The sequence below is a fragment of the Podarcis vaucheri genome, assembly GCF_965113315.1.
Source record: "Podarcis vaucheri genome assembly, chromosome: 3".
In the NCBI taxonomy this organism is placed as follows: domain Eukaryota; kingdom Metazoa; phylum Chordata; class Lepidosauria; order Squamata; family Lacertidae; genus Podarcis; species Podarcis vaucheri.
In genome coordinates this window covers 35,757,373-35,817,142 of record NC_138761.1, presented here as the reverse complement: position 1 = coordinate 35,817,142, position 59,770 = coordinate 35,757,373, and the positions used below count along the sequence as shown (strand labels likewise).

General features: G+C 41.9%; 3 protein-coding genes across 7 annotated transcripts; 2 read left to right on the top strand and 1 right to left on the bottom strand.

The window, feature by feature from the left end:
* The first annotated feature begins 360 nt into the window (after positions 1–360).
* On the top strand, positions 361–10,895 carry SPDYA (speedy/RINGO cell cycle regulator family member A). Of its 5 annotated transcripts, XM_082214882.1 has the most exons (8): positions 361–913; positions 2,040–2,122; positions 3,050–3,299; positions 4,208–4,266; positions 5,271–5,356; positions 6,203–6,374; positions 8,650–8,941; positions 10,236–10,895. In XM_082214882.1, exons 3-8 carry the CDS (start codon positions 3,068–3,070, stop codon positions 10,322–10,324), a joined length of 930 nt encoding a protein of 309 aa, XP_082071008.1. In that variant the 5' UTR covers positions 361–913; positions 2,040–2,122; positions 3,050–3,067; the 3' UTR covers positions 10,325–10,895. The 5 variants fall into 5 exon arrangements, with proteins under 5 accessions (XP_082071008.1, XP_082071007.1, XP_082071009.1 ...); XM_082214881.1 differs by lacking the exon at positions 2,040–2,122 and having other exon boundaries at positions 586–913; XM_082214883.1 differs by lacking the exons at positions 361–913; positions 2,040–2,122 and adding an exon at positions 935–1,463.
* Positions 10,391–17,971, bottom strand: TRMT61B (tRNA methyltransferase 61B). The gene is made up of 7 exons (XM_082214856.1): positions 16,910–17,971; positions 16,194–16,296; positions 13,688–13,878; positions 12,851–12,942; positions 11,478–11,704; positions 10,794–10,862; positions 10,391–10,621 (listed from the first exon to the last, which is right to left on the bottom strand). Exons 1-7 carry the CDS (start codon positions 17,669–17,671, stop codon positions 10,554–10,556), a joined length of 1,512 nt encoding a protein of 503 aa, XP_082070982.1. The 5' UTR covers positions 17,672–17,971; the 3' UTR covers positions 10,391–10,553.
* Positions 17,972–21,031: 3,060 nt separating this feature from the next.
* On the top strand, positions 21,032–46,126 carry WDR43 (WD repeat domain 43). The gene is made up of 18 exons (XM_082214835.1): positions 21,032–21,340; positions 26,963–27,097; positions 28,863–28,981; positions 30,603–30,723; positions 32,081–32,220; positions 32,490–32,592; positions 33,457–33,521; positions 34,426–34,597; positions 34,975–35,061; positions 37,083–37,217; positions 38,129–38,269; positions 39,356–39,442; positions 40,631–40,662; positions 41,666–41,729; positions 42,730–42,843; positions 43,598–43,667; positions 44,785–44,837; positions 44,937–46,126. Exons 1-18 carry the CDS (start codon positions 21,047–21,049, stop codon positions 45,090–45,092), a joined length of 2,088 nt encoding a protein of 695 aa, XP_082070961.1. The 5' UTR covers positions 21,032–21,046; the 3' UTR covers positions 45,093–46,126.
* The last annotated feature ends 13,644 nt before the right edge of the window (positions 46,127–59,770 follow it).

Sequence of the window (59,770 nt, the reverse complement as noted above, 5' to 3'; positions counted from 1 at the left end):
AGATTTTTGAGAAATTAATTAAAAATAGCTCAAAAACTTCATTTTTTCATTTGATATTTTGCAAGAAAAGCTCGACAACTTTTGTGTCCAGATCTTCACTTTTTGAAAAATGGCAACCCTAGATAATCTAGTTTTAACTATTTTATCTGCAATCATTTTTTCTACTGTGTTTTTCCCCTGTATTGTCATTACTGGTGTGGATTATTCATTTACATATTAAACTTACTAGTTGCTTGTCAACTAACATTCAGCCGTGTTGATTTAATTTATTGTCAACTAACAGGTCTCCAAGTGACATACAATGAAGAACGTATACATAAATACCTTATAAAACAGAGTAGAATGAATGCTGCTGGGCTAATGACATTGTGGTTTTTGGAATTCTATTCTTAATGTTGTAGTTAAAGTGTTTTAGGGTTATTGCTGATTACTGTTATATACATTCTAAGTTTATATGCTGGAAGCCATCTTGAGAGGGGATGACCTGAAAGGTAGCCTCTAAATACTTCAAGTAAAAAACAACAGCACATTTATTACATATCAGTAGGATGGCTGTATGTGATTTCCAGACTTCCTCACTCACGTGTCTCCGGAAGGGAAGCTTTTGGGAGTCTTAGCAACAAGGCTCGCTTCCCCCTGATTGGCTGGTGCCTTTTCTCCCTCTGGCCTAGCGCTTTAGGGCATCCTTTCCTTACCAGGGCGGATTGTTCAGTCCCTTGCATTTTAATTGGCCAAGGCTTCTTGTGCCTGCGTCCTGATTGGATGTAGTGGGGGTGGCTCCTTGCCCTGGGTGATGCTGAGATCCCTTCTTACGGCAAATGAAAATGTCAGTCTGAGGAGATTTTTTGATTGGTGGCGATTGGTTGTGATCCAGCCCGTTTTCTTTCCCCATGCAGGTTGCATATAACCTGAGGTAATTGTCGCGCTTTCCTGGTAGCTCATGTTTCCGGGTGCCAATAGCTGAAAATCCTAGTTCAGTCTTTGGGTCACGGATTTTCATGAAGGGAAACGAAAGGCCTGGACTGACTTTGTCAATCCTTTGTCTATGACCAATCCAGGTAGTTCTCTTGGGAATGCCACAATGATACTGCTTCTTTTCAGGGAGCAACAGGCCGCTCTTAAGTACTTTCTGTCCCTTCACAGCATTGCTGCCTCCGTCAACCGCAGAAGCAGAAGCAGCAAGGTGGCAGCAGGGATAATCTTTTATTTATAACAGCAGATAGGGCTTCTTCAAACAAGCACAACATACAACAAGTTTCTTGTAGAGGAAATTCTGCAGTGATGCTGCTTTATAAATGGCACTGATATCCTTCGGCCAGAGGGAGAGAGCTGTGTCTAGCTCCACCCTCTGGGCCAAAGGATCCTGCTCCTGAAAATTAAAAATTAAAAAAGCAAAATATATACCCTCAAAAAAGGAGGGCATTGAATCCACAGAAGTACTTATAAGCACTGAAGGATACAAGGTAACACGTTTGATATGTCCTTTATATGAAAGGATGTTTGTGGGTGTTTGTGGGATGTTTGTAAAAAAAACCCAAAAACATGACCGCTATCACTATCCTCACAGCTCCTGGCAGCCATTTTAAATATAATCATAATAATATTAGTTTGCAGGTGGCTTACATAACACGGCTCTACCCCCCCTTTTATTCCTCCCCACTCCACCCCCCCTGCTGAAAGGTCCTAAAGGTTGAATGGAGCTGCTTCATATAAAATGGTAAGGCCGGTATACAAATCGCTGCTATATTCCCACTTCTACTCATGCAGTTCTCTGTTGGAGCACCATTAAGGGATGTTGTGCAGAAAGGGTGGAGATCTCCCTGTGAGGATTTTTATCTCCATGTGAGGCTCTGTTTGTGCTGTTGACTGACACTTGTGCCTACACCACTTCCTCGTTTCTAAGCTTTCCAAACATTTATTTTTGGAGGGCAGGAGGCCAACCAGGTTTTGAATTTTTCAGATAGCGGGGTGTGGTTTTTTTCCAGGGGGGAGGCAATGGTGAAAATAAATAAATAATGAATTTCCCTGATAATCCCCAGCACTGAAAACTAGTACAAGGAGTGAGAGATACAGACTCCTGCTGCACACTGGCAAGGAATGTCCAGCTCCATCACACGAAAGGGTATGTGGGTGGGAAAAGGCTATATTTGGGCAAGAACACCTCAACTGAGTCAGGCAAGCTGAAATTCCTCCCCTTTTACCAGTCCTTAGAAATCTAAGGGAGAGGTGTGCAAGGTGGGGGGTGGGGGACGACCCACAGGAGTAATAGATTCAAATGCTATGCTATGGTTCATATTTACCAACTTCACATGTTGTGAAACTGCTTTCAGGAGTCACTGTTATGTGACGTTTTTGCAGTGTGTGAATAACCGATTTAATCATTTTTCAAATGTGAATATTTAGATTCCATCCAATAAACATGGACATTCATTTTCACCCAGTTTAAATAGACTACCCTAGTGACTCTGCCCAGGAACAATCGGACCTTGTTCTGATCTGTCAGTCATGGCCACTCCATATTTATTTGCTGTGTAGGTTTGCAAAAGGGGCTGGGGCAAAATAGAGTGAAGCAGAAAGGAGAAACTCCGCAAAGAAGAGAAGGCAAATTGCGAAGTGCACAGGTTCCTGTCTTTCCATACTTAACCTCACAAACTGTCATGGGTGCTCGTAAGAAATAAGAGTATTTTAAAGGCATTCCCTCTATAGGTAGAAAAGGGAAGCATGTGACATCAAAAGGGATGCAAGGCCTGGTTGTAAGAATGAAATTGTACCATTTACACTATTTTAGGGTTGCCATATTGCAGAAAGTAAAATTCCTGACACCCGCAAAGTTGTTGATAGCAAGTGCTTGGGAAAGTGGGGCTAATGCCTGTACAGTACTATTACATAGTACAACTTGCAGGAAGTAATATCAAAATTAATGGGAAAGAATATAAAAATCTATTAAATAACATTTCTCATAATACTGAAAGTAAAACTGGAGAAGAGAGATTAATGCCTCTCTCATGCATTATCAATTCAGCTAATAATTTAATTTTTATTTTAACAGGTAACTTCATCTAGAAAAATGAAACACAATCAGAGCTGCTGTCAGACACCTCCCAGTGTCACTGTTCGTATAAAATCAAGTGCATCCAGATCTTATCAACAAAAAAAAGCTCTTAGCCTTAAACGACCGAAATTTAAAGATAGCCAGGAGACCTATGGGGAAAACATTAATAATAAGAAGCCAAAACGGCCAAAAGGTTCATGTCTTGTAATTCAGCGTCAGGAAATGACAGCTTTCTTTAAGCTATTTGGTAGGTTCCTTTATAAATCATTTTGTAAAATGCACCAAGTATATGCGTGTAGAACTTCACATTCAAAAGCAGTTGTGTCCAAAATGCTTTTTTGTGAGACATTTCATAAAGACTAATCTGAAATTACCTTATAAGCTAGAAGGGGTATATGGGAGCTTAAAACTGTATCTCACTGAGCCATACTCAAGGCTGACTTCACTACATCATGATGGTCATCATGAGATACTGGCATGCATAATGTACTATAAACTAGACTATTTGGGTAGCATCCAGTGGTGATTGCCTACAGATGTCTTTGTAGATGGAAGAAAAAGTCAGTAGAATGATGAGACGACCATTTTTGGCACGCCCTTGCACTGCAGATTGACCCCCTTCTAAATCTGCTCCAGAAGGTTGGGGAACCCTTCACAGAACATTTAGGGGGAGCCTAGGGCACAGCAGGGGAGGGTGCAGAAAATCACCATTAGAGAATGGAGAGAGTGCTTCTATTGAATCTGTTAATTTAATATGCCTCCAGATGGGGTCTAAATATTGTAATAACACAAATGAGTCATTGGATTAAAAAAAACCAACGTATTGGATTTTCCCCAGAAAGTACGGTAAATTTAGACTAAAGGTGTAGGACAGGGAATATGTGCTGACATGTTGCTATGATGTAAAAAAATTGCATGCATGAGGAGTACCCATCACACAATAAACTCCCATCTGAAAGCAGCCTGGTTAGAATAACCTCTGCGCTCAAATGTTCTGTCAAGTAATTCTCTAGGTCAGTAGTGAGAAACAGTTCTGCTTCCATTTGCCTGGAAGGGGAAGAGCAAATTGTTTTAATTTGTTAAAGGATTGTCTTGAATTAATGCTTCTTGAGCTTTGCATATAATTGTGTATGTCACAGCTGGCTTATTTTACAGATGATGACTTGATTCAAGATTTCTTGTGGATGGATTGTTGCTGTAAAATTTCAGACAAGGTAAAACTGGGTGTTGTCTTGAAAGTCTGTGAAACTTTAAGGGTGAGGAAATTGAGGATTTTGTTTCAATTACAGGCCAGCGCATTTGGGGTTGTATTCAGTCTTGTGCTCAGCAAATCATTCCCTCAGCATAACTTCTTCCTGCGCAATGGAATGACCTCCCTCTCTCCTCCCTTCACATGCTCTCTAATTTGTTCTGGGAGTTCCTCCAATCCTCCAGAGCAGATTTGTGGATGGCGTAGGGCACATGCGGAGGAGAAGGGGGAATCATTGAATACCACTCATTGTGGCCCTCTGAACTGTACATATCTTGCAAATGCAAATAGAAGTCCCTGTTTTTCCAGTCTGTGGCAGCCAAAACTAGAAGCTCCGGAGGCTGGGTTCCAGTTCACATATAATATGCAGGCTGTCCTTTGAAACATTTGTTTCAGATTAAACTCATGTTCCATTTATCTTAATGCCTATGCTCTTGTTTTAAACAACATGATTCACTTAAAGCTTTTTTGATTAGATAAAATTGTTTACTAGGAAGTTCCCAATGAATTCAGCGGGACCAGCTTCCTAGATGAGCAAGGCATTTTAAAAAACTCTGCTTGCAAAAATGTTTGATCACACTTAATCTGCTGAGACTGAGAGCTTCATGAATCTCTGCTGTTTTTCTGGTCAGATGTATGGAATACAAGGTATACTAGAAAATGTTTTTGAAGGAATGACCCATTTCCCCTTGTTAAGAAGCCATTCACAGACCTTGGCTCGCCATTCTGCCTCTTTGTCAGAGGATACAACTATGTATTTTCTACTAGTTGTTATGATCACAGTCCCGCTTTCACTGCACATTAATATATTGCAGCTAAAATATGAGGACCATACTGTTAATGCCAGATTCACTTAATGAAAATGAAGTATATGCTTTGCCCTACTGGTGAAAATATATTTTAGGGAAATGTTAAGTCATTTTAAGAAAAAATAATAGCCAGAAATTGATATTTTACCTTTTCCAACAGTACCTTTTGGCAATGACTTTTGTTTATTTCAAGCGAGCTGGCTACAGTATAAACGAACACACCAGGCTTAATTTCTTTGTAGCTCTGTAAGTATTTTCCAAATATTATGATTACAATTAAAATGTGTCAGAGGTTTCTTAAGACTTTATTATTTGAGATAACAGTGACGTTAGAAATAAACCTTACTGCACCTTCAATTACTTATTTAGGATGGGGTCTTGACTCTTGAAGGCTTATAGCATGTTGGAGATTAATATGCGGGTGCCAAGACTATGGTGGTAAATTACCCGTTGAACCTAGTTTATTAGTTGTTAAACTGTCATTGATTTCTGCAGATAAAGACTTTTGTCTCCCAAAGCATCCTCCTTATTTGAAAAGCTCCCCCCCCCCCGGCCGCCCAATAAAGGTTGCTGAGGGAGAAAAGCCCACCACAGCACAAAGCCTTCATAAGAATCAACTGGGCTTTTATTTCCCAGGTGCCACCTTTGAATGTATCCTCTATGCTTCTGCTTTGGTGATCACTCGTAGCCGAATAAGATTGTCTTCCATAAACACGGTTTTCTTGTTTTCTTTTGATTTGCCTCATTTGCTCTGTTTCTGTTAGCCGTGAGGGACAAGAATCCCGCCCACTGCACAATAGAAAAAATGATATTCAGCATACACTCTGGCTTATGATACTTCATTAAGCACTGCCCCCACACTTTCAAACCTTTTAAGAAGTAGAAACATGCTTTCTATATGTTAATCTTGAGATTTTCAGCATTCTTAATTGTGTGCCCATCTTTTCATCTGGTGAAAAATCATTTGGTAACTAAAGTTTCAGCACTTTGGAATGTATATAAATACCAAAGAAAAAGAGGAGGGAGAAACTTAGCAGTATACAAATGAGATCAAAACCATATTTAAGTGAGTCATAGTCCTCATCATTGTAGGTACCTGGCAAATACAGTTGAAGAAGATGATGAAGAGTCAAAATATGAGATTTTCCCATGGGCTTTAGGAAAATCCTGGAGAAAGCTTTTTCCTGATTTCTTAATTCGAAGGGATGAACTCTGGAGCAAGATGGATTATAGGGCTATTGTAAGCAGACGCTGCTGTGAGGAGGTAAGGCGGGTATATTTTATATGCATCAAGAAAGAGCAAATGAATTTTAATAGGCAGATTCTGTTTTGTAACAAGCCTCTTTCTGTTTTTTCACCAAGCTATATAAAGGAACTGTTTGTAAACATTATCCACCCAGCTATAATGAGTGGCTCAATTTAACTGCTGGTTGATACTTTGTTTTCAAAACATCCCAACCAATTATTTACCTTCAACGAAGGGGATTCCCTTATCAGAAATAATGACATTAGCAATTATTGGAAAATATGAAACCATTCACAGGGAATGTTTACACTGGCAAATTAAACAGAAAAAAAATGCATTAAAATTGACCAAGTCTGCAGTTGTATTCACACTTATTTGGGAGTAAGCACCTTTAGAATCAGTGAACTTACTTTTGGCTAACTATGCAAAGTGCAAGAAAGCAGTTATCAAACAGCATACTTTGCTTTTATTACTAACGTGAATTAAGGATATAGTCAGACCATTGGTAAGGAAATGCTAATGCTGTTTCTCTTCCCGAAAAAGACCTTTATGGTACCATATAGCCAGCTTTCCCATTAATGGATTACCATCAAACTCAGGTGAAAAGGGTTGCTACTTAGTAGAATAATCAGGATTGTGAATAAAAAAATTAGTTTGGGGCAGGGCAGTGGTAAACACATTTACAAAAAAAAATCTTCCCGATTTTTACTCAGGAAAATGGGAGAAAATTAAAATAAAACCATAGAATGGAGACTTTCATAGTACCAATGGAGGTAATTGCAATGCATCAGATCCCCTACAAAGAAAATTTACAGTATTTGGGGTTCTCTGTGAATTTCCCAGAGATACCTAGCTGGCCAGTGTGGGAAACAGGATGCTAGACCAAATAGGCCTTTGATCAGCAGGCCTGTTCTTTTGCCTGTCTGCTTTACCCATCATAAAACTAATTTCACCACTAAGAAATTGGCCTAGTACAGATGCAATGACAAACTGTAGTTTATTCTTACAACCATGGGCCTTGAGTTCACATGCTCCCCCCATCCTCTTTATATGTGAAGAGAGATTCTGGTTTTAAACCCATGGTTTTAAACCCATGTTTCCCAAGTTTGGACGAAACAACAAAAGTTTAAATGAACAAGGGATAGAAGCTTTAAATCTTCTTCCTTCATGCATAAACCTGAAGCCATAGACTTAGAAGCTTTACTATCTCAAATGAGATTTTCTATTACAGAATAGTTCACAGGTTTTTTGGATGTAAAGTAGTACAGTAGTCTGCTTTCCCCACAGTTCAAGACAGGAGCTGCGTTTCATTTTCATGGAAGTTAAATGCTAAAATACTAATGTATTTTACGCCAAAGAATAAACGGACATAAATCTGACATCAAGAATCACAAAACAGAGAAACCAGTAGGAGAACACTTCAATCTCCCAGGACATTCTATACAAGATCTCAAAGTAGCTGTTTTACTACAAAGGAATTTCAGAAATAGACTGGAAAGAGAAGCTGCTGAATTACAACTCATTACCAAACTTAAAACCATGGAAAGACCTGGGCTGAAGAAAGACATTGGATTCTTATCTCACTATACATGACTAAACCATTTCTCACCTTCTCACCTCTTGCCTTTTCCTGTAAGACCTATTACAGTCGTCAACAGGCTCTCTCAGCTATCTGCCTATCTCCCATTCCCACCACCCTTCTGAGTAACACCCCTCCCCACCTTCTCACTATATAGAAGGATCTGGCAACTTCTGTTTCAGTGTATCTGAAGAAGTGTGCATGCACACGAAAGCTCATACCAAGAACTAACTTAGTTGGTCTTTAAGGTGCTACTGGAAGGAATTTTTTTTATTTTGACTATGGCAGACCAACACGGCTACCTATCTACTAATGTATTAGTATTATCTATCAAATGTTACATTATTTATCAAGTCGCACATTGTTTACACATGTATTAAAATAGATAATCAAAATTTGAAAAAAATAACAGTTTTAATTATGTGTAATTTATTAGTCTTTTGTATATCTGGATAGCTGTTAGTAAATGAAAAAATGTGTTTTTGTTCTAAGTTAGGCCTAATTAACATTCCCAGGAGTGGAAAAGTGGTTTGTTCAGGATCTTAAAAAGTAGTCCAATAAATAGCAGCTCATTCCTGTTCCCTGCTCTGTAACTGTTTTACTAGCAATTAAGAAAGCTAACAACACCAACTAATGATCCTTTGTGATTTTTATGCATTATTTGCTTGTTCTGATAATAGCTCCATTTTGGTTTTTTGGTTTTTTTAAACACAGGTAATGGCTATAGCTTCCACACATTATATATGGCAGCGGGAGCGTTCTATTCATCATAGTGGAGCTACAAGAAACAATAGCAGAGATGGAGTACAGTTTCCTCGAGGACCCAATGCCACACCTACAGACTGTTTGCTTTGTGGGAAAAAGACAAGATACATACGGCTGGGATTATCCTCCTCTTCCTCCAATGGCACACTGGAAATGATGGAACAACATATACCTCAGGGATTGCATGACTCTCTTCCAGCTGGTAAAATACCTGAGCCATCTCTGCACTGTTATTCACAAGGTATGGTATGGTAAACACTGAAGTAATTTTATTTATGCTACCTTGACAGCCCCATACTAGCTGTGTCATTCAGAAGTCAATACCCTTGATTTAATGAAACTTGCTTAGGTATACTCAATATTCTCAGCAATGTTATCGCTATTGGTGTATAGGTTGAATCTACATCCTTTAAGCCTCGTAGGTGGATCATAGTTACTTACAGCCTCCTTGACGGAGAAAAGCCATTGTCATATGTGCAACATGTGCATAAAACACAGTTCTGGGCATAATGTTTTGATCACACCTGCATCCTTTGGTGGTGGTGTTCGCATTCCAGCTTTTTCCTGGATGGAAGCTTCTCTCTGTCCCTGGTCCTTATGATTGTTCTATCTCTCCTTCTCAGTCATTTATAGAATGCTTCCCTTCCCTTCTAAATTGTGAATTTGGTAAATGATAGATTTTGTAAAATGAACTACAAGAAAAATCTAAGCCTAGCTACTTTATAGCCCCTTCTCAAAGCCACTCAACTCAGTTTTCCAGCAAATTACATCAAATATGAGCTGAGTTTTGTAAGTTCAATTAAAAGCGAAACTGATTCTCCTACAAACATTAGTGCTGGGAAAGTGAAAAGAAATGTTAAAAGCATGTGTGTGTTTTCTGGATATACTTTTTAAAAATAAAAAAATGATGAACACTGTCTCTGGAACCTAACTGCTTGGTAAGATATGTAGTAATCAAGACATGAAGTAATCAAGCAGCGTCTATCAAAAGTGATCAACTTTTTGCTTTAAAGCGATCTCCTCTAGTTCTAAGATAGCAATTCTATACTCCTCCTTGTTGACTTCTTGGTGACTCCTTTAATTCAGATTTATGTTTATAGTGCTAAACAAATGTAGGGTGACACCTTCTGTTGTTAGTATAAAAGCACTGCTGTAAGAGGATCCTGATTTGTCAGTTCTTTATGTACAAATGATGGGATGAACTCAGCAGTTGGCAATGAAGTAGCATCTGTCACTCACAGTGAGTATGTGGGGTAATACAGCAGTTACCGTAGTAAGGATTCAACTACCCAGCTGTAGGGAAGAACAACAGATGGCTCCCGAACAAGCGTAGCATTTCATTGGCAAGCCACTTTACAACCTTTTCTTTGTTTATAGATGGAGAACAGACATTTTTCATCCTACATTAATTATCCACTGCTCCTATAAGTGTAACCCATCCTATAGAACACAATAAGCACGTCACGTTACCTGGGACAAACTGCACTATAATCCCATATGCATTCAATGTGAATTTCTTCCCTAATTTTTCATAGATTGCAAACATCTGCCCAACAAAGGAAGAAAAAGTAGCTGCACATGTCAAGATAAAGCCATGGACTGGTTTACTGGAAATGAAGAATAAAAAAACCACACTTCAGCCAACAACTTAAGAAATTATCAGGAAGCCCAATTAATTGTCTGAATGAAATACATTTCACAATATATGATTTATTCTTTAAAGTTTTGTATTTCACTGAATCTTTTAGTATCAAAAATATTGTCAACATAAATCAAAGTTGTGGATTCCTAATTTGCATAAACAACAATGATATAATTTACAATTTTAATCCTGGTGAAGTGCAATCTTCAAATCAGCATATACCACTTGAAGTAGTATTTGGATATGCCGGGTTAAATTTCCGCAGCTTGACAAGAAAGGCTAGTTTGGAAGGAAAATAAAACATCAGCATTAGTGATACCACACATAAGTAGCCGGAAAGCAGAAATATTTATTAATTAATTCCATTTTTCTTTGAAAAAGTAATAGTGCTTATGAAAAAATAGTAGTAATAAATGTATATCTTATAAAATATTTGCCAAGCCATTCTTACCTGTGTGCCCAACTTGCCAAGGGTAAGGTCTAGCAATATATGGTGGTTTTGTCTCATCAGAAATGAGAGCTGTTAAAATAAAATTTAGAAAGTTGTTGTGCAGCACTCTTAATTCCAATTTCTGATATACATAATTCTACCTCGGGACATTCTTTTCCACGTTGAACCCATTTGTTGTTTCCTTCCCTCCCACTTCTGGAAAACCCCTTCTCTCTTTTCTCTAGACAGATCTTTGTTCTCTCATATGTCCTCACTCCTCAAAGACAAGAGTGGTAAAGGTACTAGAAAGGTGGGCTAGAAATCTCAGTGGACAATATTCAGTTGTGCCCATTCATGAGTGAAACAGATTTCTACTCTCCTCCTTTCTGCAGCCCCCCAGATATGCTCCAGAGATCCGGGTGATTCCCTGGAGCAGATTTGGGGGGCCCATAGAGGCTGCAGGACAGAGGAGAGGAAGGGAAATTTCACTTGCTCAACACTGAATATCACCATCATAAATAAGAACCCAATACCAGGCCCTTACAGACAAAAATACAGTAGCAGATTGCGTACCCAGCAACAGTCTGCTGGTGGGCAGCTCAGGCTGCATTTTACATAAAGGTTCACATCTCGACCACAGCATGTGGGACTGCAACCTTCTAGTGACTGCCACAAAACAAGATCTCATTAGAACTTGGTCCATACCATCATCTTCTTTGTTCTGTTGAGCAGGAATCTCCTCATTTTCATCATGACAAGCTGATTCATTGTTCTTGTTCTGATTGGATTTCATATTGTGGAAAACGCCACCAATTTTCCAGGAAGCTGGGATTACTATCCAATCTCTGTGTGTCACCTCAACTATCCTTTCACAAAAAAGGTTTATCTTGCTGGTCCGGATGGCTTCCACCAGATCAATAACCTGGGTGATACTTTTAGAAGAATTCAAATAATATATATTGCCAGTGAATAAATCTACACATATGCATAAATGTATAAAATATAATAGTTTGTACAGTGGTACCTCGGGTTACATACGCTTCAGATTACAGACTCCGCTAACCCAGAAATAATATCTTGGGTTAAGAACTTTGCTTCAGGATAAGAACAGAAATGGCAGTGTGGCAGCAGCAGGAGGCCCCATTAGCTAAAGTGGTGCTTCAGGTTAAGAACGAACCTCCAGAACAAATTAAGTACGTAACCAGAGGTACCACTGTATTGTAAACCTATCATATGCCTATTCAATCAGAGGTTAGTCCCACTTCCAAGTAAGTGTGCATAGGGCCGCAGTATTTCACTTGGTTAAAGAGCTATATTTAAATTTGACTGTAGCCAGCCCAAATGTTTTTACTAAACTAGCTTTCTTGCCTGAACTACAAGTTCGTTTATCCCAAAGAGCAACGAGACTATAAAACATGACAAACAGCCATCAGTTATCACTTATTAGGAACTAGGACACACTGATGATGTAACTGACTAGCCCCAATGCTATCTAAACATTAATATTTTGCTTTTCCCCTTCAGCTTAGAAGCACACAAGGCAGCATATCAAAAGTCTATTACAATAACATTTATACTAAAACCATATTAGATGCAATGATCTCAGTCAACAGGTCAAAAGAACATCTCAGTCAAAACAACTTTAAGAAAGATCTCAGTCAAAACAACTTTAAGAAAGAGCCTTAGATCTGTATTTTCCCTTCTTGGGTGCCTGGCTTAGAGGAATATATTGCAGTTTGTTAAGTCACAGTTTCCCCAGTTTGGATGCCACAGGAAGCTGTTTTAATAAACCACATTCTTTTCATTGAAGCTTGATATGCAAAGGGAGACAGGAAAAGGAGGGAGGACAAGGAGGAAGGTTCAATCTCAGTCCACTATAAATAACAGTATATTGGACCAAGAAAATTGTGTCTGTCAGTTATTATAGCTTTTTGGAAATCTGAAGTTAGGATAAATGTACTTTATAATAATCTTTAAGACCATTTATAAACAAACTGCATGAAGCCATTGCAAGTTTAATGAAGCTATCACTCCATGTAGCAGAAAGGAGCATGTAAATAGGCAGGATCAATACTTACTTTGCAAGGTATACTGCACAAACGCCCCCCATTTTAAGATTTGGGATAGCCACAGATAAAACGTTCTGGGGCACAAGCATATCCAAAGCTATCTATGGAAGAAACATACATCATTGAAAACTTTAAAGGAGAATATAAAGGATGTGTTTTCTGTGCAAATCTATGAGGATATTAGAATATTAATTTGGATAAATTATATTAAAAGGTGAAAAGAAAGTGATCAAGGTAATGGAAAAGTCATGGTGAGTTGCAATAACACAAAATAGCATCACCATTAATACTAACAGTAATAATAGTATTATTTTTATTTGCCTTCCAGCAAACACTGAAATCTCGATATACCTTCTCTGTGCTCACTAGAAGTAACTGCCCACCCACCACCACAAAAAACCCCAGTTAAAAACTGAAGCAGAAATTATCAGGATTTCAATCAAAAACCCTCACAAGTTTCTTTCTAATGGAAGCCTTTTCTACTCACTGTTTCAAAGAATGAATTGGGTTGGAGAACAGAACTTACTCTGTTTTTTAAAACTTTAAAGGAGAATATAAAAGATGTGTTTTCTGTGCAAATCTATGAGGATATTAGACCAGCAGTAACACCACTGCTGAATAAAGTTTGAATCTAGTGTAACTTTTTACCACCTTAACTTAAACTGGCTTCCTTTACACTAGCTTTTTGCTCCCTAAATGTACCATTACTAAGTACTTGCTTTCTAGCTTTGAAAAAAGACCAATCCACTTTTCTCATATCTCTCTTTTCTCAGGGGGAGATGTGATAATTCCAGAAACAGGGTGCCCGTTTTGTTTCTTTGTTGTTGTTGTTTTAAATATACTTACTGCATCAAATGTTACATTTTTCAAAGCCTCAGCTGCTGTTAAAATGTCTTCATTAATGAAATCCACATTATCTGGCCACTCTAAAGGATGACTTATTTTCCATGCATCACGCCACCTCTTATAATTCTTTTTCGCCACTCTGTAGTGGTCTCTCCGGACTTCATAACTTACAACACGTCCCTGTGGCCCAACTGAAAACAAATAAAATTGAACCAAAATTAGTTACTGCTCTCTTCATTTATGCCAAGTTGAATAAATGACACAGGAAATGAAACACTAGCATACCAGATATTATAACTTATTTCCTAATATCACAACCACTCAGAGCATAATGGCTAACAGGGCTATAAAGCTTACATGGCAGTAGGGCTTTATTATTATTATTATTATTATTATTATTATTATTATTATTATTATTAACATTTCTATACTGCCTTTTATCCAAGGATCACAGCACAGTTTACAATATAAAACTGCAATACTATTATGGCACTCACCTCCTAGAGTCATTGCTTATCCCCCACTGGTTGTTTTCAGGAGCCACCAAATTTTAAGCTGCTAACATACAGCATTGCAATGTGCTTTAGTGGAAGGGCCATAGCTCGGTGGAGCATCTGGTTTGCATGCAGAAGCTCCCTGGCATCTCCAGTTAGGGCTGAGAAACACTCCTGTCTGAAACCCTCAAGGCCTGCTGCCTTACTGAGCTTATATGGCCCAAGGGTCTGACTTGGTATAAGGCAAATTCCTATGCACCTGCAGAGTTCCTGGGATATCAGTTCCTGGGATAGCTCAGCTGGTAGAGCACGAGACTCAGAATCTTAGGGTTGTGGGTTTGAGCCCCATGTTGAGCAAAAAGATTGGACTAGATGACTCTCATGGTCACTTCCAACTCTATGATTCTAAGGAAGAGACGTGTGGTGGTGGCAGGTGACTCCCTACGGAGTGGGACAGAGGCAGCAGTGTGTGGAAGAATGACTCGTGGTTTCAGTTGTTTCTACGCAGATACACAGAGGATGGGAAACAAGCAAGAAGAAGTTGAGCTCTTAAGTCAGGATGACAAATATGACCTAATAGATATTACTGTGGATATCTGCTATAGATCTCCAAGCCAGACTGAGGACTTGGATGTCTTCACCTGAAAGGAAAGCAGTGCTCAACTTGGCAATAACAGAATAAATAATGAAAGGCAGGAGCTGCACTTCAAGATAGCAGATTGTATTAGTCACAGAAGTATGCCTGCACATTTATGCAATTACCTTGTAATAACAGCTAGGTGTAGTTACCAGAATGCTGGTCCTGGCCTGGGACAGGAAGGTAAAGGGACCCCTGACCATTAGGTCCAGTCGTGACCGACTCTGGGGTTGCGGCACTCATCTCACTTTATTGGCCGAGGGAGCCGGCATACAGTGCGGCCAGCACGACTAAGCCGCTTCTGGCAAACCAGAGCAGCACACGGAAACGGCGTTTACCTTCCCGCCGGAACGGTACCTATTTATCTACTTGTACTTTGACGTGCTTTCGAACTGCTAGGTTGGCAGGAGCAGGGACCGAGCAACAGGAGCTCACCCTATCGCGGGGATTCGAACCGCCGACCTTCTGATTGGCAAGTCCTAGGCTCTGTGGTTTAACCCACAACGCCACCCGCGTCCCTGGGACAGGAAGGCCCATGATTAAATCTACAAGCAGCTGTGATGCTGACTGGGCAACCTAAGGCTAATCGAAAGCAATTCCTGGTGCCTTTGTGATGTTTTTGGATTACAACTCCCATCAGCCCCAACCAGCATGCAGTGATGACCAGGACTTGCAGTCCAACACCACCAGGGCTTTGGTGTTCAGCACATTGGCTCCCCTGAGCTAATCACTCACTTAGTCCAATGAACTTTCCTGAATTGTTTGTGGTTTTTAAAAATGGCATAGCCCCATGTTTGAGACCTCCAGGTATAGGACAGTATATAAATTCAATAAATAATAATAATGTACAGCGCCCTGAACTTATTAGTGAAAGGCAGTATGTAATTTGAAAGGAGGGGACAGTACACCAAGGCTTGATTCTCACATTTAGTGTCCAAAGTGTCAGTGTCAAGGTGCCTAAAGAGTGTTCCTATGCCCCAAAGTGCATCCATTCTCACATGCCAACATTTCCTCTGACTTCAGCCCTGCATGATGAAATGAGAGCTCTGCCATTTTCTGGAAAGCAGCTAAAGTTCCCAGCACGTAGGACTGAATTTGAATAAATTAGAGTAATTCAAGAGTAATTCAGGGCATAATAATGACAAGGGGGACAATGATAGAGCACATGTTTTGCATACAGAAAGTTTTGGGTTTAAATCCTAAGCATACCAATTAAAAGGGACATATAGCATAAGATGAAGAACCCTGGAAAGCCACTGCCAGTCAGAGTAAGCAATATTGGGCTAGGCAGGCAATCTGACCCAATACAAGGAAGCTCCCTGTGTTCTTAAAATGTGTGGGAGAGCTGGCATTCTGTCAACAGACAATATTTTACCTGCTCGTGATAGAAATAAACTCATACCACCAGACCCAGAACCTGCTTCCAGCACTGTGTCGCCTTGACTGACGTCCATTAGCAGCAGCATTGCATTAATATCCTACATGTTAAAAAAGCAAAGAACATAAATGTTTAGCTTAGCCCTTGTGCTTTATAGCATATTTGTGCTTTTTAAGCAAATTGATAACCGCTGGCTAAGACTTATGGGAAATAAGAATACTACTCAGCACTTATATACCATTTTACAGTGTTCAAAGTGTTTCATTTATATATCTTAGTAAACCTTTCAAACAGTGAGGCTATTAGGTAATTTTAGATTCTGAACCTAATGGTGGTGGTGGCTTAAGACGGGAAATCTCCAGATTTACTGCTCTAAAACCAGGGCAATCGGTGTTTCAGGTTTCTCTCTCTCTCACTGGACTTTGTTCTGGGACCTGCCATCTGACCTGTAACCCCATTCATCACTTAGATTTTGCAACTACTGTACTAGTAACCTTAATTCCGGGAGCCATCGGAGAAAAAGTGGTCCAAGCCATCATCAGGTTCCCCCTTAAGGCGCCTCCATCGCTATCGCTGGATCAACCCGGTTGTCCCTGGAATTACAACTCCCGCCATCCCTGCCCATTGGCCACGTCGACTGGGGTTGATGGGAGCGGGAGTCCAACGACAGCTTGGGGGCGGCGGCGGCAGCGGCAGCGGCAGAGCTCTCGCACCTTGGGATACGAGATGGTGGGTCCTCTCTCCATCAGCAACACAAACTCTTCCAGCGAAGGCCTCCGAATCAGGAAGGTGTGGCCCGTGGATGTCCGGAACATCTGCCCGGGCAGTTTGCCCACGATGTCGGCGTGCTTCACCGCCCCCCAGGTGCTCGTCAGCACTCCGTCGGCGGCGAGTTTACACAGCTTCTTGAACTCGGCGTCGCGCCTCCGTCGGCTCTCCGCTAGGAACAGATCCCCGGCCTGGAAGGGCGCGTTTTTGGAAGGCGCGTCCCGGAGCTCCTCGGAGGGAGAGTCCCAATCCGGCTGGAGTTCCTCCTGGGGAACGACGTCAGCGAAAGGAGGGGAGGAGGATGCCTCTGCGACGTGCGGGGAAAGGTGCTCCCCGTGCTGGACCAGCTGGCTCAGCCTCTCCGAGGGAGAGAGGGACCTGTGCCACGCGCGCCTCCGAGCGACCGCCGGCCCCGGAGCCGCAGCAGAGCCGGCCGGCGGTCCCTGGGGCTCGTCCCGTCCATCCTTGTCCCCGGCGGAGCTAGAAAGCGCTCTGCGGCTGGAGCCGAGGGAGCCGATCCCCGCGCGCAGCAGCAGCGGCGCCCCTTGCAGCTCCCTCGGGTGGGTGCTGCAGGTCTCCGGAGCCGCAGCCTGGAAGCCCAGCGTGTCCCTCGACGGCGGCCGCGGCTGCTTGCCCGCGAGAGCAGCCCGACTCTCCCAGCTCGAAGCGCGCACCTCCAGCAGGCTCCCGAGGCGCCAGCACCTCATCGTCGCTTTTATACACGGCCGCCTCTTCCGGGACAAGGAGCCCCGCAGACCCTCCTCTCCTCTAGGTCTCTCCGACGGCCACCGCAGGGTTTGCACCGCTGCAGGTTCCCCCGGGCCGGAGGGCGGCTTGCATCGCTACGCACGGCGGTGCAGGAGCCCCGTGGAGCCTGAGGCCGTCGGCGAAAGTGCGGACGTCTAGTAGGCTTCTAGTAGGAACCTCGCAGGCGCCCGGGCAGAACAGGGCAAGGAGGGACCAAAGGATTGGGGAAAGCAAACGGAACTCCGCGCGGCTCCCACCTCCGGTTCCGATTAGGCTCCTCGAGGGGCGGGGCCAGAGAGGGGACAGGCGTATTGTGAAAACGGAGCAGGCTGGGTTAGAAATGGTTGCAGAAAATGATCGTGCGCACTACTGCGTTTCCGTGATAGGGAAGACTGGACCTGTTGAACCTCGGTCCGCTGGTCTTGAAGGGTCCGTTCTCTTTCCCTGCCTTATTTCTTCTTTTTAAATGGAGAAAACAGTGCTAGCAACCCCCCGCAGCAAACAGAAGCTTGTCAATGGCACTCTTGCAGTCTTCCAAATCGAGGCAGCTTCGAGCGGCGCAGGCTCATTCCTGCATCTTCATCGAGTTCTGCCTTTCGTAGACAAAGCTGCCTTATCAGGAAAACAAAAAGTCATGGTCGCCTGGCTTCTTTTGTACCGCCCCCCTTTCTCCCCAAGAAAGGAGGCATGGTTCATTTAAAGCACCGAAATGGAAGAGAGCCTTTAAACTCTCTCGCTGTATTCATAAATGCACATATTTTAATTATTGCACTATTTTTTTATACCCCTCATGCCCCGCAAATGGAGGACTTTATCCGCTGCAAATGGAAAGTGGACGTTTTACTATAGGACAATGAGACTGTAGTCCCTTTGGGGAGAAGGAGCGCAAGCGTGACGTCAATGCCGTGCGCCCATCTAGCTCCACATGGTTGCCCACATGTCTCCCAGCGTCTGCAGCCTTTCTTCAGCTGTGGATGCTCAGAATACCTACTTCTTAGGTGTAGCATGATAGAATTATAAGTTTCTAATGAAAGGGGCGGGGAGTCTGTACGGTTGTCACAATGCACAAGTGTCAATCGAGTAATCATTTACGGCAGCGAGCCTATGCACACTTATTCGGACACTTACCGAATAAGTGAGACTTCTGAGTGAATGGCTGGATTGCACTGTAAATCTCGATCAACTGACATACAGCTAAATCAATACTTCTAAAGGGCAAATAACAGTTCTTCAAAGAGACAAGTGCATGAACTAGGAGTGTCCTTACTGAGATGGTGCAATGTTTGCAATGTTTTTTTTTAAAAAAACAGATTATTGAATTAAAATACATTAAAAATAAAAAAGTTTTTCAGTCAACTACATACTGCAGCTCAAAAATCAATGGGGATAATATAAACAGTTTGTGAGCAATATTTTCTGTGTTTTGTTTCTTTTTTGTTCTAAACAATTAACTTTTTTTTAGTGGTATGGTGTACCAATCTATTCTTAATAATGGGTGAGAATTCATCAAGTGGAGGATAGGAGTCAGAAACAGGCAGCAGCCAAGTGGAGACAACCTTCTGACATGAATCCCAGTAGTTTGAGTCCTTCAACATAGCTTACTTGGTATGGCCATACAGCAGCCGCTCCTTTTGCTGTCCCACATTGACAAAATTAGAAGCCACATGAAACATTGTAAATGAGTTGGTTTAGATAAACTGGAGCATTCAGAGCAAATATAAGTGGAGAATACACCTCTGAGATGAAAAAATGTATAAAATTAAATGGAAAAGGGGCTTTAGAAGGTAAAGGTACCCCTGACCATTAGGTCCAGTCACGGACGACTCTGTGGTTGCGGCGCTCATCTCGCTCTATAGGCCGAGGGAGCCGGTGTTTGTCCGCAGACAGCTTCTGGGTCATGAGGCCAGCGTGCCTAAGCCACTTCTGGCGAACAGAGCAGCGCATGGAAACGCCGTTTTACCTTCCCACTGGAGCAGTATCGATTTATCTACTTGCACTTTGATGTGCTTTCAAACTGCTAGGTGGGCAGGAGCTGGGACTGAACAATGGGAGCGCATCCCATTGCAGGGATTCGAACCGCCGACCTTCTGATCGGCAAGCCCAATCACAAGCAAAGCCTGGTTTTAAAGCTATCTTAATTTCAAATAACCTATTCAAATATGTTATTGGTACCCCAGTTAGATATTAAAAATCCCACCCATAAAGTTACAGGGGAACCGAGTATCTTTAGAGTTTGGAGCACAGCATTTATTCGTTTTGGAGGTGTAATTCCATTTTAAGCCTGAATGTGGGGGGAAATGTTTCAGTGAGCATGTTAGCCATTTTGAAACAGTGTTCAGAATTTCCAATCTGTTTGTAGCAACCAAATCAGATAGCAGGGCAGGGACCCACCATGAACAGGTAAAAGTTCTTTGCCGCAGAACCTTTGTCCCCCATTTCAGAACACAGCCACTTCACATGTGATTAATGTCTATCCTGCTCCTGCGAAGAAGATAAAAGGAGGTTTTTTTCTCCGTCACTGAGCTCCTTAGAGGAAAGACGGGAGTACGTGAAGGAGAAATAAGTGCAACAAGCACAGCCTCAGGCATGTCTACTCAGAGGCTAGTTGAGCACCCCATCCCATAGTCGCCTTTGAATGGACTTCAACAAGCAGAGGTCCTTTACTGCGTTCACTGAGGCTTACTCCCGGGTTGAAGCTTCAAGTAAGCCATAGCGATCGCCTAGCTTTCCTTTGTTCCACATTGCCGGCGCGTAACCGGTATGATGATGATGATTTTTTTTTTTTAATAACTGGGTGGAGACGACGAAGTGCCTCAAGGGCCGCTATGACAGAATAGCGGCGTGCCAAACATGACAACTAGTTGCTTCCCAAGCTCAACTCCTAAGCATTGGATCCCGCGTTGCAGATCCTGCTGTGGATCCCCACGGGCTTGCGAGCAAAGCACACCAGAGCTGTCAACGTTTCCCTTTTTTATGGGAAATTCCCTTATTCCGAATAGGACTCCTTGCAAGAAAAGGGGAAAGTGGACAGCTATGAGCCACACAGACGCTGGAGGAGACGAGCCACTGTGCCCGCCCCTCGGCCGACTGAGCGAAGCCCCTGCCTGCCTCTCTCTGCCTTCCTGCCTGCGCGCGCGCCTCTCCGGGCAAGAGGAGACGCCTTGCATCCCGTCAGCGCGACCGAGACGCGCTAGGCAGGCCGAGGCTAGCGCGCCTGCGCAGGGAGGAAGTGGGGGGGGGGGTTCCGGACCACGTGGCTGCCGCGGGGCCGCCCGCTTGCCTGCTGGGAGCAGAGAGGGCCGGGCCTCGAGTGCGGGAGCGAGCGAGCGAGCGCCATGGCGTCGGCGTCAGCGGCAGGAGCATGCTCGAGAGAAGAGGCCTCGGCCGTGGCGGCGGCCCCCACCGGCGCGCTGCCGGTCTTCGCGGCGGCGGCCCCGTGCGCCTTCTCCCCCGGCGGGCGGCGCTTGGTGGCTCTGTCGGGGCCCGACGGGCGGCTCCGCGTGTGGGAGACGGGCAGCAGCCGCCTGCACCACGAGTACGTGCCCTCTGCCCACCTCAGCGCCGCTTGTACCTGCCTGGCCTGGGCGCCGCCGGGAGCAGGAGGAGGAGGCCGCCCGCCGCCCAGCAAGGTATCCCCGTCCCTCCGGGGCTGAAGGGGGTCGGAGCGGGACGGGACGGGAAGGCTGGGCCTCCTTCGCCTCCCCCGACGGGAGGGAGCCTGTCAGTCTATGCAGGGGGGGGTGAACGAGGGGGGGGAGGCAGGAAAGTGGAGGCCTCTCCCACCCCACCCCCCAGAAAAAAACCGAAGCAGCAGCGAGCCTTGCTTCTTCCTCACGTGCGGCTGGGCCTCGGGTGCCCAGGAGGAAAAAGCAGGGCTTTCTGGCCTGGCCTCGTAGGGGGTGTAGTGGTTTTGCAATAGGGGTGAGTGGGGGGGGTTCCTCCTCTTTCCCCGATTCTTTTTTTTGGGGGGGGGGTTGAGGATTTCTGCTCTAGCGGGCCCCGTCCACCACCACCACCACCAGGGCTCCCTTGGGCCGCAGCTGCAGCACATGTGTTCCGCTGTGGCTCCGCCCCGAGGCCGTCGCATGGTGGCTGGCAGAGAGGAGTTTGCGCCCCGTGCGAGTGGAATCTGCGCCACCAGGGCGAAACCGCATCCTGGCCTTGACTAGGTAGCCTAGACTCGGTCTGTAAAGAAGCCCTGGGTGGTCGTTCTCCCTCCCACCCCCCCCAAGCTCTAAACAAGATCTCAAGTTAGGAACTCAGGGAGCTACTTTATTCCATTAAAAAAACCCAAACACCTATCATCTGCACTCTCTGGGAGTATAGTATCTTTTCAGGTTTCACACAGGAGGGCTGAATTTGGGGTGGTTTGCATAAAAAAGCAAGTAGTGGTATTACTGAGATATGCCCCCCCCCTTTCCTAATCCAATTCCTGAGTCCAGAGATGATGCTGAGGACTCAGCCTTGGGTGGTGTGTGTAACTTTCTCCCTCTCTGTGTATAATGCTATTCCACTCGAATGATACTAAGAAATAAATCCCCACCCTTCAGATCAAGTTAGGAGTGGGCTGCATCCTTGATAGCTGGTAACAGAGCATGTGGGGCAGCCCCCCCCCCCCGGTTATGTTCTTCAGTGCACCCCTTTACTTCATCCTGTGCAAATGAATTCACTCCAGTGGGTGATCACTGTAGGGGTGTCAAACTAGTTCCTGTACATCTCAATTTCTTTAGTGAGAGTAAGGATAAATGGCAAGGGAGCCGTGTAAGAGATATAGAAGCTAATTGCCAAATGCTTAAACCTAGGTTACAGTTGCCACAACAGAATGTCTAGGTACCTTTTTTTGGCAATGAGATTTCTTACTAATATTTTCATTCCTATACCGCTTTATGTTTCAAAGGAAAAAAGTCTCAAATCTCAAAACAATCCAGAATAAGACAAATTCATGCTTCAAGGAAAATATTTCAGATCCTTCTCTGACGTTTTGCTTTCCCCATATTTATTTATTTACCTACCTAATTTATATAGCTGCCCCATAGCAGAAGTACTTTAGGAAGCCAGTGTGGTGTAGTAGTTAAAGTGTCAGATTAGGACTTAGGAGATCAGGGTTCAAATCCCCATTCAGTCTTGAAGCTCACAGGGGGGACCTTTGGCCAGTCACAGCCTCTTAACCTACCTCACAGGGTTGTTGTAAGGATTGTTTCAAAGGTTGCTTTTGAAGGCTGTAGCCTTGTGCTGCAACAGTTGTCCTCATTTGGCACATGGGTGTTTTTCAGCAAAATCCCATCCCTGTTTATTCAAATGTAAGTCCTATTAAATGTGTATAGAATGTAGCCTTGGTGTCCTAATTTACTATTTTATTTATAACCTGCTTTTTCTGTTAGTTAGATATTTTCTGCACAGTCCATCAGTTGCTCAGTATTGATCCCAGTGGAACAGTGGCCTTGTGAGCTCTTTGTACTAAATCTGATATGTGAACAAATAAATAGAGGCAGCCTTTTCAATATCACCACATCATTCACAAACTTAGAAGGGTTTCCTTTTTATCTTGGTTTTCCAAGGAATGCAGCAAAGTTACTGCTAGTCTTGTAGCAAGTGGGAGTGCGATTTTGAAAGAAGAAATTTAGTGTATGTTTTTTCCTATGGTCACATATAAGTCAGTGTAGAGTACAGACATAAACTTTGTTTCCATAGGCACATTTGTTAGCCAATTCTGTTTTAAATGTTGCAGAACTAAAACACCCTTTCTTGAACCATTCATGTTGCTCATGTTATTTAATAATACAGTGGTGCCCCGCAAGACGAATGCCTCGCAATACAAAAAACTCGCTAGACGAAAGTTTTTTCCGTTCGCGATTTGCCTCGCAAGACGAATTTCCCCTATGGGCTTGCTTCGCAAGACGAAAACGTCTCGCAACTTTTTTTCTTTGACTAAAAACAAAGACATGTTTTGTTTATAAAGTTAATTTATTTTCCCTTAAATTTTTGAACTGCTCTTTACAGTATGTGTGACTTTAAAGAGCAGTTAATAAACTGTTGTTATACCAAATTTGGCTTTGTTTGGACTTTTTTTGACCATAGGAACGCATTAATTGATTTTCAATGCATTCCTATGGGATTTCGTGCTTCGCAAGACGAAAAATTCGCTAGACGACAAAAATTGCGGAACGAATTAATTTCGTCTTGCGGGGCACCACTGTACATAAAAATCATTACAGTTGTATCTTGGATTCCGAACGCCTTGGTACTTGGAAGTTTTGGCTCCCAAACACTGCAAACCTGGAAGTGAGTGTTCCTGTTTGTGAATGTTCTTTGGAACCCAAACATCCGACGGGGCTTCCGATTGATTGGCTGCACCCTGCAGCCAATCAGAAGCCGTACTTTGGTTTCCGAACGTTTTGGAAGTCGAATGCATTTCCGGAACAGATTCCGTTCAACTTCCAGCGTAGGACTGTATTCTTGATCAGAATAATTCATGTGCCAAAACACCTCTGTTCACATGAAGCTTATCTATATATTGTAACACCACACATTTCTCAACACCTTTTAATGTATTTAAAAGGGCTACACATTTTTGAGAGGGAAGGCTTGCTACCAAGAATGTCCTGGAGATGAGTATAAAACAGAAAGCAGATTTCCTGGCAGCATTCAACGCAACCTGGGCAGTCTATATTTCAGGGTACTTTCTTTCTTCTGTCCATGCCCAGTTTGAACAGGAGTAAGCCCCCCCCCCCGAGATCTTAATACTGTATTGCTTCTTTGTGCTGAAATTTGAGACCTGTAAAAAAGCCAGTGGTCTGCAGAGAGAAAGAAATGTAACTGTTTAGATAACATTGATTCCAAAAAGCCTTAACATCTCTAAAACTCACAGTGCTGGCTTTTGAAATCAGTACTTCATTCAATATGATTTACTTGTAACCTTAAAATTAAGAACCCAAATGCTTACTAAATTTGTTGACAAATTTGATTTTATGTGTGGAAAGGTATAATCACTTAGTGGAGAGTTTTGTGTGTAGGTGGGTTTTTTTTTGTATTAAATGAAATTATTGTAGCAATTGATACAATTGTTAAAGCTACACACACATACTCAGACCACACTCTCTTATTCCTTTCCTCATATCCTGATTCAGACATACTGTGATTCACTGCAGTGTCTGAAACAGGCAAAAATGGTTTGTATGAGTTGTAGTAAGATTCTAAAACAGAATCAGAAGCTGAGCTGTAAATATTTCCAATTCTGATTTGAAAGCAAACAACCATTTATGTCACAGATGGTCAACCTAGGCCCTCCAGATGTTGTGGATTAATCAGCCCCAACTAGGATGGCCGGTGGTCAGGGATCATGGGACTTGTAGTCCAACAAGCTTAGTGTGGTTGTAGATGTTAATTTACACACACACACACGTACAGACATATAAGCGATTTGTATATGTTTTTGGTTCTCCTTTCTACTTTAGGTGCCAGAAACCAAAGTTTGTTCTTGTGGCTTGTGCGGAGCTTAATTCAAAACAGTACAAACCTAAAATAAGTTTAAGAAAGTAGACTTCAGGTTTTCATGCTAGCAGTTCAGAGAGAATCAGCTTAGTGAGTTTATAGGTGAGAAATCAAATATGCTCTTTGTGTGGTGGTCTAGTTCAGAGTATTGTCCAGACTGACACATGCCAGTCATGCTGTGTGTCTTGCCTATGCCTGAGACTCCTTCACTGGTGTCACTTGTGGGAAGGGTGAAAATCTTGAGTAACATTACTGCCAAAGCTGGAAGGCAGATGTTGGTCTGGGAGCAGGGGAGCTGGCCTGCAGAGAAACAGCAAAATAGAAACTGAAAGCAGAGAGGAGAGAATTGTGACTTATGTAGAACAAAATGGAAAAAAATGGTTTAATATTATAAACAAATAGGGCATCAGAAGCCTTTGGGCAGGGAAATAGAAAAGAGAGGGGGTAATGGAGGGTGGGGCTCACATCCATGGTGGCAAGGAGTGAAACCCAGTTTGCAAGTAACACTAAACCAAATCTTGACTTACTGTGTGAGCATGTGGATTCCCAGTGAGGAGACCACAGCCACTGCACTCATGCCCTTGTCCTGCTGCTGTGCTGCCCAGAGCTATGCCATGGTTTGGCTTAGTATGTTGTCAAAACTCACATTTGTGGTTTGTCTCATTCCAGGCAAATTGCAAGCTGTTTTTTTTTTAAATAAGGGGAAAAATCCTTGGTTATTGGTTACAAGCTTGTGGTTTGGATGATGAACTAAGTCACACCATGGCTTTACCCTGGGTAGCATGGTGGCAGCAGAATTCGGAGAGGAATGCAGCAGCGACAGTTTCCTCTCTGGGAAACACCACACTAAGCAATGGTTTGGCTTAGTGTTATGAGCGAACTGAAGCAGAGAGGAAAGACTAGATGCATACTACAAAGAGGATGGCGAGAGCAGAGCACACTGGGGGAGAGGATTAATAAAGAGATTCAGAGAAACGAGTTAAAAAAGAGAGGAGGAGTTCCTACAGGCTGCTGGAAGAAAAAGGAAGATAGAAAATCAGTTAAAATAATGTAACTATAGCAAAAATGGTTGTCCATTGTTTACTTAGTGAGACAATCCTCCTGAGTTAATAAAAGCATAACTGGATCAGAATGATTTGAGTTGTGGCCCAATATTTTTTAAAGGTGGCAGTTAAGAACAACATTTTCTGTTAATTCATATTAGCTCTTTTTGTAGCCTTAGGTGAATAACATACTTTTGGCATAGTCTTTTTAAATGAATAAATTGAAGATGATGCCTTCCTCTTTATGTGGCTGGGAGAGAGATTTTGCAGAATATTTTTAGCTTGTTTTGGAGACGAGAAAAAAGAGAGCAAAATGTGTGCTTTTGAACTTGTTCTTGAATATGGCCCTTACTGGAATAAAGGCAATACTTAATATTGAGTATAGGTTGTCTCATTTGGGGAATAAAGCATTTAAAGCAGGAGCTTGGTTTTGTTCTGGGTTTTCTTTGAAATATACAACTAAGGCTCTAAGTTCATCCCCTTCAATGTGTGAATAAACTTTGTTTTGTTTTGCCCAAGGATAGCAAACGTGGAGCCCTCTAGGTGTTGAACTGCAGCTCCCATTAGCCCAGCCCAGTATGATCAGGAAAGATGCAAAGTGGACTGCAGCTTCACCTGGAGGGCACAATATTGGTTATCCCTGACCTTGCCTGTAAAACTGTAATTTAATATAGCCAACCAGACTATTTCTTCTGTCTTCATTTGATCACTTTACAGGAAGGCCCTCAGAGAAAGAAGAGGAAATCTGAAGCTGCAGAAGCAGGTGAACAGTTAGATCTTTTGGCTATTGGTACTGCAGTTGGCAGCATTTTGTTATACAGCACAATAAGAGGAGAATTACAGAGTAAACTAGTAAGTATTACTTGCAACAACATTCAATGTTTTTCTACGACTAAAATAAATTGTATTTTTCTTAACATAGGTTTTATTAGACTAGCTTAATCATAACTCACATAAAATGGTTCAAGCATTGATGCAGTTAGAAATGGAATTTGTAAAACCTGCAAGGTGTCATGGGAACCTGAAATGCCTGTGTTTTTGGTGAAATACACGACAAGATAAGAGAATAAATTACCCAAATTTCATGCAGCTCTGACAGTGTGCTGTTTATATGAATTTTACTTGAACAAAGTCCTTCATAAGTAACTTATTTAGATTTTCTAAAAGAGTGTACTTCCCTGTCTGTGACTGAAAAGATGGGAAGTTAATATTTGGGTAAATGACAATGTGTCTGAAGGATCTCTCTTGGTGGACCTGTGGTTTTTTAACATGTATGTTAGTGTCCAGGTAAGTGGACTTAAAGGAATAGCATGATGTATAAAGAATTCAAGGGGGGATAATTCAAGTTAAGCCAGAAGCAGGCTGAAATGCCAGAAGAGTCTCATGACACAGATGGACAAATTTCGCTTCCTTGATATTCTGGAAGTATTCCCTGGTATTTGGGTAGTAAGTCAGTGGCTTGCATCATGCATTTTCGCTGGGCTGCAGTTACCAAAAGGTAAACAATTTCGGAGGGTGATTAGAAATGTTATACAAATGCATAAAATATTCATACCTCCTCAATATGTCAGTAATAAGCAAGTTCCGGTACCCATAATGGGGAACCTTTGGCCTGCCGGGCTGTTTCTAGCAATCTTTGCCTGCATGCCAATGATGTGATGTAATTTGATGTTACCTGTTATTCGTTTTAATCTGCCCCACCACTTTTCACAGTTTTCCTAGGGTTGCACTTGAAGTCACAGTTTGTAGTTCCTTGTTGTGGCTTTTATTGTACAATTTTTAAAGACGCATTTGAAAATGGTACATTTTCTACATCTTCTGCCCAGTTGCTAGAGGTGTTTCTGCAGATCCTCATATCATCTATGGTAATGCTCTAGAGCCCCTTCTTAAAATGATTCAGGGAGAACTTGAAAAGTAGAAGAGCATGAGAGAGTGGACACATCTCTTATATGACTAGATGTAGTGATTATGGGACAGCTCAGGAAAGAGGTACTCAAACAATTAAAAACAAGGATATAGACATGTTGGTCCATAAGAGAGGAAAAAACCCCTCCAACGCCCACTCTTAGATAGCACCTTTATTAGTACCAACCCAAAAAGTCAGAAGAATGTGGCAAGCTGTTGGGCTCTTCAGGATTTTTCATTGGGCATGGCGTTACTTGGGATGGAGACAGTAGTTGGATGAGGAAAATTAACTGCTTCTCAATCTAACTTCCTCACCGGGTTATTATGGGGAGTAAATTAGGAATGGGAGAACCATGTTTGTCACCTTGAGCTTCTTGGCGAAAAAGGTGAGTTATAAATGCAACAACAACAAATGACAACAGTGATGCTACTACTAATAATAACAGTCCATCTGTGTTCAAACATGGTCTGTCTGCTGCTACTATGTCTAGTTCAACCCTGGCTAACAGAGCCATGTGTTTTCCACTACTTTGTCCTGAAGAAGTTTGTCCTAAGCATTAAGTTACTGGGTGTGAACAGAGTAATCCACAAGCACCCCAGTGACAAATGTTATTGCAAAAGTACTGAAGTGGCCACAGAAGGGTAGCAGAGATTGATCTAACCCCACTAGGGAAGTGATGTTACTTGCTAATAACCTTTTCTTTTCATCTAGAGTGGTCATGACCGTAAAATAAACTGTGTACGGTGGCACCAGGACAATGGCTGCTTATATAGCTGTTCAGATGACAAACACATTGTGGAATGGAACACACAGACGTGCAAAGTGAAATGGTGAGTCTGGTTTTAAAAACAACACAAAACAGTACAGAGAATTTATTGCTGGAGTAGATGCCATACATGGAGGTTTAAGACATGGGGGGGGGGGAATGGCATATTTTCTGCAGCAAATTATTTCCTCTATATTATGATGTGCGTGCAGTAAGAATTCTCATTCAAGTTGGGGAGCTTAAGGCCTTTACTTTATGTAGCAATTAAATTGGTGGCTGCTATGTGGACGCTAGGTTGTTTTGCTGCTAAAAGGATTTATTTGTGAGTTATTTTAGTTGTAATCAGGGAGCACATTCAGTGTAGAGAACATGAGATAAAAATCATAGGTATATGAGAGATGAGATGTTGCAGGTGCCTGGAGGTGTTTATAGCTGTACAGTGATAATATCACTACTGATGTTATTACAGGAGTGAATCTGACTTTATTTCAGATAGGTGCATTTAAACTCTGTCTTTGGGAGTATTTCCTGGATTTAGAAGAAGCTCAGCATTTCAAAGTTTCTTAAAGGGGGGCGGCAGGAGAAAGCACAAGGTCTATTTATCTGTTTTGGTTATTAAAGCACATTTTCTGAATATTAAAGCATGCAAACTTAATAGGAGACTTCCTGTGTTGAACAAGTCCATTTGCAAAAAAGGGAATGTTTCTTCCTCACTTATTTTTTCTGGCTTCTCTGAAGTTATTGAGGTTCTGCAAGGAATGGCTAAACCAAAATATATATGATTTGGAATACCGGAAGCCTAATGCAGATTTACAGACCTTACACATAATTGCGTTGCCTTCCCTGCTCAGCCTAACATTTACATGTTGCACTTGGCATACAGGCAACAACCAGTTGATGCATGTCCAATTGATGTGTGGCCATGCACCTGCGCATCATGGCAACTTGGAAGTGGCCAGAAAAGGGGGCGGGGCGGATTTATGCGCACTTCACCATCACACGATTACCTGGGATGCAACCCACATGCAAATTGGAGGTTGCCTGTATATGTTAGCATACAAATGCCCAGAGTACAGTTGTGTAGGTCTCTTAAGCTGTTACAAATGAGGTCAGTATTTGAGTGGGCTGGGCTGGCACAGTTCTGATGAGCCCTGAAAAACTATATGCACATTTATATATTTAAAATATATATACTATTGTCAGATAAAACCCTTAACAGCTTGGGACCAGTTTACTTTCAGGATTACCATACCTTATACATGTCCACTCGACTGGACCTGGTTGTGTTACAGGTGCCACATAATACTCATTCTACAGTTGTAAGATACTGTGGCAGCACCTACACTTTGGATCTCCCTGCCTGTTGATACCAGGCAGGTTCCTTCACTGTATTCTTTTTGGTGCCTGCTTAAAATATTTTTGTTTAGGCAAGCCTGTCCAGATATATAGGTGCTGATGTGTTTTGATCTTTTAAATGTTTTAATTACTTGCTTTTAATTGGTTTTTTTTGTAATTTTAATACTTCTTGCAAATCACTTCCCATGGCACATTAACACTCTTGAAACAAATGTTTTGAGGCTACAGAATTCTATTATTTTAAATGCTCCTCCTTTTATTTTTGCAATGGTACGTACTCTTGACAGGGCTGTGCTCACTGTTCTTCCCATTCTTCTCAAACTTTCTAGCAAATGGAAAGGAGATAACAGCAGTGTGAGCTCACTATGCATCAGTCCTGATGGAAAGATGCTTCTTTCAGCTGGTCGATCTATCAAATTGTGGGACCTGGAGACCAAGGAAGTCTACAGAGTAAGTATTCACTTGGGGTAAATAAGAACATAGGGAAGATTGCTAACTTCTTATGGTGAACTGTGTTGCTTCACTTCATCCTGTTTAAGTAATATAATTTAAGATAGAGGTTTGCTGGAAGGTTTGCTGTGATGATACTGTCAATGTGGTTTCTACTGGCTGACAGTTGAATGAGGACATGAGATTCCTTGGCTGTGTCTGAGCACTGCCAGCAGCCTGTTCACCAAATTACATCTGCATTATGGAAAAGCATAGAGTTGTGTCCAGGGGTTTCCCTAAGCAGACAAAAGGCTCTTTGATCCAGAAGAAGACTCTTGTCAACTCTCAATCTCAGCTGTTACGTTTGCTTGATTATGTGGGGTCTCCCAACCTTTGGAAGAGTCTTTTTGGTGTGCTGCCATGGGAAAGAGTGGGCAGGGAAGTCTCCTTCCATCAGCCTCATCACACACACACTTTTTTAGATTTTTAGTTAAACATAACATAAGTGTAATGCTAGAGTAGACCAAAATCCTGTCTTCTCCAGGGTTCTGTTTCCCATAGAAACCAACCAGGTACCTATGGGAAGTTTATAAGCAGGAGATGAGAAAAATAGCCGTTGATTGCCTTATACAACAATAGTTTGTCTAAAGCTTTCTAAGGCGGTTCCCAGTCTAACACAACAGTTTATGTTGTTGAGCTGATGAGCTCGAATGACGGATATACCCAGACCTAGAAGTTTGTTTCTTTTGAAGCACACTGACCAATGATTACCCTGTGCTTATTTTTCCACTAACTCTGGAAAAATGCTTCTGTTACGTGCAGAAATCCAGTACCATTGAGCACATGAGAATGACATGCTGCCTGTCCCTCCCACCCCTAGACACTGTAATGCATTATTATGCAAAACTAATTTGTAATAGGTTTCCTGCTATTCTAAGGAGCCTCTTTGATTGTTGAACCTGACATTTTTTATATTACCTTTCTGGGAAGCTCTACAGAAAGATGGAATAGATTAACTCTTATGGAAAGAATAATGATTGGAGAAATAGAAAGCAATAACATCATGAGATAATGATCTAATGTACTGAAATGCATTCTTAAAATGACTTGCTCAAGCTCATCATTTCTTTTTTTGGATAAAGAACATCGTTACCAGTTTACCTCTTCATTTATCCCAAACACAAGACTTACAACTTCTGCTGCAGTGCATATAAGCTTATTGTTATTGGATTTAAAATACTTGCCTTTCATCCTAATCCTAAATTCATTTTCTTGTAAGAAAATCCTATTGATTTTGGTAGAACTGGTGTGTAGAACAGATCTTTTGTCTTACATTTTTAAATTGGGTTTCATTTCTAAAATTAAATTTCTTCTCTAGCATTTCACAGGACATGCTACAGCAGTTTCAACTCTTATGTTCGTCACAGTACGGCCTCCCAATGAAAATCAACCCTTCGATGGAATTACAGGGCTATATTTCTTATCTGGAGCAGTGCACGACCGGTTACTCAATGTTTGGTATGTAGCTCCCCCCCCCCCAGCAATCAGTGTTGTCAGTTTGTACCCCAAAATATGAAATGTACTTAGAAACACAAAAAGCTCCATGATCAGAAATGTGGATTTTGGATAGTTGCTGTGAACAGATGTAATGAAAAACGTGGCTTCTACTCCTTCACAGTTCAGTGCAGAAATGAATTTCCAGGGTTCTCTGAGCATGTGCTTACGTTACACTATGGTGTCATTGTTTTGTTATTTTTGCCTCATTTTTGTCACTATTATATCTCAAGGCAGGTGAGATCAGACAGGAAAGAAAGGAATGCTGTAATGAGTTTCATGGCTACAGATGAGCCAATCCATATTGACCTGACAATGTCAGAAAGCAAAGAGGAGGTAAGGAAATAATAATAATAATAATAATAATAATAATAATAATAATAATAATATTTATGTATGTATGTATGTCCCGCCCTCCCCAGCCGAAGGCTCAGGGTGGCTAACAACAATCAAATAATCAAACAATCAAATAATCTGACATTCTAAAAACATTCCATTATAAAAATTAATTAAAATCAAATTGATGGCAACCATTAAGCAAAATTCTGTGCAGGTTGCCAGAGGAGGGAGTCAGGCTGCGCCCTGGCCAAAGGCCTGGTGGAACAACTCTGTCTTGCAGGCCCTGCGGAAAGATGTCAGGTCCCGCAGGGCCCATGTCTCTTGTGACAGAGCGTTCCACCAGATTGGAGCCACAGCCGAGAAAGCCCTGGCTCTAGTTGAGGCCAGCCTAACCTCCCTGTGGCCTGGGACCTTCAGGATGTTTTTATTTGCAGACCGTAGGTTCCTCTGTGGGGCATACCAGGAGAGGCGGTCCCGTAACTTACCTATTGATTTTCTGATGCCACTGTGTAGAAACTATTTTGGCTCAGTTCAGATCTATTTTGTATAACTGGAGAACTTAAAAAGCAGCCATTAAAAATAAACTTTGTGATTTTTGATAATTAAGTTGTATTTATAGTAAATGTGTCTGGTGAACATTTCATAGAATCATAGAGTTGGAATTGGACCCTGAGGATCAACCCCCTGCAATGCAGGAATATGCAGCTGCCCCATACGGGGATTGACCTGCAACCTTCGCGTTATCAGCACTATACTCTAACCAACTAACCTAATTGACCACATTTATAGAAGTAGAGAAAATATCTGAATTATTGATATGGTAGTTGTTTTGTGATCTGATGATGTATTATTTCTTTTCAGCCAGTTAAACTAGCAGTTGTATGCAGAGATGGACAGTTGCACTTATTTGAACAAGTCTTGAATGGGTAAGTTGGTATTTAAACATACACACATCTCTATTTCAATAGTGTGTTACCAAAGCGTGGAAGAGAGTAGTGGGGCAAATCTTTGTTGGCAGCAAGGTTCAGTTTGGATATATCTGAAACACTGAATACTCTTTTTAATAAAGCGCAATATTTGTGTTTGTCTTATAATTTTATCTTTAATAGAAGTCCTTTCAGCTGTACTTTTTGAATTGTTTTAAATGACTGAGGCAGAGGACTGTGAAATTGAGGGGGGCGGCACTCAGGTTTGCAATTGATTATCACTTTAGGCAAATATAACTTGCCTTTGTTAACCTGTCAGCAAAATGGCAAACTTGAGGCTTACTCTCCTTGCCATCTTAGCACATGGTACCTGTAGTTCTGTAGAGCGGTAGTCTTGTAATCTGGGAAACCAGGTTCACGTCTCCGCTCCTCCACATGCAGCTGCTGGGTGACCTTGGGCTTGTCTGAAGTCTCTCAGCCCCACTCACCTCACAGAGTGTTTGTTGTGGGGGAGGAAGGGAAGGGAGAATGTTAGCTGCTTTGAGACTCCTTAAAGGGAGTGAAAGGCGGGATATCAAATCCAAACTCTTCTTCTCTTCTTCTACAGCCTTCAAACTCTAAGGTAGTTGCGTTGATGGCATACTACAAAGAATTTGATTGGCTACTTGATGGTCTTTGGTTGGTTCTGTCAAGGCAAACCAACCTGGGATAATTTTTTTTTTATGAAGGATTGTATACAGATTAATGCCTAACTTCATTCATCATGGAGCTTGAGCATTGATTGGCAGTAAAAAATAGCTTTGGAAGGTTGTGAGGCTTGCTCCCATGTTTGCTGTGAAGAGATTTTAAAACTGCGGAGACAGGTGTGCAGAATATAATATTTAACAGACTTATTTCCTTGCAGTTCCTGCAAAAAACCATTGACATCAAAATGTACAATCCAGGTAGCAACATCTGGAGAGGGAAGTGATGCCACGCCAAAGCCAATCCCTATTCTAGCAGCTGCATTTTGTTCCGATAAGGAATCGTTGCTACTTATGTATGGAAACTCCTTACAGCCTGTCATTGAGAGAGTGGTATGTGATGTCTTTTTGAAACTCAAAAGTTGATGCCTTGATACAAAATCTGAATCTAAGTTGAGATTATTACTATTTCATGCTGAGTTTTATCTGATGCTCCTTGTAGTATTTCAGGAAAGCTTTGATTTTGCTTCATAATTAAAAATTCATTAATTAAAAGTTCATATAGCCTCTTGTTTTTGCAATTCAGTTGCAATTAAAACTTTGTTAGCTTAGTTTATACATAGGTTACATGATTGGGGGAAGTGGACAACCTAAAAAGCTTTCATTCAAGAGTCTTCCCTGTTACTGAAACTACTTGGATACTGTGACTAAAAACTGTTACTGACCTGTGAAAGTATTGACATCTATTTTTGTGTCTCCCTCTGTTGTAGCCTGTGAATACTACAGAGTCACATATGTGCTTAGTAAGAGACATTCAGAAGACCTTGATGCTTAAAACAGAAATGGCTGTGACAAAGGTAAGATTGAAATCTATTTTTAAGTAATCCTTTTCATAATGGAGATGTTGGTTTCTTTGATATAATATATAGAGTAAAAAATAAATAAATGGCAAGTGCATGATGGCATCCCGGAATGTATTTTTAAATACACTGGCATTTTTGTCTATGAAGATGATTTGAACCTAAGATACATTTCATCCATTAGAATTGCTCTGGCACACATAGTTCAATTCTGCTATGCATATGTTTAAAATGAGGGATCTGTGTGTATAGTCATGATGATAAGAGTCTATGTTGTCTTAACAGCGCCTACAAAACTGTTTTGTCATCAGAGAGCCAGTGTGGTGTAGTGGTTAAGAGCGGTAGACTCATAATCTGGTGAACCAGGTTCGCGTCTCCGCTCCTCCACATGCAGCTGCTGGGTGATCTTGGGCTAGTCACACTTCTCTGAAGTCTCTCAGCCCCACTCACCTCAAAGAGTGTTTGTTGTGGGGGAGGAAGGGAAAGGAGAATGTTAGCTTTGAGACTCCTTAGGGTAGTGATAAAGCAGGAGATCATATCCAAACTCTTCTTCTTTCTTGATAGTTTATCCACTTGCATATTGGCATAGATGGGCGAATGTAAGCTTTCTAACAGTGAACTTACAGGGCTTCTTCTGCTACGCTAGCCACAAAGGAAGGGAAAGTTTAAGGGTCCTTGGGTATGCTGTGATGACTTTGATCTTGGTTTCGCTTTTTGCTGAATTCCAATGACGACACATTTCTCTTGGCTGTCTGAGCATACCTAACAGATGAAAAGCAATTTGTATATCTCACAGGGGCATGCCTCTCTGTTCTAGGAGCCCTTATAATTAGGATCCAAACAAAGCCCACCAAAAGAGTAGACTCATTGTAAGCAGGATAGTTACTTAATGAGCCAAATGAGTGTTGCTTAATGAGCCAAAATTATGCTGCAGTCTAATCATCTTTGGGAATAAGCACAATGGAAATCAGTGTGGCTTACTTCTGAGTAGACATGCATAGAGCATTGTCCTGTAATTACTGAAAATATGTAAGTTCTGTTTTTGTCATGCATCTGGTGCTATTAGCTGTTGCTTATTTTGTTACTTATCCGTGTACAAATTGAGCATGGATGGTTCCAGTGGTTTAGTTTATGACCTTTGGCGAAAACTCAGATTTCCAGAATGCAGACTTTTCTTGCAAATAAATTCATGTTAAAGTAACCATATCATTCAAAAGTTGTACCCAATTAAGTTTTACTCAAAGAAGGCCCACGGACCCACTGTTGTGCATAAGGATTTTAATTGCATAAGTGGGGGGACAGACACTTCCACAGGTCTCAGTACAGGCAGAATAAAAGAAAATGTGGGAAGGCCATTTGAGCTTCTGCTGTCTTGCTGTAAGAATGCAAACGGAAATCCCATGGGAAATTGTCATGCTTTTGCTGACCTTTGATACCCTCCACCCACATATATGACTTAAGGAGTGATCAGTCTACCTACCTACCTTGTATCTCCTGTTAATATGCTTCCTGGGAGGAGGGACTGGAGAGCTTGCCTTTCCCTAGCAGCTGCCCATTGAATCTTAGCAATCAGTATGGTTTAAGCCACTAATAAAGGTGTAAAAACAAAACAAAAAAACTGATGCAACTGAGAACTGGCATATGGCGGCATTAGCTGTTCTGCCATTCGAGCAATAATGGGTTTCAGTTCCTAAGGCACAAGAGATTTCAACACGTTATTAGGAGGAGGTTTTTTAAAAGTGCATTTTAAAGATCATAAAATTTAAATTCTAGGTATTAACCCTGCAGTTCTGTTTGCTTAGTAAGTATCTTGTTTCTGTTATTTTTCTTACTGTTTAAATTGTTTAAATAACGAACTAGCTGCCAGGTATGTTTTCTCTTAAAAGAACAGTTTTGGTTTCAAGTGAAATATCTGTTGTGCAAATTAAATTGGAACAAGATCAAAATTACTGTGTAAAATAGGGGGGGCAGTTGTACTCGTACAAATGCAGATATCTTTTCTTCTTCTTTTTTAAAAGGTGAAAACTCCCATTATCAACTCAGAAGTCAAAACGCTAATGCCTGGACTTCCTGGACATAGTGCAGCTATCAAACCTTCATTTCGTGGAGAGAAAATGGAGACCAAAAGAAAGTCTACTGCAGCTGGTAGAGAGGTGAATTGATGTTTGGCCTAGAATAAATGCACAGCACAATCATCATGTATGACTGTACAGTACACACTGTGGAGGAGAATGCACTTTAGATATTTCTTCAGTACACTAACTTTCACGTTGTATTCTGGGATCCCTGTGGTTTCTCAACAAGAAGGCCAAATACAGTGGATACGCCTTCTTGAAGTACAATTATTTGCTTTCCCTTTTGCTTTTCTTTATAGTGTACACATTTGTGGGGCAGTGTTGGGGCACATTCTCAGTTCACATGGGGCAGTGTTGAGGCACAGTGTGTCTGGCCAGTATGCAATATCAATGGCATATGTACCTGTGAAGCTACACGCTTTGTGTGTATATTTTGTGGTGGTGGTGGGGAAATGATTGCTATTTGTTTTTAAGTGATTATTCTAACCAGACAGTTCAGAGGTTCACATGAAGTGGTCAAAAGTTCAACCCAGGGAATTGAAACTAAATCATTTTATTTGTATGCTGCCTTTCCAAGGACGGCTTAGAATATATATATATTTTAAAAACATATGTAACTACAAACAAAAAGTCATAAACAATAAGCAAACATCAAAAAGTATACAAACAAATTGAACAATTTCCACAAAAATCATAAGATACAAGCTAAAGATACAAAGAATTAACACCCACCAAAGTAACAACAGCCCCCCAAGCAAAAACTGCTAAAGAATGCCCCACTTCCTGGTCATCCATTATCTTGATTTTGTTCTGTCCTTAAGCTTAATGAATGACTGGTCTTTCCACATGCAACTGTAGTGCTGTGAAGAGGGATTTGGCTTATAGGTGGGAGGCATAAAAAGCACCACAAAGCTTAATTATGGGGATATTGTCCTGTATGTAGTGCCCCTTGCTGTGCAAATAAGAACGACCTTTTCCTTGCTGTATAGGAGAGCATTGAAGACCGCCTTGGTGCAATGGATATTGATGTGATGAAAATGAAACAGTCAACGGGAGGCCTTCCACAGACGGACAATTTTGCAGTCCTTTTAGTTCAGGGTTTGGAAAGCAGTGATCCTGAAATACTAAATGTAAGTGTAAAGAGCGTTGTGGTTAGGGAAGACTCCCTCTTGTACCAAATAGCCATGTTTAGTATTTTATTTATTAGGTTTTATGTATTGCTTATGTGTAAGTCACCCTGGAAGCTTTACTGAATGGTAGCATAGAAATAATTAAATGAGGGGTTTGCTTTGGTTACTGCATGCCTGTTCATGCAGCAGGCTACCCACACCCCAGGGTTGCATGTTCCACATGTTCCCTCTATTTTCGATGTTGTGGCTGTGAGTTCTGTTGCTTAAATGGTAGCACATGTTTTCAAGGGGACGGGAGATACTGTAAACTTGGGGAACCCCAACATTTGCAGAAGTACCAAAAGAAGTCTTCATGAGGACTAATTTTGCTCAGTCACCACAGAATGCTGTCATAGCGTTTCATCCAGTACTGTATTGTGCACATGCAGAATGGAATTTCGCTTGCACAAAGGGACCACTCTCCCTTGTGCACCCTCAAAATCTGCTCGGGAGAGTTGGGAGATACTCTGGAGCAGAATTGAGGTGTGCCTGGGGGGAAGAGGGGAAGGTGAAGTCCTGTTGCGTGAGTGGAAGTACATTCATGCAGTAGCTGTTTGGAATGAACTGAAAACCTGGTGGGAGGGTGGCTGGAACTCAAGTGTTGTTGAGGAAAGCATGGCTGACAAGTTTAATAGTGAGCATGACCACTCCACGTTGAAACATTTTGTTTTTGTATTATATTCATAGTATTGTAGAGTTGGAAGGGACCACGAGGGTCATCTAGTCCAACCTTCTGCCCTGTATAGGGCTTGAATTCATGACCCTGAGATTAAGTCTCATGCTCTACCAAATGAGCTGAGGTGTGTGTGTGTGTGTATGTATGTGTGTGTGTGAGAGAGAGAGAGAGAGAGAGAGAGAGAGAGAGAGAGACTGACTGACTAGTCCAAGGCCATCTGATGAGTGGGACTTTGAACTTTGGCTTTACCAGTTGAATTACAGTGCACTACTCAATATGCCACACTGGCTTCTGATACAGGGCATTTTTGGTGCCAAGCATAAGCTAGTAACATGGTTCTTTCACTGATTTGCTTTCCCCTCTTTTAACAGAAAGTGCTTCAAACAAAGAAGGAAGCAATAATAAAGAAAACAGTAGCCAGAATGCCTGTGTACTCTGTCATTCCTCTGCTGCATGAGGTAAAAAATATTTTATTATAAGTCACGACAATACCAACATTACACCAGAGTCTTAGTTTAAGCAAGGCAGACACAAGCTTTGTCATAAACTGGAATGGTATGTCTCTTTCATATGAAATGGGGTGGCCTTTAGGTCTCAAGATTCTGTGCCTTGTCAAGCTGAAAGCCAGTTATGAAAACAAGTTAGTTTCTTGTCACATAAAACCTGATGCAGCACCAGAAGTGAAATAAATGGTTGTTCTGAAAAATGGAAACAGACAGCACTGTACCTTAGTAATATCTGCATAGAATGCATTTCACCACAAATGAATGTAGTTCATTGCATTATTCCAAGCGGAATGGCTACCATGACATATTCAGATGAGAATATTGCCGCTGTGCTACTTGACAGAAGTTACGCTGCTCAGACTATCCAAATTTTATTGGTTTTCATGTAAATACTAGAACTACATATAAAGAAAGAGACTTAGGGATCATAATTGCAGATAATAAATGGCAATCAGTTTGGCACAACCCATCCCTACGAACCATCTCTGCTCGTTTGCAGGAGGCTTCTCTTTAAATTATATTTTGCTGTTCAGATTGGTAAACAGCTGTGTGTAGAAACCAAACCGATTTGTACACAAACCACAGCATGTTGTCTTGAATTTGCCCATTGGCTTTTATTCTGATGGCAGCTGAACACTGAAACATCACATTATGTTGTAACTTGTGGTTAAAAATGAGTGCAGTGCATGATTTTGAATTTTATATCAAGTTCCATTCTGCTTTCTCAGTGTTCAACAGAGTTATCACACTATAATCAAACTTGCTGAATGATCACTGGTTAAACCAAGGGCTCACTTTGTGCAGCCCTTTGTTTAAAAATAAAAAAAACCAAGTCTGAAACCAGCATTTAACCAATGGACCAATATTTTAATAAGCTGATGTTGATAGATAAGGTTTTGCAATCTGGTTTGCCATGTAGTACACTGTTTTCTGGGGGTTTTTGTGCTCCAGTAACAAAACTGTGCTATAAAAAATACTTTATGATGATGATGAATAAAATAGCAAATGGAACAGAAAGCTGAGTTACAAACCTAATTGGAAGCAAGGTTTTGAACCCGAGAATTTATATTTGCCTTACTGAAGAAAACTGTTTATATCAGTCTTGTTATAGCTGTGCCTGCTTTCTCTATTCCATTTTAGCTCACAAAAAGGCTGCAAGGGCACCCATATAGGTAAGCAGAGATTACATATTTTTCTTCATTAAAATGTGGAAGCACAACTCAGGGCGGCGGTCAACATATATGACATAATTCTGTAAAAGAGTTACTATCAAAGGAGACATAACCAGCAGTTAAATATCATAAAAACATCTGAAACTGTACTAATCAATATTTAAAAGGGAGGAAAGTTCCTTATAACAGCTCTGATACATCCTTCTGTTAGACAGTGATAAATGATAGTCTCCCGATCCAGCAGTAGTGGTGCTTAAAAGAGCATTAATGTTCAGTTAGTAGCACCAGATGTGCATTTTGAGTGTGTATCCATTTTAAAGGAATGCCGCATGGCTGGGTGACATCCACAGACAGATGTGCATCTGATTTATTTATCTTTCAGGCAAACTGATAGTTATTGCTATTGCAAATTCATCAATTATTAAAGATGACGGAATGGCTAAATCTGTCATAATAACTTAGAGTTGTCCTGGTTGATCTTTGCCTGACACCCTGGGGAGCCAGGCGATTCTGGGTTAGATGGTCGTAATTCTGCATTGAGGTAGCTTTCTATGTGCACTCTCATCTGCTTTGGGGGAAATAAGATGTGAGCGAGGCCGTGCTGCACTTTGGGCTGATGTAAATGACAGTATGGGCTGTTCGACAGTGGAATTTGCTGCCAAGGAGTGTGGTGGAGTCTCCTTCTTTGGAGGTCTTTAAGCAGAGGCTTGACAACCATATGTCAGGAGTGCTCTGATGGTGTTTCCTGCTTGGCAGGGGGTTGGACTCGATGGCCCTTGTGGTCTCTTCCAACTCTATGATTCTATGAAATGCCACTGCTGTGAACCGTACTGCTTACATAGATGGTGCATTGTGCACATCATGATTTCTGACAGTTTCTTCATTTGTATCCCTTTGTGAAGTGGGCTGGGTTCTTCATCTTGAGATATGAAGCATGCTTTGTATTGTTTTTCTAACCCATGTCAGTAAATGCAGGTCACTCTCTTTACTCCTTGTTTTCCAGCGCCTCACAAATGGTTCGATGGCTAAAGGCCGTTTTAACTATACATGCATCTTACCTTTCAACAGTAAGTACTCTTAAACGCTCTCCTCTGTCCCAGCTTTGTGCTTCAACGATCCCATTTGTGTGACCTGAATTCTTTGCCTGTCCCAAAGCTCACTGATTCTTAATGCTAAGCCCCATTGCATGCAAGCAGAAGCTCTGCCCATGGTTCTGAATTGTGCTGATATTGAGACTATGGGCAGATCCACACCTTCAAAAATTGAAACCCCACTGCAGCAGTCCAGTGACAAATAACAATGGTGTCTCTCATTGATTAACTTAGTGGTGTTAATCCAACCTGTGTGCCTCTTCGGGCCTCCCTGTTTGGTCCAGATATGCCCACCTACCCATCATCTAACATCAGGTGGGGAGAAAGGAAGAATTGGACACTGATTCTTAGTACCTGTAATACTTTTGCTTTGTGGGAGAAAACCATTACTGATGCTGCTGGTCTCATGCCCATGGAATGGAATTTCAGAACTGGGGAGTCACCACAGAGAAGGCCATATTCCAGAAGATGAGACCCAGTAATTGGTTGTACCTTTGACATCTGATGGGAAGGCATTCCACAGGATGAGCGTCACTACCAAGAAAGCCCTCAGAGCTGGACCTCAGTGTCTGGGCTGAACAATGTGGGTGGAGACGCTCCTTCAGGTATACTGAGCATGAGGCCGTTTAGGGCTTTAAAAGTCAACACCGATACTTTGAATTGTGTTCGGAAACATACTGGGAGCCAATGTAGATGTTTTAGGACAAGGAGTTACATGGTCCCAGCGGCTGCTCCCAGACACCAGTCTAGCTGCCGCATTCTGTATTAATTGTAGTTTCCAAGTCACCTTCAAAGGTAGCCCCACATAGAGCATATTGCAGTAATCAAAGTGGGAGATAACCATGTACCACTCTTATGTATATGTGTATATTTAATATTTATAATATTGCAGCTGGCTTGGTGTTATAATAAAATGTTGACTATTCCCATGTATCTTGTTAAGAGACAAATGCTTTCTCCCTCTCCTTCTCCTCAGTTGCCAGATCTGGTCCCTCAGCTGGGAATGCTATATCAGTTAATGGAGAGCAGAGTGAAGACTTTGCAGAAGCTCTCTCGCTTACATGGGAAACTCTACCTTATTGTCACCCAGGTGAGTTGAAGTGGGTTGTAGGGCACAGGAAAACTATGAATGTAAGAATGGAGGGATGTTACATCTTACAAGAATCATGGCTTATACTCTCCTGGGTGTAATAATTGATTTTAATAGTACTGTACAGTATTTCTCACAGTCCTGTTGCTCCTTAAAAGCTAATAGTCGTGACATAAGCAGTTAAGAACTAAATCCCACATTGTCATCTTGATGACAATATATCCTGCAGTATATTGGTTCAGTCTACTGTGAAGAATACATCTGAGCAGCTAACAAAGTTGTAGCCCATGGACGTTTTTGCCACAATAACGTTTTGAGTCTTTCAGATGCCAGAAGGCTCCTCATGATCTATTACAGAGAAACGAGGATATTTCTTTGGAAATATTTTGAAAGACGTATATGTCTCTGTGTGATTATTTTTATATTACAATAACATACTATTCTGGATAACTTTCTGGCATTCATTAAGTCTTAAAATTTTCAAGAAGTGTTTCTGAGCATATGGGCAGAATCAGGTGTTAGAGATGCAAACATTTAATGTAACCGTCTGAAACATCCATATGCTTTTAGTTGTATTGTAAACTTTTCTCATCCAACAGGAACACAACAAGCTCTCCGAGCAGCACTGCTTTTTAATTGCACGCAATTCATTTTACTTTCTATGAAGTAATGCAAGTTCTACACATGTGGTAGAATGGTATCATTTTATAAAATATTGCTACAGCCCCTGTTAATGCCATACATTTATTTTCAGGTTGCTGCATTGGAACAGACTCAGGATGTGCCTGATGTCAACCAGACTGCAAAGCTGGTGTATGAAGAAGGTAAGGAAAGGGACTTAAGTGGAGGTGCCTTGGGAGCTATCGGGGAACAAGATGGGCTCTGTTAAGGCCATGGCCCCTTTGTTTCAGATTTAGATTTGTGCGTGTAGCATTTTGGTCTTATAGACTGCCATTGGTAAGGAAGAGAATGATTCCACATCGCTGAAATAAGCCCCAAATAGTTGGATCAGTTTTATTGCTGTGTTCATGTCAGGCTCTCAAAAGTTGCTTCCTGTATTAGTCTCTGCATGGCAGGAAGAGTTGGACTGAGCCTGCTGCCCCATGTTCAGCATTGCATGTCCAGTCCCCTATACTCATGAGTTCAGCAAAACATCTGAAAAGGCCGTTTCCATCCAGGCATACAATTATAGCCATGTAGGGGCCCTTTTCAGGTGTCCCCTTGAACATGCAGATGTTTGGGTTAGTGGGGACAGGTGACATGGTATAGACAGGGGGAGGAGATGTCATATAAAGCCTTAAGACTGCATGTATATAGGCTTTATATAAAATCTATATAAAATGTATATATCCCATCAGAAATTGAAACGCTACTGCCGCAGTCCAGAGATAAAAAACAATGGTGTCATTGATTAACCTGATGGGGACTCAAGATGGCTTGCAGATTATAAAGAAGCAGCTAAAAAACCCCAACAACAATTAAACATTAATATAATTAAAACACGATCTCACTCGTATGCGTGTATGTTTGCATATATAAAATATCTATTTAAAAACATTATTAACCATGCAGCTTGCCTAATTGTAGTGCCAGAGTGTTTGGTCAGAATAATTCTAGAAGTTGGCTGGCTAGTTTACTGGTCCTGAATGACTAGAGGATTTGGTGAGGGTTAGAACAAAATGAGAAGCATAAAGGGGTTTTTGCTTCCATGTTACAGGCTGAAACCAGCTTGTTAGTCTTCTTTAAGAGGGCTTGGGGACTGCTGTTAAACTTTGAACCCTACTGAACCTGGTTTTTTCTGCCAGCAAAATTGCTTTGGATCTTCCCAACTAATATAACAATAGGTTAAATGAAAGAGTTTTTTAGCATATAGTAGTGCACGCTCTTAGTATCTCTTTGAAGAAAGGTCTGTCTCAAACCTCGTGCATTCTGTCCTGACAGAATCATCAGAGGAAGGTTCGGATGATGAGATGGCTGGAGAAAATGATTCAGATGTAAGTAAAAGCTCCCAGTTAGTTCCTTTCCCCACGCTTGGAGGTCAGGCTCTTAAAAGTGATCACAGTAGTCACGTGTCTTGTCACTTTCTCCTGCAGGAGAACTGGGATGAAGAGGATGAGAAAGAGAAAGAGGAAAGCGATGAGAACGATGAAAGAGATGAACTTTCAGGCGACGAACAAGAAATGGCTATAGAAAAAGAAATCAATGGGGAATCAGATTTGGATCCAGAAAATGAAAGTGAAGAAGAATAGCATATGCTTTAAAAGGGGGCGAAAACTCCTATTAACTGGCCTCCAAAACTTTCTGGACTGCCATGCTGAAAACCGCTTACAACACACAAGGGATACTTGGCCCCAACGGCTGTGATGGCATATTGGGACACTGTATTTCCAAGCCCAGAATGTGTAACAATGCCAGCCTTCTTATTCCTTTACCGCCTGTCCTATACTTCCTGGGATCACAGTGAAAGATTTTTCTTCTACATAGTAGGCAAAGATTGCCCCCCATTTTCTGGACATTTCATTTTGCATCTTGAATGAAATAGTTTTACCAAGGCTCTTTGGATGATAAACTTGTTGCAGCTCAGTTTCAACAGTTCCAAATTCTGACGGAATGAAGACCACTTCTACCTTAGCCCTCTTTAGTTAAGTACTTTTCCAGTTGGCACCTTGCTGCATTTTTTGGAAGAGAATAAATATTTTTGTAAGACCTTAATGTTGATTGTTCTTCCTCTTCTCTCTCTCCGCCCATATCCGTTCGCTCATAACCGAATTACTTAGGCCTTGGCAGTGGTACAATGCCTATCAGGCTGAGCAAAGCATTTTCTTTTTGAAACCAAACTTTTTATATGTGTGTGTGTGTGTGTGTGTGTAAAATCAGTCACTTTTCTTGTACTTCAGAAAAACAAAAGAAAATTAGGTTCATTGGTGGTTCCTGACCTCTTAATTTTAATTGAGCTTGTATATAAGTTTAATGCTGACCCAGAGACAAGAGTCCATCTTTGGAAGGATAAGGATAAAAAAAAAATGAAAAGAGGGGGCAGATGCTTGTGAATAATGTAACACAACGCGTATACATTTATTAGGAATTTTTAATCTTCGGGGCAGAACAGGGGTTGCCATTAGTTCAATTAAACTGAAGTGGTATGAACAATTTTTGAGAGCAAGGTTGGGTAAAGGTTTTGAGCCATTAACCAGTATAATGTACAGTTATTTGTCTATAATTGGAGCTGTTGCAACCAAATACTGCCCTCCTTTGTAAAGTGAATAAATATACATTGCCTTTATCATGTACTAGTCCTGTCATGTGTTGGGTTATAGTTGAGTGCTTGCAAGTTGAATTTTGTACTAATGATGATTTATCAATTCTGTAGATTTATCAGATTCTTCCACTAGTCTTCACTCTTAGGTTTGAAATTACTTTTACAGAGACTCCTTTTTATGAAGGTTCTTGCAGGGGTGGGATGCTCAGTAAATTCTGCAGCTAATTGTTTATTATTTATTAAATTTGCATACTGCCCTTCACAGATCTCAGGGCAGTTCACAACAATAATGTGAATTATTGGCAATCTCAAGTATCACCTCTTTTTAAGTATATGGGTTGTATTAAAAGTTTTAGAGAGGCAGACATAGCTAAAACAAATACTGTCCCACAACAATTACTATAGTCTGTATTTCCATATCAAGAATTTAAACGTTCTTATTACATTAAGTTTATTCTATAAATGTAAGCAACTCAGTCCAAGTATTTACATGTACCTTGCTTTGTTACTTCAATTTTGGTGGGACGTCTATTATATTTTTAAAAAGATTCATTACGGCACACTTCTTTTACCTCAAAATTAATTTAATATTATATAACAGAATTCTGACTCCAAGGGAGTTTAGGAGAATAGGTGTCAGGCACTATATGTGTTCACTGTGTCAGTCTGAACTACCTGCCATTTTAAAAACTGCAGTGAGAAGGCCACCTGTCAAAAACGAAAGAAAAAAGTTGCAAAATAGCAATTGCCCAAGCCACCACTACCACAGATAACAGTGCTTTCCACATAATGAAAGTATTGCACAACCATTATGGATCTTTTGGCAAATGACAGAGTTTTGGCAACAGGCAAAAAAGTGGTTTGAGGACTGCAATATTCCAGAGTTGCTATGAAATGGTAATGTCATGTGGAAGTATTCGGGGGGGGGGGGGGACAAAACAGGAACTTCCCTTGTTTCTGAGTCCAATACATTACTGGGTCCCATATCTGTATATGAACAACCAAGTGATTGAGGAAATCATGGAAGCAGTTTCTGGACCACATTGAAATGATGTTATTAAATTTGTATACTGCCCTTCATCTGTAATGGTTCACAATACAAAACGTTGATGGCAATTCCTTTCAAATATGTCATGGACGCTTTTGTGGAAGCTAATTTAGCCCATCCTCTACCACTGTATTGTGATTTTAAAAGTGTTTGAGTTATTCGCACATGTCTTAATCATTCTGACCAAGAGGTGCTACCCCATCTGAAGGGCAAATTCCAGCCAGGCAAAAGCACTTGAGGGGGCAGAACAGAAGCCATTGGGGCAAGACCTAGGTACAGTCCCCAGGCATCGCAATTTTTCTGATGGCACAATAAACCTGCTTATTTTTTTAAACATACTGCATGACACACTGTTTACTTACTGTTTACTTGTTTATTCTTCACCTAAATAACACAAGAGCCTGCTGGATCCGGTCCATGGCCTATCAAGTCTAGCAAGCTGTTCTCATAGTGGCTAACTAGATGCCTGTGTGATTGTCAAAAGATCTAGCATTTTTATTTCATTGCTCCCTCAAACTTAGTTTAAATCTATCACAGTTTGTTTACTGCTATGTTTTGATGTCCAAGAAAACTTCGTTTATCCCTGGCAAACCCCACATAATTTTGAGTTTGGTGCCAAAGTTTCTTGTTCTGCTAGAAATCTAGTTCCAAAGATGGCCAGTGGGTGTCAGATTAGTGCCACAAAATGGTGGGAAGTTTCTGGTCAGAAGTGATTGCAAGGTACTGTGGTGTACTTTGGAAAGACTTGCTTTTTAACATTTGAATTAGAGCTTTGTCTTATGTTTCCACTACTGGTTACCTTCTGCAAAGTGCAAAGCCCATGGGAGAAACCGATAGGCTCTCTATATTGGAAGCCAGTGGTTAAGTGGTTAAGCCCTATCACTTGGAAGTTCTGATTTGTTAACATTAGTATCAGCCTGGAAGAATTCCACCACCATCCAAAGGCTTGCTGTGTAGACCATTGTACCTCTACTAGTACCATACAATGTTCATTCATTGAGGGCACCAGTCCAAAACTGGCATTAGAAGAGGAGCAGACCAGGGCATCTGAGCACCCAAGATTATGAAACTCCTTGCCTAGGGAGGGAGGGCTGTTTGGCACCTTCATTTTTGGGCTTCTCTCATGTACTCAACACACTGTCTGGCAGGCATTTATCCTGTTGCAGTGGTAATTTTTAGAGGACTAACATCTATTGCTAAATGTGTTTATCTGTTACTGCTTCTGTTATAAATGCAAATTGTTAGCCATGTATAGAAGAGCAGGGTAGTAAATTGAAGTGAAAAAAAAATCTCTTACCACGTCTTATGTGGCTAATGGGCAGTTTAGCCTGAAATGTGGATCAGTAAGATCTCTTGAGAGTCCCATGGACTGCAAGAAGATCAGACCTATCCATTCTTAAGGAAATCAGCCCTGAGTGCTCACTGGAAGGACAGATCGTGAAGCTGAGGCTCCAATACTTTGGCCACCTCATGAGAAGAGAAGACTCCCTGGAAAAGACCCTGATGTTGGGAAAGATGGAGGGCACAAGGAGAAGGGGACGCCAGAGGACAAGATGCAGATAGGTAGCCGTGTTGGTCTGCCATAGTCAAAATAAAAAAATTCCTTCCTGTAGCACCTTAAAGACCAACTAAGTTAGTTCTTGGTATGAGCTTTCATGTGCATGCACACTTCTTCAGATACACTGAAACAGAAGTTGCCAGATCCTTCTATATAGTGAGAAGGTGGGGAGGGGTATTACTCAGAAGGGTGGTGGGAATGGGAGATTGGCAGATAGCTGAGATGAGCCTGTTGACGACTCTTAACGACTGTAATAGGTCTTACAGGAAAAGGCAAGGGGTGAGAAGGTGAGAAATGGCTTAGTCATGTATAATGGGATAAGAGGACAAGATGGTTGGACAGTGTTCTCGAAGCTACAAACATGAGGCTGACCGAACTGTGGGAGGCAGTGGAAGACAGGAATGCCTGGCGTGCTCTGGTCCATGGGGTCACTAAACAACAACAACAACAAGATCTCTTCCCTCCAGTTATTTTGGGATGAAGGCTGTCCTGTCTCTTCGCTGGAAGCACTGGTGAATGCAATGCACAAAACTCAGCTCAGGGATGGGAACCTGTGGCCCTCCAGAAATTGATGGGCTTCAACTTCCACCAGGAACTTACTGCAGGGGAGAGCACCAAAAAGCCTCTTTAGCATACAGAAATTACCATTAGATCAACTTGGAAGCAACTGAGGCTATAGCTGACAAACCAGTTTTCTTGTGGCAGCATTTAATTGTGGCAGCCCTGATATTTGTTGCAATAATTTCACCCATTAGGCAATTTTTAAATCTTTTGGAGGGATGCCTGCAGTTTTTGTTACATGTTCTGTTCAGTTAACCAATACATGTGGTAGCTGTGGGTTGAAGAACCTTAATTTTATCTAGTCTTTTCACAGGTAATTTAATTTCTTCCGTGGTTTAGATCTCACCTGCTCTTAACGGTTCCAAAACTTTTCTCCTTCCACACCCAACAAAGCCACCGAACAAACAAAAACGTAGAGAGTAGCCTGGGTAACAAGCTTTGGCTTCTATTCCCAGCATCTGAATAGACATGGTACTTCATGCAACTGCCTAATTCCCCAGTGCTGCTCTTCACACCAGTAATACAAACAAGACTCCTGGGGGTGTGCATAGCTGGACCTCATGGGAGGTGCTGGTGCAGTGGAATCTGTGGTCAGGTATGGAAACTTTTCACAGGTCTTCTAAACTTATGAGCTGAGGTCACACACAACAGCTTTTGCTTAAACAGCAAGCAGCGTGAACAGTCATATTCTTAAACAGAGCAGTGTTGCCTTTTCCTAGGGAAAACCGTTCGCTTGAGCTGAAGGTTTACAATTCTCTGCGAATTATCCCAAATATTTGCAATTCACATTGAGATGTGTATGGTGCCCTTGCACAACGGAACTCTTTTTAGGAAGGGGGGAAGTGGCAAGTTAATATCTCTCAGACCTGCCCCACATCTGCCTGTCCACTTGCCCATCCATCCACTGTAACATAAAGGGTGGTGTAGAGTTTGGTAGCATTGGGGTAGATAGCAAACGAGTAAGAATCAGGAGGATAAACAATCCACCCTCGGAGTACAGAAAGGCCAGGCTAGATCTGCTCTGATGTCTAAATCACTACCAGAAAGTACACATTTAAAAGTTTGTATGAAACATTAGATCTAGAAACTTTAAAAAATAATAATTAAATGTTTCATTTACTGGAACTTTGCTTCAATGGCATTCTGTTCTAGAAACAATATTTTCTTCTCTGTATTAGCTTCACATTATGCAAATATAAAACCTAATATGGACACCCTGAGAATCTCTCCTTTCTTTCCTGACAAAGTGCTTGGAAATGTCAATGTGCCTTTTGGTCATGTTTGTCTTACCATAATTTCCAGATGTTTGTTTTTTTAAAGAAATCAGAGTCACAAAAGTGTATTTTTTAAAAAAAGGTTTCAAAATATGAAAATATGTATTGCTTAATTTAGTCCTCCCAAAACCTCTCAGTAGAAGAAAAACAAACAAACACAATTGAGCACTGAACACTTAGGCTCTGGCTGAGCTCCAGATCACAGCTTTCTGGGACCAGGGGGTCCATAGACAGTACTTTGCTTCTCTTCCAACTCTGTCCTTGCTATGATGCCTCTACATATATCCTATACTCTCTCCCTCTCTCTTACTATAAGCCATTAGTTGCAATTCCCATATAAGAGATGCAAGGGAGGCAGTAAGTTTGGCTGATGGGGTAATTGAAATTTTTTCTTAGTAACTGAATTTTTTGCATCTGTTTTTCAGAAAGTGCTATATCCCAAATTGCATTGTACCAATGCTTCTGATTGTGCATTTTTAAATGGATAATATACTGTATTTTATTTTGTTTTGTTTTAATGCACCATGGAAACCTGGTAAGAAATATAATAATAATAATAATAATAATAATAATAATAATAATAATAATAATAATAATTATAATAATAATAATAATAATAATAATAATAATAATAATAATAATAATAATAAATAACAATATAAAATAAAGTATGGTGTGAATTTATCCTGCTGATCACGCAGCTGCCCAATTCACATATTGGTAGCAAAACAATCTATTCTGTACTTCATACAGAATGACACTCATGCTTCCCACCCCTTCCTTTGCTCAGAAAAAGAAAAAACCCACCCCATTTTCATTTGTACATGAATGTGGAAAGGTTGCTCTGTTTTAATCTCTCTGCTTGTGACTTTAAAAACTCTCATTATTATCTGGGTCTCATCCAGAGATTTCTCTCTCTAACCTGGCTTTCTGAAGTGCAGGCAATGAAACTGACAGCATCTATTGCTGGCTGGTATCACACTTCTGAGAGGGGAACCAGTCTCTGCACATTGGATTTGCTCCTACCTAGTAAGCCCATTCTTTATATTCTGTCGCTGACCATTGGGGGGCAAAAAGAAATGATTTATAACCATGGCAACAGTTGCTGCAAGAGACTGGGATCAACAAGAATCTCTTTCATGCCCACATCAATGAGTTGAAGATGAAGAGCCTCTTACATACATTTGGACAAGACGACTAGTGCCACTTTTTAATTTTGATTGAGGTAAGTTCGCTTGAAATGTTAGACACACACACTCGGTAACTTGCTTAAGGGAACTTGTTGCTCTGAGCTATTTTTCTGAATTGGAGTTGAGTATTCCCAAGGGACTATCTCACCCTCTTACCTGCTAACAGACCCTCTTCTCTCTTCCTCATCCCACCACCACAAGTGAACGGGCTTTTCTTCAACTGACTTAGAGTGCTTGCCAGAACCCATAGGAATCAATCTATGCTCTGGCTCTTAGCTTCAGAACTTTCTCTGCAACACAGGATGATTTTTAGGAAGAATGTTCCCTTAAGCTGTGCTTGTTTCATATCCAATAGTCATCCTGTGTATTCTGTCGCCTCTAGGGCACGTGGAAAGCTTGGATTTGTTTAAATCTTTACATTTGAAAATACTTGCTGAGTACCCTTCACGTACTTCTCTAAAAATCATAGGAAATATATGTATATCAGTGTTGACTGATAGTAAGGGAGAAAACAGGAAAAACTTGTTCATGCCACCCTCCCCCCACCTTGAGCCCTTGAAAGAAGCTTTAATAGTTAATGGTTAATAACCTACAGTGTAGCAAGACAATTCACTGGCAAGGCTATGGTATTACTTGAGAAGTTTTACTTTCGCTTGCAGTTCATGTGCTAAGGGGTGAGGAGGGATGACCATGCTACCAAGTGACAGCTGTAGCTATCTCTAGGACAATGCACTCTTCCCAATAGTAATTAAATAGTACAGTGGTACCTAGGGTCACAGACGCTTCAGGTTACAGATGCTTCAGGTTAAAGACTCTGCTAACCCAGAAATAGTACCTCGGGTTAAGAACTTTGCTTCAGGATGAGAACAGAAATTGTGTGGCGGCAGCATGGCAGCAGTGGGAGGTCTCATTAGCTAAATGGTACCTCAGGTTAAGAACGGACCTCCAGAACAAATTAAGTACTTAACCCGAGGTACCACTGTAGTAGCATTTTGTTCATTCATTTATATGAATATTTATATACAGTTGACTCCCCGTTTACACGGGGGATACATTCCGTACCCCCACATGCATATGCAAAAGCACGTAAAATGGGGCACTCACCAGTATCAGCTCAGCTGATGGGTGGGGAAGAACCTTCTCTGCCCTTCAGCTGTGCCAATCCATGGAGCCGTGCCATTCCTCCACTCATGAGAGCTGGAGGGGCAGCGCGGGTTCGTGGACCGGCACAGCTGATGGGTCCACAGAGTCATGTTGGAGGGACAGCCCAGCGCTCACACAGCTGATGGGAGGGGTAGGGGCTGCTCTCTTGCTACCCTGCACACCAGCTGTTAGGTGGGAAGGCCTCCTGCTCACAAGGAGACCCTCTCCAGTGCATGAAGGGGACGACCTTTTGGGGCTCTGGGAAGGGTCTCCTCACGAGCCAGGACTCCTCCCCAGGGTGCTCCCCATTTCCAGGATCCTGGCACCGTGTGTGTGTTCGGTTGTGCACAAATATGGTGTGTGTAAAAGACCTTCACCTTACAGTCACTTGTTGTTTGTACAACAAGTAGAAACTTAATAATGCAGACATGAAATTTAAAATTACAACACCAAAGAGCAACGCCATGAAACCGCAGAACAATAGACAGCCAGTGTGGTGTAGTGGTTAAGAGCGATAGACTCGTAATCTGGGGAACCGGGTTCGCGTCTCCGCTCCTCCACATGCAGCTGCTGGGTGACCTTGGGCCAGTCACACTTCTCTGAAGTCTCTCAGCCCCACTCACCTCACAGAGTGTTTGTTGTGGGGGAGGAAGGGAAAGCCACTTTGAGACTCCTTTGGGTAGTGATAAAGCGGGATATCATAATCAAACTCCTCCTCATCTTCTTCTTCTTCTAATAGCTAACAAAGGCAAGCCTTTCTAACAGCACTGTTGTTCGCGATGGAGAACTTGTGACCCTCCAGATATTGCTGAACTAAAGCTCTCAGCATCTGTGACCACTAGCCATGCTGGCTGGGACTGATGCTGGTTGGCGTCTAACAACATTGGGAAGAGCCGCAAGTTCCTCCTCTGTTTCAGGTGCTGTTTTGCTAGACAGGGTATCCAGGCTGCACCTCAAATTGATGGTTTGGCTGCTGCTTCCCAGTGCTGTTGGTACCATACCACTTTAACAGCCGTGGCTTTCCCCCAAAGAATCCTGGGATCCGTAGTCTGTTAAGAGGTGTTGAGAGTTGACAGGGGAACCTGTATTGCCCTCACAGAACTACAATTCCCAGAGCTCTATGGGAACAAGGATTGATCATGAACAGGGAACAGGTGGCAGTGGAAGACAGGAGTGCCTGGCGTGCTCTGGTCCATGGGGTCACAAAGAGTCAGACACGACTAAATGACTAAACAACAACAACAACAACACTCAGCACCCTTAACAAACAGTGCAGATGAGGCCTTAATAGATTTAAGTTCCCCTTCCGCAACGCCCACTCCACCATCTCTGTATGGTGGAACATTTATTGGGTTTTCATTTCCTGATAATCTGCTAGTTCCCAAATATACACCATCATTGTTCTCAAGCCATAGACATTTTCACAGTCACCTGACACTTATTTGAACAATCAGGATGTACTTGATGAATTGAGCTATTTGTGTCTGTAAGAGCGGGAAAGCTTGGCAGAATGGACAGGAAATGAACCTGCTTTTCATCTCCTGAGCGGTTTTGCCATTTACATGTATGGCTCTCCCCCTGTGTTTCCCCTGTGTTTCTGTAGCACCCTGCTTGTGGTTAACGCTTAGCTGGAATGAAATATTCAACGCAGCAACAGAGAAATAATAATTTATTTGTCAGACAAATAAATGAGAGGCACAGTGGTATATAGTTACCAAGCTCTGGCCTGGCCTCCTGCCATTATGGCCAGCACTTATATTCCCTTAATCCAGCCCCCCTTTGCTTCTCCTGTGGCTGCCTCTGTTCAATCAGCCTGGTTGGATTTCCTATTGGCTGATTGCTATAATTAATTCTAAGAGATACACCCATATCCTTCTGTCCTTATATGGAACACAAAGAGCTATATATTGTTACATCTATAAATGACAAATAAGTAGTAATATATCTTACATGTGTCTCAACAAGGCATCTTAATTACCAGCTCACCTCTTGCCTTCCTTGCCCTCCAAAACAGATGGTTAATAATTTAAAATTTTATCTTGAACAGATGTCAGAGACCTTGGGTTCATATTCTCATGCATCATCAATGAAATATCTCCTTTTGGAGGTCTTTAAACAAAGGTCTGACAACCATTTGTCATGCGGGCTCGTTTTGGCGTCTCTTGTCTGACAAGGGGGGCTAAATACAACTATATGAAATCTAGCATTTCTTAAATCCTTTGCATAATTACATTTAAGACAATATATTTAATACATAACATAGGTAGCCTTTTAAAAGGAATAAGGCCTTTGTAAAGTAAAAAGGAACTCAGTAAAAAAACAGCTTCAAAAGAAGCCTCTCCAGTTTACAACCCCTCCTTCAGCCAGCTGCTTTTCCCATTAGAAAAAAAGACTTGCCAGCTAGATGCTTCCCCATTTGGTCTTGGCCTTTTAACCTTAGAAAGAAGATCTGGGTCATTTACTGGGAGGCACATTGATATTATTTTACTATTTACCAACTATTAATTATGTTTATCTCTGCCTTTTTTATCTTCTGTAACATGTAGGGTCAGTGTCCTGTAATTTCAGCTTTTACGACTTTGAGAATTGTTTTCTGCTATCAATCAAAAGGGGCCCTTGTCTAGGAGAATAAACATTACCAAGGTTGTAAACTGCTGGTCTTCTGCCTGGCTTGAATACTTTTGAAAATCTAAGCCCATTTAATTTAGGAACCTGATCAAGATATAAGCCAATATATGCCTTGATTAAAAATGCAGTCTATATTCAGATGCCACATTCCCCCCTTTCAAGCTCAAGGACCTTGCCACCAAGAGTCCTTGATAGCTTGAACTTCATCATATTCCTGAGTTAAAGCTCTGTATAGGGCCATGATATGAGGTAGAGTTTCATTCGAAATCATCTTGCTAATTGTACTTCTAAAACATGAAATGATACATGGCATCATACATAAAACCATCACTACTACTGTCAAGAAAAACAAGCAAGACAATAGTATCCCTTTTAGGTAACCAATTGGTGAGCCATCCCATATCCCATCCTTCCCATGTTTGTACTGGGACATGTGCTATACTTTCCATCTTTGTGGCCAACACACGGATTGCCTCACCATTATCTGAAATGTTAAAGCAACAGGCATTCCCTGTCAAGTTCAAGACTCCACATAGGGCTCCCTGCTTGGCAAGTACATAATCCATTCCCATTTACAGCTGCAAAATGACGGCTCTACTTTCATCCAGCTGTTATGCAATGTCTCAAACTCTGGGCCGTTACATTGGTTACAAGTTCCACTACTGCTTGCAATCGAATTATTCTCTTTAGATTATAAATAGGATCCCGTGCCCCTTGTATGAGCTCACCAGGATTCCAGGAGACAGGATCATAATAGGCTATAATGCGCTCTGGTGGCCAATCATCAGTACCGCTCCAACTTTGGGTACTTCCTCCTGCTATATGAGAAATATCAGCGTTTCTTCGTGTACGCTTGGCCAAATTAGTGGGCATAATCCACATTGGTGGTAATACCCCAGGAAACAAGTCCCACTCCATTTGGAGGGGAGTTTCTTGTATGCCCATTCTCCACATATCCACCACAACCATCGGGTCTGAGGTTTTTGGTATGTGGAGTACAGAAGGCGAAATAGCAAAAGAGGTAGAGAGTTCACAGTGCAGTATGTTAGATTGCCTTTTTCTGTCACAGTTATGTTTCATACCACTTTCCATGCATGAATAAAAGAAGGTGCACAGGGCAAGGCATTCCGAGTTCGATAGGTAGTACCGTTTGCCCAGGTATTCTTAATATTATCCCAGGTATAGTGACAATGAGAAGAGCCTATCATGGTAGAATCAGCTGCATCTGATGATTTATGTACACAGAATTCCCCTTGTACAGGTATAACTCGTAATGGTTTAGTTGAGTTCCATCCGGGGAAATTCTGTATTTCTGTTTGGTGTGGCATTTCGCTTACCATACCAATGGCATCTAATGGTATCGGTAATAAGGGCATACCTCCCTCTGAATCATCTGGCCCAAGAGAGCAAACAAGGCAATTGGTCCTATTTGCAACATTGGCTACCATTTCAGCTAAACCTACCCACATATTGTGGTCATAGCGGAATCCATATTTAGCAAATTTGGTCAGATTCAAGGACCCTTCCCCTTCCCAAGGGATCAGGATTAATAATAAAATCATGTTGATGTCTAGCATATGCATTCCTTTCACAAAAGATTACCTTATTGTGATAGCAAATAAATATCAGTCCCAATATAATTCCCCCAGTGACAGAAATGGGGAACCACCAAGACCAAAACATATATCCCAAGGATCCCCAATGTGTAATATCTCTGATAATTGTTCCACAAGGGGGCAATCAATCAATTGTATAAGAGAATCTTTCCGCTCACAGTCTCTGGTTCAGACGCTCCTCAAGCTTCAGGCGTGCGCAGGTCAGCCAGCTTCCAGTGTTGTGGCTGCAGCAGGCCGGTCGTCTAATGTCGCCCGTGACCCAGCCCGTTCCCCGTAGGGCTAGATACAGGGGTTTTTGGAGAGAGTCAGTTTTAAAGGATTAGAGGGGTCACCTTTGCACGTCCAACTGCCTTCGGACTTCTTCAAACGGGAGTGATGAATCCAGGGGGGTCACCTCAGCTACCTTCACCGCTGTTGGAGTAGAGAGCAAGACGGTGTAAGGTCCACGCCACTTAGGTGCAAGTGGATCACGTTTCCACTCTTTCACCCATATGCTATGCCAGCCTGGAGCTGATGAATCGGCACGGCAATGCTGCACGGCGTGCGCTCGAGGGCCCACCTGTTAAGATAAAAACAAACAAACCAACACGGGAGAGAGACAAAAACACGGGAGAGAGATTGCACTTGTCCCTGTGTTGCATGGTCTCCTATTTGTTTGAGGTCAGTTGGAATATCCTGAATAAAGGAGGGCGGCCTCCCATACAGGAGCTCAAAAGGTGACAACTTAAGTCTTTTTGTGGGTGTGCACCAAACACGAAACAGTGTTATGGGTAACACGTCTACCCTCCTGAGACTTTAGACATATTAGTGGGCTTCTGGCATGCCCTGCAGATACCTTGCACAAGCATCTGGCAGTAGGTGTTAAGCCTGGCCAGGTGAATTGCATTGTTTGGATCCCAATTAGGATCTTCCAAGGGAAAGTTGTCCTGGAGATGACGGTCAATATTATAAATATTTCCCACTCTGGCCTGCTCACGCAAATATATCTGTGCCTTTTCAATTATGTCTCTCCTTTCCTCAGTGGTGAACAGAGTATTCAGGAGCTGGCGGCAATCTGTCCAAGTAGGACTATGAGTATTTACTATTGAAGTCACCAAGTCCATCATAGCCCGAGGTTTTTCTGCGAAAGATAGGGTGTTTTCCAATTCATCAGAACCGTAGTTGTGAATGGAATGTACTGGAGGATCGAAGTTCAAGGTGGCCGTCGTCCGGGTTGCCCATTAACCAGCACAGGCTCCTCAAGTGCATCAAATACTCTTCTAAGAGGGGCTACGACGTGACCTTTCTCTTCGCTTTGCTCTAGGGGCCTCAAATCATAGGGGATGGTATTTGTCCCAAGGCGTTCTTTTAGCAGCTTTATACGCCTGGCTGTATTGCTTGCTGACCGATTAAGGTCTCCCTGTAACTTCTGTAATAATTCTCTAGGACTTGGATATACAGGGGTTTGGGGTAGGCAATCAGTTATTCCACTAAAAGAGACTGTAGATGGAGTTCTACTGGGACTCACAGGTGGAATAACCACTTCTGCTTGGGCTTTGTTATAGGACTCCAATGCCTCCTGAAGATATTTATCATAATCTATCAAGGGATCAAGTTCTGTGACTCCACCCCCATTATTCATTCCACTTTCTTGCCTTGGGGTTACAACTGGTGGAGGGTTTGAATTAGGCTCCCTTCGATGTGGGATAGCATAGGGTGGAGATGGAAGCAGCTCTTCCTCTGGTCCCTCAAAAATGGGTTTGAGTTTATTTGGCAAGATTCCTTTCCTAGCTTCGGCTTTTACAGCCAATAATTTGCATCGTTGGACTTTGCATTCCCTTATCCATGGAGGATTTTTATTTAATGTGCTCAGCCAGGAATCTATATATGAAAATTGTTCTGGGCACCCTCCAGTTTCTTTGGCGATGTTAGGCCAAAGTTTGCTTACTAAATTTATATCAAAGGTTCCTTGAGATGGCCATCCAGTATTTTGTTTCGGCCACTCTAGTTCACATAACGTTCTCAGGCGCTCTGGCGTCATTTTGACTCCATATGCCCCTGAGAAGGCTTTCTTAAAATTATTTAACATACATTTAAAAGGTGTATTTCCCCCCTTTGAACCCCCAACTCCCATTGTATGGCCCTGTGAAGTATCCACTCAGTCACTCACACACACACCTTACTGGGAAACGAAGTAGTACTCACTCCACACTTAGGTCAGCTACACATTGCTCTGTACTTTCTCACACATACAATGCGCCAGATACTTCACCACACACTCTACCTCCCATTCTTCCCTTTTCCCCCACCAGACCACCATCTGATGTACCCAGCCACCTAGCGTACTCAGTTCCCCTTTACTGAGACGCAGAAGTTTGATCAGGACTTCTCTTCCTCCCAATTAATTGGAGGGCCAAAACCCCTTAGTGCACTTACCCTTAGCTGGTTCCCTGTTTATTTCTCTGGTTCCCCCCGGTCCGTCGCCGTCAGTGGGCAGGGTATCAGACAGACGAGACTGCTGCGTTCCCCTGGAAAAAATTTTTCCAGTGCGCGCTGGGTAGGCAATCAGTTGTCCTCTCTCTTGTACCCCGTCCAGTAAGGCGAAGGGGCTGCGTTCCAGCAGACCACTTATCCGAGTCGCAGGCACCATAAAATGTAGCACCCTGCTTGT

Bases quoted from the DNA above. Each gene is read 5' to 3' on its own strand.
- SPDYA (XM_082214879.1), top strand. From the start codon at position 1,762: ATGCAGTTCTCTGTTGGAGCACCATTAAGGGATGTTGTGCAGAAAGGG. The intron at 3,300-4,207 runs GTAGGTTCCTTT...CTTATTTTACAG, and splicing joins AGCTTTCTTTAAGCTATTTG to ATGATGACTTGATTCAAGAT. The intron at 6,375-8,649 runs GTAAGGCGGGTA...TTTTAAACACAG, and splicing joins GCAGACGCTGCTGTGAGGAG to GTAATGGCTATAGCTTCCAC.
- TRMT61B (XM_082214856.1), bottom strand. From the start codon at position 17,671: ATGAGGTGCTGGCGCCTCGGGAGCCTGCTGGAGGTGCGCGCTTCGAGC. The intron at 16,297-16,909 runs GTGCGAGAGCTC...TTTAACATGTAG, and splicing joins CCACCATCTCGTATCCCAAG to GATATTAATGCAATGCTGCT. The intron at 10,863-11,477 runs GTATGGACCAAG...TTATTTTAACAG, and splicing joins ACAGAACAAAGAAGATGATG to CTCTCATTTCTGATGAGACA.
- WDR43 (XM_082214835.1), top strand. From the start codon at position 21,047: ATGGCGTCGGCGTCAGCGGCAGGAGCATGCTCGAGAGAAGAGGCCTCG. The intron at 27,098-28,862 runs GTAAGTATTACT...CTTTTCATCTAG, and splicing joins GAGAATTACAGAGTAAACTA to AGTGGTCATGACCGTAAAAT. The intron at 37,218-38,128 runs GTGAATTGATGT...CTTGCTGTATAG, and splicing joins CTACTGCAGCTGGTAGAGAG to GAGAGCATTGAAGACCGCCT.